General features: G+C 42.0%; 6 protein-coding genes, 2 long non-coding RNA genes and 1 pseudogene across 8 annotated transcripts; all 9 read right to left on the bottom strand.

Moving 5' to 3' along the window:
- Window positions 1–5906: 5906 nt before the first annotated feature.
- Window positions 5907–6830, bottom strand: LOC101167658 (olfactory receptor 6N2). Its single transcript, XM_011489199.1, has one exon. The coding sequence runs from the start codon at window positions 6828–6830 to the stop codon at window positions 5907–5909; it is 924 nt and encodes a 307-aa protein (XP_011487501.1).
- A 5271-nt stretch (window positions 6831–12101) lies between these two features.
- Window positions 12102–13119, bottom strand: LOC101167405 (olfactory receptor 6K3). The gene has a single exon (XM_004081405.2). The coding sequence runs from the start codon at window positions 13023–13025 to the stop codon at window positions 12102–12104; it is 924 nt and encodes a 307-aa protein (XP_004081453.1). The 5' UTR covers window positions 13026–13119.
- Window positions 13120–22373: 9254 nt separating this feature from the next.
- LOC111946768 (olfactory receptor 6N2-like) lies at window positions 22374–23300 on the bottom strand. The gene has a single exon (XM_023950999.1). The coding sequence runs from the start codon at window positions 23298–23300 to the stop codon at window positions 22374–22376; it is 927 nt and encodes a 308-aa protein (XP_023806767.1).
- Window positions 23301–32101: 8801 nt separating this feature from the next.
- LOC105357547 lies at window positions 32102–34414 on the bottom strand. Its single transcript, XR_002872540.1, has 5 exons — window positions 34390–34414; window positions 33110–33172; window positions 32952–33031; window positions 32530–32628; window positions 32102–32402 (listed from the first exon to the last, which is right to left on the bottom strand). It is a non-coding gene; the product is annotated as an uncharacterized LOC105357547 (long non-coding RNA).
- An 8405-nt stretch (window positions 34415–42819) lies between these two features.
- LOC105358779 lies at window positions 42820–43498 on the bottom strand. Its single transcript, XR_002872541.1, has 2 exons — window positions 42997–43498; window positions 42820–42875 (listed from the first exon to the last, which is right to left on the bottom strand). It is a non-coding gene; the product is annotated as an uncharacterized LOC105358779 (long non-coding RNA).
- A 4379-nt stretch (window positions 43499–47877) lies between these two features.
- LOC101167155 lies at window positions 47878–48804 on the bottom strand (annotated as a pseudogene).
- A 4683-nt stretch (window positions 48805–53487) lies between these two features.
- Window positions 53488–54432, bottom strand: LOC101166912 (olfactory receptor 52E4-like). The gene has a single exon (XM_020713177.1). The coding sequence runs from the start codon at window positions 54430–54432 to the stop codon at window positions 53488–53490; it is 945 nt and encodes a 314-aa protein (XP_020568836.1).
- Window positions 54433–55915: 1483 nt separating this feature from the next.
- On the bottom strand, window positions 55916–56869 carry LOC101166668 (olfactory receptor 2T1-like). Its single transcript, XM_004081403.1, has one exon. It carries the CDS (start codon window positions 56867–56869, stop codon window positions 55916–55918), a length of 954 nt encoding a protein of 317 aa, XP_004081451.1.
- Window positions 56870–63130: 6261 nt separating this feature from the next.
- LOC101166424 (olfactory receptor 4E1-like) lies at window positions 63131–64207 on the bottom strand. Its single transcript, XM_004081402.3, has one exon. The coding sequence runs from the start codon at window positions 64100–64102 to the stop codon at window positions 63131–63133; it is 972 nt and encodes a 323-aa protein (XP_004081450.2). The 5' UTR covers window positions 64103–64207.
- Between the last annotated feature and the right edge of the window lie 7451 nt (window positions 64208–71658).

Genomic DNA, 71658 nt, shown 5'->3' with positions numbered 1-71658 from the left:
AGCCATCCCGAGTAGATGCCTGAGCCATCGCAATGGATCTATTTGCCTGCAAGTAGATGCATCAGAATGGAATGGAATGGAACACAGTTTGTTGTCTGCCCATTGGATTTGTGACGCCCAAAAACAGAACTTTTTCAAATGGCTTTTATTTTTGTCTGCGTCTGATTCACCCTGATTTGTATAAAGAAATGCCCAGAAAGGCAGTTTTAATCTTAGTTGTCCATCATGAGAAAAATGCTACAAGAACATGTTAACACTACACCAAAAACCCAATTTTCATTGGAGTCAGTCTTCAAGATGAGAGACGTAAAACACTTAATAGGCTGAGTCTTGTTTTAAGACATAATAATAATTCTTTAAAAGTTGATTAGGAAAAGTAAAAAGCAGCACACGGTAAAAATAATTAAGTTAGATCCCAAGATTCCTTTTTTTAACACTGAAGAGAACAGTTGTGCTGGGAAGGAAAAAGTTTCAATGAAATATCTGACAAAGTCATCAGTGAATTTTCAACAGAAAACCTTAACGTAAACAGTCAGTAGATTGTGTGGGAAACCCCTTTTTTTGGTTTTGTATAGATTAAGTTTGTATTTTTCTCATGTCTCCTGTTCATAAACTTTGGCTAAAACAGCAACTTTTGACCAGTTAAAAAAGTCCCTCCACTTACCTTTTGTCCCCAATGATCTGAAAGGGACTTCAGCTCAATTAGGAACATTTTAAATCTCCATGCTGAATTTTCGTTTGCAATTATAAAAACCAGTAACAGCCTTCCGTTATCTACAATGACCTGTGTTCATTAGAAAAGTAGCGGTGAACATACATTTGATACATTTTGTTAAAATAGCAAACAGCTGCTTCAAAACCCTTTTCAAACCATCAGTGTTGAACTGTTTTGGGAGTTTTTTCACATTTATTTTCTGTGTTTAATTGGAGGAGTGAACAGCACTCCAGTCCAGGACCACAGTGGCATTATTGTTCGCAGAGAATAAAAAAACCAAAGGTCCTGTGTGGACCATAAACTCCAGAATAAACAGTTCTCTCTAAGCTGAGTATTGAATGTCTGTTTATGACTTGCAATATGAAGTGCAGAGTGTTAAAATCACTAATTGCATCAACTGTAAGGATTTGTAGGAACTCTTAAAAAGTTTGTTGACTGTGTGTTGTGTTTGTGTGTATTGTTGGTGCCTTGAATGTGCAATAATTGAGTGTTTTCTGTCCTTATGGCCTCCTCATGTCTCAGCCAAAACACACATTCATTTGCTCAGCAGTAACTCTGCATATGTGCACTCTTGGGGGATTATGTCTTTGCTGTGTATGTTGTGCATATATGCGTTAGGTGTGTGTGTGTGTGACTTTGCAGCTGCATGCAAAAGGGCCGACCTTGGAGGGGAACAAATGGTTTCCTCTTTACTGATCTTACCAGACGCTGGTTATTAAAACATGTTACTCTCTTCCGCTGAGATGGGTCAGGGTGAAGCAGCTCAACATGTGCTGGAAGAAACAAGTCCAGTTCTGACTTTATTAAAACTCCATCCTACATGTAAGGGAAACTTTGGACTAAAGGAAGTCGTTTCTTTTGTGCGTTCAATAAATACCAAAAAGCTTTCAGTAAGCTTGGCTGTTGCATCACAAACAAAAATAGGTCATCAAAATAAAGTTTACAGTCAACGGGAGCAAAGAAAACGAGAATATTTCTACCATCATGTGAGCAGCTCCTTTGCTGCACGCCCCATCACCTCATCACTCAGCGGCCTGCCTGTATGCGCAACCCCCCCCCCCCCCCCCACGCCGGCTGTGACCACCACCACAGCTGAGACAACCACATTACAACTGCGTCTCACCAGAGCGAGCCGCCACCTCGTATCTCAGCGCAGGTATGGGCTCATGCATGAGTGCTGGACACAGATTTAACACCAGGCCTGTCACTCAGATGAATAGTGGCCTGGCAGGCTGATGGATGGTCTGTCTGACAGCTGCTGCTGTTCTGCTGTCTGACGGACATCAAAACAGAGGGATGGAAAGAAAAATCATGGAAAATGTTACTGGAGAGTATCACATATTTAATTTGAAAAAAATTATGAAAGGTTTCTTTTTGACTGCAGATTTTGTGTTGAAAAAGCTACAGAAAAAATATTCACATAAGAAGTTTGCCAACAAATCTAAACATCCTGCAAAAGATGGTTTGGAGTGGAACACAAAAATGTTTTGAAGTCAAAGTTTCTTGGAGGCAGAAGTCAAAGGTAGCGTTGCGTTATCTTTACAATCTGTTATTAAGTTCTGTTATTAAATTTACCAAACTAGCATCACGCATGCTTGTTTCAAACGCACAATTTGCTATTTAAAATTGACAGTCTAACTAATAACTATTTTTAGCCCAATTATCAGTTAGGCCATTAGCTACCTTCACACCAAACGCAATTTGTATGTCAGGGGCGTCCAGATTTATTGTTAAATCAATGTACAGACATGATCCGAGGTTCTTTTGAGCCATTTGAGTGTCTGCGCATCCAGAATTTAAAAAATCTGAACTTTGTCGCTGATTGCCATCAACCAATCAGGGACTCAGTTTTGGGCACATGACGTGTTCAGTGACTCAATCAGCGACTGCAGTCCAAATCCAACTCTGAGGATTGATCCAATCATTCTCGTTCTGTTTCCTTTTGGGGCGACAGGGTTGCTGGACATAGAAATAGGCTTTTTTTCATAAATACTGGATGAGAAGCAGATGCCCAGGACACAGCTGCTCAGTTTTAGCACAAACTGTGAGACTATTTATGGTGTTGTTGTTTTTATTTTTTCTTAACCGTTTTTTCCCTTTCGGGGTCACAGGGCTGCTGGAGCCTATCCCGGCCACTTGTGGGCGAAGGCAGGGGACAACCTGGACTGGTCGCCAGTCTGTCGCAGGGCAGAATGTCCACAAACACACACCCATTCACTCTCACACTCACACCTATGGACAATCTAGAGTTGCCAATTAACCCATGAAGCATGTTTTTGGACAGTAGGAAGAAGCTGGAGACCCCGGAGAGAACCCACGCATACACAGGGAGAACATGCAAACTCCACACAGAAAGGTCCCCCATTGATGTATTTTTCAGGCCCCCCAGCTCGGACTTGAACCGGAGGCCTTCTTGCTGTGAGGCAAGAGCACTAACCACTGCGCCACCGTGCAGCCTGTTTTTTTTTTATGTATCAGTATTATTTTTCCTGACTTTCAGTCTTTGAAAATCACAGACAGAGTTATTTGGTCATTTTTTTATTTCATAAATAGTGTTATTTATTTTATTAAAAGGATCATGAATGAATGAATGAAACTTTATTCATATAGCACTGTACAACTCTCTAAAGGGCTTCACAATAAAAGAAAGACGAGAGAAGTTTTAAGTTTTACAGAAAAAGAGTTATATAGTGGCCCTCACAAGAAAACGTTTGGGGACCCGCTCTAGCATCCATGTGGTGTTGGAAGATTTGTTGTTTTTCATTCCTCCGATCATTCAAACACCACATGAACGCAGCATTTCTCCAAGTTTTAGAAGAGCGGTAGGTGCAATTGGCTCTAAAATGAGAACAAAAGTTTTAACCTAAAAACTCTAAAAATACTCTGATTTAAAATCTAATTTTCCATACAAATGTTTTCATCCAGATTCCATGTTATTTCCTTCTCACTCCATGCATCTCCTCCAATTTTTGAACCCTATGTGGCCCGCGAGTCAAAATATTTGCCCACCCCTGCCTTAGTCACAACTGCCCTTATGGGTGCATACGGGCTGTACAGTTTCCAAATCTGTGGAAAGGGAAACTTTACGCAATCTGCAGCAACAACGTTTTTTTGTAAATAAATTCATTCCTAAAGACAGATATATAGATTTCAGTTTAGTATTTTCCTATTGAATTCTATGTATTCATGATCCTTTTGAGTTCATGTTTCACTTTTTCAATTACCGATACGAAGCCCAGTGAGACGACTGTTGTTGTGAATTTGGGCTATACAAATAAAATTGAATTGAATTGAATTGAATTGAGGTATAGGATGCTCCACTTGTAAAATTTTGGCAAAAAAGCTAATAAACACACTCCATCTGAAAAGTACTTGTACCCTCTTTCTGAGTTTTTCTTCAACAAAACTTCAAACTTTTAGACTGTTAACATCTTCTGGGTTAGGGTCAGGTTGTTGTACCCATCAGTACAGACGCTGATTGTTTTAATTGCTATTTCTAACTCAAAAAATGTTCTCTGTTGTTTCGTAAAACACACACACACACAAACCCATTCTTGGTCATTTTTTAATTTCTCTATTTTCAAAAAAGCCTTGTGGCTGACTCAAAAGAACAAAGTATTCTCAATAAAAAAAAGGCACAACTATAACAAAAAGTAGTTGTAATCTTTAATAGCTGTAGGGTAAAACATACTACTTTAAAACATCTAACATTTTCTAATGAAATATCCCATTAGATATGTTCTTTCTTAGGCTTTCATACAATCTGTGAGTCTTATGTGTTGGGTAGTGTATTTACAGGCTGTTGGATTTGCTGTGGTTGGGATTTCCAGTGTTAATCCTGAGGAGAAAGCAGCGCTGCTGAAAGACGAGGCTCATTGCTGCTGGGAGCATTTTTAGCTCACGTCACCTCTGTTTTTTGATAGAGCCACCAGAGTAAGCCGGTGTGTTACTCATCATGATCCAAATGTGATGCACTCTCCCAAACCAACCAAGGGCTGCAGGGATTTTAATTGTAAGAAGAAAAAAAAAACTATCTCCTGCTTGTAATGTCTGAAAATGTAAAGGAGCATAGATTTTACATTCTGTTAAAAAATGGTTGATGGTGTAGAAGTTATCTGATTTAGCAGAACCACCAAGATCCCAGTGAATGCTTCTTTCACAGCCTCCAGGCAGCTGCTGTAAAGTGACCCGTGTCCTAAAGCCACTAAGCTTGAAGTGTTGATGTCAGCGCACAGACAAGTCCCGCACTGCTGACTCGTGGTCAGTAACCGAGCTCAGCCTGACTCTCCAGACTCTGAGGACAAAGAATTGTAGCAGGTGGCAGGAGAACTGACATGGGCTGATAGATACAGACAGAGCAAGACTGCCATCTAGTGGGACAACATGACTTTTCATTTTAGACTTTAATGTAATGCATAATCACCTTTACAGTGCTTTGAATCTTTTTTAATTCAGTTTCTAAAGAAGTATAAACAGATAGTTTGTTTAAGTATATGGCTCTTTGGAGGGAGCCTAATCTTTGGGATTTCTAAGAACGGTTCACAAGACTGGCTCATTTGGGTCAGTTTGATTTACTTTTAGGAAGCCAGCGTGGAGTTAATTCATGTCCTCCAAGAAATAGTTAGTACCAGGGAACAATGATAAACTCAGATCTGGAACAAATTTATTTCTAACCTAGATTTCCCACCAAATATTGAAATTGAATTTATCTAAAATATTATTAATAGCTTTATTTGACATGCATCAGCAAGATTTTACACTCTAATATGGAATTATTGTAAATATTCCACTGCCATATCCCTTTGAGTTGACACTGAAATCTCTTTTTACCTTTTGTATAGTGTGTATGCGTGTAAAACTACCCTGACCTCTGCTCTATATGCAACACCTAAACACTTAAGAACAACACAATGAAAACGAAAGCAGGTTACAATAAGGCAAAAGTTTTTGGTGAAACATTTTAGTAAAAGAACCCATACTCAGGTGAATCAAGCCTTCACAACTTCTGCGACATTTGCATACAAAAGAGGAAGAAGGAGCTTGTTTGAGCATCGGCATGAACCATAAGTGTGAATTCAGAAGACGGAGAAAAAAGAACTGGTCTTCAGCAAATGCAACTGTATTGCCTTCGTTCCACGTTGCAGAGCTGTTCAAAAAAAATGTGAACATTACAACATTACAACTCTACTTTTTACCTGCCCCAGATGAGCATTTTGACATGTTTGGATATTTCTTTCATTTTCAGTCCATATATGATTGGGTTGAATAAGGGCTGATATATTATAATCTGTAACATCACTGTTAAGTGCAAAGTTTTTGGATATCCAGAACCAAAAAAACCTATAATGACATCAAAAGAACTTAAACATGAGAAGTTTACCAAAACCAACAAATGAGGTAAACAGGTCTGTGCAGCTTTACTTCTAACTTCTTTAGAACTTCGATATGATATTTTTAGTATCCTTATGTATGTAAATAGTATGAAAAGTGAAGGCAAGACTACAACATTTACAAGTATCAGGGTGTCTAACACAGCAAGTTCTTCTAATTTTTTACATAGAAGCAGTTGAAGAGCACTGTCACAGAAAATTCCTTCCAGACTGAAGCTACAGGGCCTTTGATTAATGATAACCTTTCCTGAAATTGCCACTGTAAGTTGAAAAAGTGGCCAAAGCCAGGACAGTATCAACATAACAGTTACTCTTCTTTTGCTCATGAGAGATTGATATTGTAGAGGCTTACAGATAGACACATACCGGTCAAAGGACATGGCTGTCAACAGCAGAAATTCTGACGCACCCAAACAGTAATACACAACATATTGTAGGAGACATGCATAGTAAGTTATGATCTGCCTCTTCGATAAAATGTCAACCAGAAGCTTTGGGTAGACAGCAATGCTAAACATAACAGAGTTTGTTAGCAAAGCTGCAATAAAAATGTACATGGGCTCATGAAGGCTCTTCTGAACAACAATAATGAAAATAATAGTACAGTTACAGAAAAGTATTAGGATAAATACAGTAAACACAATCAGAAAATACAAACACCTGTATTTTTCTATTTCTATGAATCCATCTAGAGTTATTAGTGATACATTGAATTCAAGCTCCATCGGGCTCTTTCCAGGTTATGTAATAAAAACAAACCAGTTCTATACAATATGTAACAAAGAAAATATTGTTGTTTTTGCGACACCTCACCAATCTAGGACTGGACACAAGAAGAGGTCTTCTCTGTAATGCAGACTGAAGGGTTCGGGTTTATCTAGAACACATTTATCCTCTATGGAGCCCATTAGTGCTCTCGTCATCTCACTCAAGGAAACTTGCAAACAAATGAGACACACACGCACACTCATTAATTTTTCTTCCATTTGTCCCTTTCGGGGTCACGGGGCTGCCAGAACTTATCCCGGCCACTTATGGGCGACAGCAGGGGACACCCTGGACCCTCGTCACAGGATCACACATATCACACACCCATGCACTATCACACCTATGGACAATTTGGAGTGACCAATTAACCTATAGAGCATGTTTTTAGACGGTGGGAGGAAGCCGGAGATCCCGGAGAAAACCCACGCATGCACGGGGAGAACATGCAAACTCCACACAGAAATGTCCCCCATTGATGTTCTGTTTTCAGGTCCGCCAGCCGGGACCTGAACCAGGGGCCTTCTTGCTGTGAGGTAAGAGCGCTAACCACTGCGCCACTGTGCAGCCTAAAACAGTTTGTACAATTCTCCCGAGCTGCGTTATTGACTATATAAAGGTGTATATCTTATTACAATGCATGGAAGACACTGAAGATGTTTAGAGATTGGGTTTATTTTAAAAAGTTTTACAAAAGCATCGGTAATCACGTCTTCATGTCTAACCCTGCAAAAACAGCTTTCACCGCTAATTCCGTTTCTCTGTGACACAAATTAGTTTAAGAAGGGAATAATAAGAACAAGAATCAAGCTAGAAGAGGTTTTTACAATTGTCTTGATGAAAATAATTATGATATCATATCATAAGATTTAGGAAGCCTGAGCTGGCTGCCTTTCCATCCGGCAGCGGCGCTCTATATGCGGCCAGCCAGCCACCCCGATGCTGGCATAGCAGGCAAACAAGCGACTGCAGGATGGCGACCTGTGCAGACTGTATCTTTCACCCAGCAGTAGCGGCAACTCTGCAGCACCAGCAGATTACGAAAATTGATGCAAACTGGCAGAGTTGTTGGTCACATGACTCAAATAATAAAAAAAGTGTTTCCGTTGCAGTTTTGTGAAATATGCAATTTCGATATGCTTCAAAACACCACCTCCTCCAAGCACAATTCTTTTTTCTCGAAAAATGCGAGATTTTTTAGAAATCGATGTGTTTTCATGAGTTGAATTGACTATCACAAATCTAATTTTATAGTCAATGGAAACATAGAGAAGAAGAGGTAGAGGCGTGGAAAGAGGTGGGGACTCACAATAAGTTTACTCCTGTTTGGTGGCAGAAGTTGCCATAGATACAATAACTCAAAGTGACTCGGACCAATCGCTGTTGACTGGTTTTAACCCATGTCAGGAAGCGCTGGTGAGGGATTTGGCCTGATTTTGTGAAAGACTGAGGTAAGGCATTTTCTATGGGTGACACCACACCTCAATTCGTCCATTGTTATTATAGTCAATGAAACTCAACCACACTTGTTGCCTGATTTTGCAGGTCTTTCTTTCCCACTGCTGTCTGGCTCTAAAATAAAAATACAGTACAGACCAAAAGTTTGGACACACCTTCCCATTCATTTGAATGAGAAGGTGTGTCCAAACTTTTGGTCTGTACTGTATATGAGTGGACTTTGTCACCTAATAACCCACAGAATCTGTATTCTGATTGGGTTACTTTTACTCTCCTTTTCTTTTCCAGTTTTTTGAAACCTTACATTGGTTTCAAAATGTAAGGTCCACCCTTACATTGACGTGTTCTCCCTACCATGACAAAGGTGGATAAAGGTGGAAAGATTTCATGTAATCCATGGACACTATTGAGTGAGGTTCACAAATCATCGAAGAAAAAAGGTTCAGCGCACTGTCTAGTGGGTCTAGATGACCCAGCTCCCAATGGTAAAGTGCCTCGGATAGCACAAGGGATATACTTGTCATGCATTCTGGTTTAATTTCTCACGTCCAATGGCCCCATTAATTTTTAGTTAGAGAAATTTGTCATCATGTGAGTTCACCCATCAAATTCATATGTGCTCAGTGGATTAGGAGAAAGAATTAAAATCACGTTCTCTGGGAGCTTTGGGTCCAGGACCCTCTACTAATCAGAATCAGAAATACTTTATTGATCCCACACGTGGGAAATTTGTTTGTCACCATAGCAACTGACAACAGAGGGAAAAAAAGACTTAGAATTAAATAAAAAAAGCAAAAACAAAGAAAATGTAGCATAAATGCAAACATCAAGGTATTATAAATTAAAAAGCTATTTACTAAGGTCCATTTAGTCTCAGAAAAACCAAAGCAGTAGTGTGGCTAGCATTTCTGGGAGTAAGTCAAACATATTCCCTGTAGCACTGCCAACAGTGAACCAATGGTTAAATAAAGTGAGCCACCTAGTCCCCAAACAGGACTGAATTCCTGAGTTGATCATTTGTCTCTGCAGGCCTTGGATTTGCTGATTTGCTGACCAGCGGAGATCTGGTCTGATCGGGGGACCAACTTCAAAGGTGGAGAACGTGAACTCAAGGAGGTCTTCGCTAGCATGGAACCTGCTCTACGGCAACAGCTTGCTCAGCAGAGAATCAAGTGTCACTTCAACCCACCAGCAGCTCCGCACTTTGGTGGTGTGTGGGAGCGAGAAATTCGTTCTGTAAAGACGGCCCTATACACATCTGTTGGAGCACAACCAGTCTTTGAGGAAGTGCTTCTCACTGTACTCTTGGAGGTGGAGTCCATCCTTAACTCTAAATCTCTGGGCTACGTCTCTGCGGACGTGGCAGACATCGAACCTGTGACACCTAACAGTCTCCTGATGGGGGGGCCTGATGGATCGCTGCCTCACGTGGTCTATCCAGACACTGAGATCTTGAGTAGGAGACATTGGCGGCACTCACAGTGCTGACCACCTTTGGGCAAGATTCCTTCAGGAATACCTCCCCACCCTGCAGACCAGGCAGAAATGGCATTCAGCCACCCCAGAACTCTACGTGGGTGCAGTGATCATGTTAGTTGATCCTCAGTTGCCCCGAGCTTCCTGGCCCATAGGAAGAGCTGTCAAAATTCATCGGAGTGATGATGGACACAATGGGTCGGCTGACGTTGAGATAAATGGACATGTGTTTACCCGACCAGTAGCTCGTTTAGTTAAGTTACCTGCACTGCCATCTGGGGAAAATTAGTTTAATTGAAGCAAATGTGCCTTGCACATTTGGGGGCGGCTGTTGTGAAGGCTCAGCCCATTGTTGATGACATCACAGGAAATGATGTTGAGTTCCTTTTTTCTGTGGTTTTATGGGTTTGTTGAGCTAGTTCCTGTTTTGCATGTGCTCTGGGTCAGCAGCAGACAGAGACTTTGGTTGCCCAAGAACCCTGTCTTACATCTTCAGTTCATTCCAGTTGCTGTATTTTTCAATATTGAGTAACTGACCAAAACGTAAGCGTTTGAATCCTTTGTTTTACGTGCTTTACTCATTTGATTCATGCAGTTATTTTTTTCGGCCGCTAGGGGTCACTGTTGTCAGTGTTTCAATGAAGTTTAAAGCAGATTTAATTATATTTTGCCTAATATAAGGAGTTTATTGTCATAATGACATATTGAGTCAGTTTGCTTGTTTTATCTAATTTATTTTATTTACAGCCGGCCTATTTGTGTTATTTATGTAGTGATGAGAGGATTTTTGTTTGCACACTAACTTGAATCATTCAGCAATGGAATAAATTCAGAACATCTGACAAGTGGAGTCACATCTCCTTTTCCTCCTCCCTTATTCCTGACGGACACCCCATCTTGTTTACGGTTAAACTCCGAATCAGCAATGCAGTCCTCCATCCTCACAGTCCTCTCTAACAACCACAGTTACAGGGACACCAGTGACGTGCGGTGAGGTCAATGGCTGGTGAGGCACTGACGTCATCAGTCAGATTTACAAACATATGAACCATACTGAGTAACTTATTCACCATTTGATTGACAACAGTTAACGTGTTTTGTTTAAAATATCATTTCAACATGTTTTTTTTTCATATACAAACTGCAGCATAGAAAAAAGCACAAACGTTATTATCGTCTTACCTTTACTTGTAAATAAAATCCATACGCCGCTCCTTCTGAAGAAAATGTCTTGCCGCTTGCTATCACTTATTCTATTGTTTTTTAGCGTCATAATCTCAGGGCTCACCGGCGCCCCCTAACTTGAGGCACGGGAACTTCTGGCCTCACCCAGCGGCTGATTCGCTGGCGTTTAGCGCTCAGCACAAGAAACACGTCCCTCACATACAGTTATTTATAAAAACAAACACTGTACATCATATACATCTGCTAAATTATGTAAACTCAGCTCATATAGTACAAGTGATTGAACCGACACACAGAGACAGCAGTACCGTCTGACTGCATAGGTATTGCGCAATCCAAGGTGAGGCTCAGCGGGCTGGTGCCTCATCGCACGTCACTTAGTATCTGAACGGCAAATGCGGAAATTCAGCGATTTTGAAAAGAAAAAACACCCAAAAATGGCACATTTAAATGGAAAATGACTGCAAAGCACAAATTACTGATTAAATATAATAATTGAATTTATTTTTTCTCTTTTCTTCCCATAATGACAGGTGAGGGACAGCCTCACCTGCCTCTCCTGACTGCACGTCACTGAGGGACACGTTGGTTGCTTGAGATGCATTATGAGATATGTGTGATGTGTTTATTATTTTTAAAGTTTATGCTTTTTTTTAAATAACTATCATCATTTTTTGTTACTTTGTAAATGTTATCTTCTTGTCTCATAATGTTTTCCAGTCTCAACATTACAGTAAAAGGTCATTGTTAAAAATGTGCTTATCATCTCTAAAATCTTAGGGGAAGGGCAGCTAAAAATAATTAAAAATAATCTCAGTGGTTGGTGTCCTTTAATATCACATGTACTAAACATTCCCATTTAACCAAACTGTAGAGAGGGAAAATCTGGATTTACTAAAGTCATACCTAGTTAAATTATTCGCCTGATACAGAGTTTTTTCAATAAGCAGCAGACCAGAAACCATTCTACTCAGATCTATTTTCTTACAAAAAAATTCAAGTCTGATACAATACATTTTGAAAATAAAATGTATTAAAACAATTCAAACTAAAGTCTATAAAACTGATTCCCTGTTAAACCTCCAGTGTTTCTAATTGTCACTTGTGACTTTTCACCTGCCCCTGATGAGCATTTTGACATGTTTGGAAATTTCTTTCATTTTCAGTCCATATATGATTGGGTTGAATAAGGGCTGATATATTATAATCTGCAATATCACTGTTAAGTGCAAAGTTTTTGGATATTCAGACCAAAAAAAACCTATAATGATTTCAAAAGAACCCAGGCAAGAGAAGTTTACTAAAACTAACATATGAGGTAAACAGGTCTGTGCAGCTTTACTTCTAACTTCTTTAGAACTTCGATATGATATTTTTAGTATCCTTATGTATGTAAATAGTATGAAAAGTGAAGGCAAGACTGTAATATTAAAAAGTATAATCATGTCTAAAACAGCAAGTTCTTCTAATTTTATACATAGAAGTTTTTGAAGAGCACTGTCACAGAAAATTCCTTCCAGACTGAAGCTACAGGGCCTTTGATTAATGATAACCTTTCCTGAAATTGCCACTGTAAGTTGAAAAAGTGGCCAAAGCCAAGACAGCATCAACATAACAGTTACCCTTCTTTTGCTCATGAGAGATTGATATTGTAGAGGCTTACAGATAGACACATACCGGTCAAAGGACATGGCTGTCAACAGCAGAAATTCTGACGCCCCCAAAGAGTAATACACACCATGCTGAAAAAAACATGCATAATAAGTTATGATCTGCCTCTTCGATAAAATGTCAACCAGAAGCTTTGGGTAGACAGCCATGCTAAACATAACAGAGTTTGTTAGCAAAGCTGCAATAAAAATGTACATGGGCTCATGAAGGCTCTTCTGAACAACAATAATGAAAATAATAGTACAGTTACAGAGAAGTATTAGGATAAATACAGTAAACACAATCAAAAAGTACAAATACCTGTACTTTTCTATTTCTATGAATCCATCCAGAGTTATTAGTGATACATTGAATTCAAGCTCCATCAGGCTCTTTCCAGGTTATTTAATAAAAACAAACCAGTTCTATACAATATGTAACAAAGAAAATATTGTTGTTTTTGCGACACCTCACCAATCTAGGACTGGACACAAGAAGAGGTCTTCTCTGTAATGCAGAGTGAAGGGTTCGGGTTTATCTAGAACACATTTATCCTCTATGGAGCCCATTAGTGCTCTTGTGAATCCATGAGAATTAGGTGGTAAACACACAAACACACACAGAACACTGAACAAATCCAGTTGAACTCAATTTTATTTGGCAGACAAGAAAATTTAATTAAAAATAGTTCTTGGTGAAAATGTATAGGATCAATTAGTTTATCCCTACTTTTTTCCAAAAGATCATTTACTTAATGAAAATCTGGTTAATTTGAATAATAATTTTTAGATCATTAAAATGTGTCGATTCTGAGAGCTCAAGGTGTTACTTAGAATTCTCAAAGTAGGGCATTTATTATGCCTAGGCCTTATCAAATAATTAAAAGTGCTTTTCTAAATGTGTTGTTTTTTTAAAGTACCTGTTATTTGTTTACTTTTTGCTGTCTTTTCATGCAACCCCTGAGTCAGCTGGTTTGTAGTGATAGGCTGATTGAGCTTCATGAAGCACTGAAGCCTTTCATACAGTGGGTTCATTCCAGCGTGAAGTTTCTTGAAGCGTCATTTTCTCTTGTAGGACATTTGTTACATCCACAAACATACAGGTCTAGGGCTGGAGTGTACGTAACAGAAAACACACAACGTATGATTTTTAAGGGTTTTTATTGAAAGAGGAGGAGGGGAGGTAGGGACCAAGGTTGGGCCAACGGAATTAAATAAATTGAACAAAACCCAGCCTAGCTATCACAGGTATCAAAAAATATAAGAGGTGGCACCAACTAACTTACATAGTGTGCATAACAGAAAGCAAGATACATGAGGTATACTGGGTACCCTCTCTTACCTGTCCTGACATAAACCTGCATTGTGATCCAGAACGAGCTCCTATGCAGGCCTGGTGGCTGACTCTGGGGCCTGATTGCGCAGCTCGTCAGGTCTCCACCAGGTGTCTTCACTTAGCACATGGAGCACATGCAGAGGAAGGAAAAAAGAAAGATAATGGGAAAACCCCTGATCGTTAAAACATCTAATGGGTGCAAATACATCAGTTGGTATGATTAGAAGTGTTTGGCATTTTAGGAAAGCCTGTGAATAAAAATGTAAGTGAAACAAAGATGTACCCTAAACATGTTTATTGCAGTATACTCCAGTATACGTCTGTGTACATATTGGCACTCAAAATTAGTATTCAAACTGATCATTTAAAAAAAAGCACTTTATTAACAGTGAGGTGAGGGTGGTTGGGGTATGGGCAGTGATCAGCTTTACAACATTCAGATATGGCCAGTCATTATTGTTTCGGGGAAACATCATTGGTTTTTCTTTATAGACAATATTTTTTTGGAAACTAAATATTTTGCGTAAGGTCATGAAAAAAAAACATGTGCTTGTAACAATAGCAGCCAACTCTTTGACTAATGGCAACTTCTCCCAACTTTGGAGTACCTGTCTATAATGGCTAAGATAACAGTGTTGTTACCTTTAGAGTTAGGTAATCCAGTTGTTGGAGAACGGAGGTACTGTAGTCCTCGGATTGGGACTTCTGCGTCTGCAACAGGACACCAGTTAGAGAGCACAGGACAAGAGGAGTGGTCTTAACCAAGAAAGCAGTTGGTAATTCTAAGCCTCCACAGCTTATTGCCAATTTTCAAGTTTTTAGACTAATTCTGGCATGTTCATTATTCCATAAGAAGCTTGATATAGATGAGTCTAGTGCTTTGAACCACTTTAGCTGCAGTTGTGTGGGGATCATCAAGAAGAGATAATGAGGGATCATGCCTCTGTCCGCAAGTTGACCCAGCGGGTTAGATCGTCCTGTATGCTTTTCAGTAGTGGGGTGTGGTTTAGCTGCACCAGTTCTGATAATTTGAGGGATAAATAAATACCTAGATATATGATATTGCCTGATTTGACTGGTATCGAGAGTCTTTGCAGTTCATTACTGTTCAGTGATAATAAAATAGATTTATTCCAATTAATTGAGTAGTCAGATATGAAGAATGATTCATATATAATTGTTACTGTTTCACTTAAAGAATGTGAATTATTTAGAAAAGGTAATATGTCATTTGCATAGAAACTAATTTGGTGATGGCTGCTTATGGTTTAATTCGTTTAATGCTCTCATACTGTCTTATTGCTACAGCTAGGGGCTCAAAATATTTAGCGAAAAGAGAGGGGCAGAGTGGGCAACCCTGTCTGGTTCCTCTTCCAAGCTGTCGGAAGTCTGTTTGTAAGTTCTTTTTTTTTTTTTTTGTGTTGGACATATTTTACTTTTACAACAGGGGTTATGAATCTTCTGACAAACCAGAGGTATGTCTGAATAAACCCCTTTTGTAATTGAGGCAAGACTTTATTCATTTTAATTATTTTTGAAATTCTTTTGTCTTGGACCGGACGGAAAAGGAAAGAAGGGAAGAAGAGAGAGGGATGTTAGAAAGAGGGGGATACGAGGGTGATCATAGGAGGGGGGAGGGGGGTAAAGCCATGAAGCAGCATTGTTAGGTCAAACTTGAGGAAGCTGATGCTTCAAGTGATTTTATTTTAAAAGTAAATAAAAACACAAAAAGAAAAAAAGAAGAGAGAAAAAATCAAATAAAAATCTAAAGTAAAAATGCATTAAAGTACATTCTGTTAAATTTGAGAGAAAATTAATTTTAAGTAGTTAAAAAATTAAAGAGAGGAAAAGGAAAGTTTAAGTCTGTAGTGGGCGTGGCGTTAATTAAGGACCCAGCTGTGCGCACCGGAGCCGTTTTGGATGAAGTGCATGCGTAGTGCCAGATCAGGCAGGGCTCGAGAGCGATCAGAAAACTCGCGATCCATCCATCAAAAAACTAGTCCAAAAAAAAAACCCGGTTAAAGGCATCAAAACCACGGAGGCAGCCGGTAAGATTCGGTCGTAGTGCGTGACATAGTTGGTGTGATCCGCTGTGCGTTAAGCGCCGGCTGCGCGTTTCCTCGTCAGCTGCCACGTCATTAAATGTTTGTTTAGTCCATTGAATGTCATTTATACAAGCACTGTTATTTATGAAATGTATGTATTGCTGTATTTCAATGAATTCACGTAATGAAGTAATGAAGTTAACTTTTTAACAAATTACTTGTGCAAATTGAATTAATTATAGAGTCATGAATTTAACTGTTGATTCATGTTAAATATTTATTGTTGTATTTATTGTCGTAAATTGATAAAATATTATGTCTTGTTTAGGTTTTTCACCATACATTCATACACATACAACCAGTACCTCGCCATTACTGTTGAAACCTCTCAGGAAATTGAATAAAACAGAACAAAAGGAAAAGTGTGTCTGGATGGTGTGTGAAGTCCTGCACATAAAACTCTGTGGATGCTTTCCCCTTTCAAGTGGGGCATAATAACTTGACAAGCATAAAGTAACAATCTTCTGGATGTTTATCATTATGGTATGGTACAGATAGAATACAAATCTCAAAGGGGCGGGGCCTGTCCACATACACACTCAACTGTTATAAACACACCTGTTAGCTGCAAAAATGACCACATGTCAACATGTACACAATACAGATATTGTTCACACACTCATACTTATGCCTACTAGCCAACTAGTGCGAGATATTTTATTCATTCACGCAATTTGTTAATGCAAAGGTGAGCTAACACCTGTGCTCTGCTGAGTGTTTATGTTCTTCTAAAATTGATGATGGAATGTGGGAAGAAGGAGGGGGAGCAACCAGCCACCCCCACACCCAGACCCCCGCCGCAGCAGCCGCAGCAGCCGCAGCAGCCAGAAGCCCCCAACGCCACGCGGCAGCAGGCCGCATGGCCCCATCCCCGAGGCGCTGACGCCCCAGAGCCAGAAAGCCCCCCCCCCCGGAGCAAGCCCAGGCCCCCATCCCCAAGCGCCGGCCCTGGGAGAGCCCTGGTCAGGCCTCGACGGGACCGAGGCCGCCAACCGGCCGGGGCAACCGCCGATTGCCTCAGCGAAGACCCCGACCCGCCAAACCCTCAAGGTCCCGTACCGATAGTGGGACCCCCACAGGTCGGGGCCGACAATCCCCGCCCACACACCCCCAGCCCCAGCGGATGACACCCAGAGCGACCGGGGGCCCCAAGAGGGTTGCCCCGCCCCGTCCCAGAGCCAGGGAAGGGCTGATCCCAGCCCCAGGTGTAGACGGGCAGCCCGCCCAGTGCCGCTGGACCTCCCCTCTCAAGCAGGACCGCACGCCAACCCCCCCCAGCACAGGCAAAGAGACCACCCCCCCAAGCCAAGCAGAGCCACCACACACACCCCCACACCCGCGCCCAGAGGACCACGCAGCACCCCAGCCCGCCCCACCCAGGCACCGGACCCGGCCCCCACACGACCCACGGCAGAAAGGCAAGGAGCAGCGACGACCAGGCCCCCCGCCCCCTAAGTCATGGAGTTAGCTATGGGAGACCAGAGAGACTGAATTCTTTCAAAGTTGCTTGAACTTTGGGCTGACATTTTTTCCAAGCTGATATGATCAAGCAGCAGATTTCTGTGTTGACTTATATTTATATTTTTTTTTTTTTACAATTTATTAAAATAGTTTTTTTAGCAATGCAAAGAGTTATGAAAATGATAGATACTAATCCTCTTTCTATATCGATGGCACTCATGTAACCCAGCACACAAAGTGACGGTGAAGCCGTGATTGAAACTTTAAGCCAGACTGATAGATCGGCACATACCTGCCAGAGAGCCTGGACAGGCGTGCAGAACCATAGTGCATGCATGTAATTGTCGGGTAGATTACTGTCACAGTGCTGACAAATGTCTGAGTTACTGAGACCCATCTTGAACATCCTCTGTCCAGTGTAGTACATTCTGTGAATAGTTTTGAAATGTATTAGCTGCAGATTTGGACTTTTTGTCAGTTTAAAGGTGTTTAGACAAAGTTCTGACCAGAAGGTTTCATCTGTGTTGATGCTCAAATCTACGTCCCATTTTTGTTGTTGGAAGTGAAATATTATTATCTAAATTGCATAAGAGTTTGTATATTTTAGAGTGAATTTTATTCATTGAGAAATTAATCAGAGAGTTAACTACTTCTGTTAGCTTTAAATCGTTGTCTTTATATTTAAACTGTTTAGTAATAAGAGATTTAAGTTGCTGATATTCCAAGAAGTTATTTATTCCATGTTTGTCTTGTAGTTCCTGGGGAGTTATGAATCTTTTATCAATAATTAGGTGCTCTAGTAGTGTTACGCTCCCTTCTTGCCAAGATGGGAAGTGAATCATTTTTTTGTTTATAAGGATGTCTGGGTTGTTCCAGATGGGTGTCATTTTGCACGGTTGAAGTGGCGAGTTAGATATTTTTATAAAAATTCCGAACATGCTGTTAAAGTAGCGTTTATATTAGTACTTTGGAAACAGTCTTGTTTTTTAACTGTTTGGCTGATAAATGGTAGATCTGACAGGTTGATCTTTCCACATAACGCCTGTTCCAAGTCTAACCATGAGTTGGTTTCTGGATTATTTTTTAACCATTTTAAGATGTATTGTAATATGTTTGCCAGAAAATACTTGTGGAAGTTAGGTAATTCGAAGCCTCCACAGCTTTTTGCAGATTTTAAAGTTTTTAGATCAATTCTTGAAGGTTTATTGTTCTATAAAAAGCTTGATATGGATGAGTCTAATGTTTTGAACCATTTCAATGGCGGTTGTGTGGGAATCATTGAGAAGAGATAATTAACTTTGGGTAAGATTTTCATTTTAACTGTGGCTACTTTGCCCATAAGGGACAGAGGCAGGTTGGTCCAGCGGGTTAGATCGTCCTGTATGCTTTTCAGTAATGGGGTGTGGTTTAGCTGCACCAGTTCTGATAATTTGGAGGAAAAATAAATACCTAGATATATTATAGATATTGCCTGATTTGACTGGTATTGTGAGTCTTTGCTCCGCATTACTGTTCAGTGATAATGAAACAGATTTGTTCTAATTAATTGAGTAGTCTGATAGGCAGGAGAATTCATTAATAATTGTTACTGTTTCATTTACAGAACGTGAGTTATTTAAAAACAGTAATATTTCATCCGCATAGAGACTAATTTTATGATGGCTGTGTTTAGTCTTAATTCCTTTAATGCTCTCATTCTGTCTTATTGCTGCAGCTAGAGGCTCAATAAATATAGCAAAAAGAGAGAAAGAAAAAGAGTGGGCAACCCTGTCTGGTTCCTCTTCTGAGAAAAAAATCTGTTGGAAGTTTGTTTATTAGTTCTAACTGATGCATTGGGGTTGTGATATAATATTTTAATCCATTTGACGAATGATTCTCCATACCCAAACTTGTGGAGGGCAGCAATAAGGAACTCCCAATTTACTCTGTCAAAAGATTTTTCAGCATCCAGCGATAGTATGGTCATTTCCTGGTTTGTAATGGTGGCAAAGTCAATTATATTAACGAGTCTGCGGACATTGTCATCAGAATGTCTGCCTTTGATGAATCCCGTTTGATCGAGGTGAATTATGTAGGGGGGATTTTTTCTATTCTCTGTGCTAGTGCTTTGCAGATAATTTTTACATCTGCATTGATTACAGAAATGGGGCGATAGCTTGAAGGACTAGTGGGGTCTTTGTCTGGTTTAAGGAGGAGAATTATGTTTGCGGAGTTCATGTTAGGTGGCATTGATTTGTTTTCCTTGATAAATGTTACCATTGCAAAAAACGTTGGTGCCAGTTGTTCCCAGAATTCTTTATAAAACTCAGCAGGAAAGCCGTCAGGCCCTGGTGCTTTACCATTAGGCATAAGTAATAGAGCTTCATGAAGTTCAGACAATGAAAGCGGTAAGTCTAGGTTTGTCATCTGATCTTCACTTAATCTGGGGAGCTTTATTGTTAGGCATAAGTGAAGTTCAGACAACGAGAACGGTGAGTCTTGGTTTGTAATTCGATCCTCATTTAACCTGGGTAGGTTTACATGATCAAGAAATGACTTGATGCTTTGCTCTGATGGATTGATCTTTGATGTGTATACATTTTTTTTTTTAATCTTTAAACTCGTGATTAATTTTGACCGGTTCATGAGGATCCGGGATGGCACCGTGACGGGTCTGTGGACCGTAGCAGAGACCCACAGCTTGGCGGTGAGGTGTTTCTTAATCAGCGGAAAAAGGATCTTCCCTTGTAGCAGCATCCCCCCCGGAAACCGGTCTTTAACACTGAAGTGCGTTCCCTTCAGCTTCTACTAACCGGAGGTTAGTAGAAGCTGAAGTAACCGAGAGGTGCGTCGGCCGCGATCAACCACCATCAGCACCATCCCCGTGGCCCTGAAACGGCCCCCCAGCCTCAGTTTTCAAGAAATTAAAATAAAAGTGGACTTGTTTTAATTTATATTTACATGTTTTTATTTTTTAACTTTTCTATTTATTACTTCTACATTTTAGACTGTTCACAAGTGTCTTCTCACCCTTGGTTGGGGTGTTTTTTGTTGGGGCTCCCAGAGTTTTGGCCCTGCTTGTCCTCTGGCATGTCTTGTTCTGAGTCCTCCGAGCTGCCTGACCTCGTGTGCCCAAGTCGGGCCCAGTGGACCCAAGGGTTGGGGGACTGTGGGGTGGGAGAGGCTGGGGATGAGTTGTGCTCGTGTTGCTTGGATGCTGGCATCCCAGCCAACAGGAGGACAGGGCAGACGGCGCCAGCTGGGTTCTCTATACTTTAGCTTTTTATAATAATTTCTCTTTTATTTGTCTTTGTTTTCGTGTATTTTATTATGATGAGCTTATTTTATCATTTTATTGCATGTGTGGGGATTGGTGTTTTTGGGTTCTTGTTTTTTTTATGTACATCGCCTTGAGCTGTTCTTTTTACATGAAAGGTGCAATAGAAATAAACTTAAGTTGAATTTGAATTAGTGCTTTACTAAGTGTTGTTGCACTGTTGACTGGTGCATCCATTACATACCTCAAAAAAGCAATTTTATGTTTCAGCAGGAGATAGCAGCTGCAGTGTGGCCATGCTGTAAAGAGCTGTCCCACTGAGCATGACCACTGTCAAGACAGGTAATTCTGTAAAGAACTAAGTCAGATAGTTTTTGTAAAAAATATATGTTTAAACTTGTTTCATTAACATTTAGTGCAAATCACAAATAGCCATACCATGCAGGAGTTGTAAAATAAATACATACGTACATACGTGGAATTATTTGTTTCAGGTACTTGTACATACACACAGTAACAACAAAAATGTAGGAGCAGTTTAACATTTTGATTTTTCTCAATGTCACATTTTGTACCTTTAGTTTTGTCCATTTACATTCACAGGTAAATTCCCACCAAAAAACATTCTAAGGAAACTAAATATCTTTTTTTACCCAGAGACCACCTAATTAATTTAAAATGCACACAATGCCTTGAATCACATATAAATGGAAGAGCCGTCCCATTCCTAAGCTATGGATTTCAACATGATGTCAGTCCACCTTTTGCAGCTATTACAGCTTCAACTCTTCTGGCAAGGCTGTCCATGGGGTTGAGGAGTGTTTCAAGGAATTTTAGACCGTTCTTCCAAAAGGTCATTGGTGAGGTCACACACTGATGCTGGTGGAGAAGGCCTGGCTCTCAGTCTCTAATTCATCTCAAAGATGTTCTATGGGATTCACTTCAGGACTCAGTGCAGGCCAGTTCAGTTCATCACACTAGACTCTGTCCTCCTCGTCTTTGTGGACCTTGCTTTGGTCACTGGTGCACAGTCATGTTAGAAGAGTAACGGGCCGAATCTGAAGATCCCATGATGTTTGGAGCTGTGTGAAGAAAGTCAGCGATCTCTTTGCACTATTTGCTTCTGCATCCGCTGACCCCTCTCTGTCAGTTCACATGGTCTTCCACTTGTAGGCTGAATTACTGTTGTTCCCAAACGACTTATCAGCAAGTAGTAAGGTTAAAGTGAGATATCATGTCTGATAGCATCAGAATCCAGTAAGAGGCTTTCAATATTTTCCCTTTTGATCATTCCTCAAGTCAGTGCATATATTGGGTACAATGCCAACTTTACAAGAGAAGAAATTATGTGGGTCTTGTTCCATAAACAGAGAAAAAACAGTGCTAAATCCTTAAAGGTAAATTAGAATATAGAAACAGAAAATATAACACAACTCCATGTTTATAAAGCTGGTGCAAATAAAAAAAATAGTTATTACAAGTACAATGTGGAGCGGTTTCAGTCAGAAAAATAGGAAAAACCAGATAGGATATTTTGTCCCAGGATAACAATTGCACATTTTTGAAAGGTTTGTGATTTAAGTCACATTCTCACGATAGAAGAGCCTCTTCAAGTATTTCGAAATTTCTTTCATCTTTAATCCGTATATAATTGGATTTAAGAGGGGGTGGCATATAATAACCTGTAAGGTCAGAGTCAAACGCACAGAATTCGACAAATCAGCTTCCAGTTTGACTATAGTTACATCGTAAGTAAACATAAAAGTAAAATTCAGCAAAATTATCAGATGAGGCAAGCAGGTCTGTGCAACTTTTTTCCGGATCTTCCCACAACTTTTGTATGTTAAAATAAATATCCTGATGTATGTGAAGAGTATGAATAAAACTGGGATCACTGTGAGGTTTATTAAGGAGATCACGCCATACACAGACAGCGCTGCAGAACTCACACAGTGGAGTTTATAAATAGAGTTGTTGCAGAAGATTCCCTTTAAAACAAAGTTGCAGAGTTTTGTCTTTGAACCTAAAGCCACAGGTACTGCAATCTGACAGGCAGGTGCAAGCCAGGCAAAGCTCAAAAAAAGGGCCATTGTTTTTTTCCCCATGATTGCTGCATACTGCAGAGGTTTATTAATGGACACATACCTGTCATAAGCCATGGCTGTCAACAGCAGGAATTCAGATCCATTTAAAAAGTAATAAGAGAAACACTGAAGCAAACAGAATGAATAAGTGGTGATCTGTTCCTCTGATAAAAAGTCAACCAAAAGTTTTGGGTACAGACTTGTGCTGTAAAGAATGGAGTTTCCTAACAAAGCTGCTATAAATATGTACATAGGTTCATGTAAGTTTTTGTGAATCCAAATTAGGCAAATGATAGTTGAATTACTGCAGAGTATTAAAACATAAATAACCAGCAAGATAAAGAAATAAAGAAATCTGTATTTACGCAACTCAATGTGACCACCTAGGGTTATTAATGTTGCATTTTGCTCACTATCCATCGCTGGAACGCTGTAAAAAGAAACCAATCTAGCAAAGCACAGATTATGCAGCAGAGTTTGATTGGGTAACAAAAATATTCCCAGATAGACAAAGAGTGTGATCAAGTATTTCTTTACCGCAAGTATTCAGGTAAAACTTGAAGTGGACAGTTCAGTTCCCTCTGTTAAACTGGATCACTGACCCCCAACGTGACAGACAGACAGACCTGCTGAGCTGTGAACATTGTGACAAAGATAGCTTCAAATTATAAGCAAAAAGTCCTCTGGGGTTTGACATTTGCCATGGTAGCATCAATGTTTTCCATCAACAAACCTGCTGGCGCTGAGATACTCTGATCCATAATGAATTTTTCCTGCAACCAAGGCTCAAAGTTAAGTCAGTTTAGTTGTCTCTTTTTACGTTTACCTTTTTTTTAATTTTATGATTGTTAATCAGATAAAGTCAACAGCTTTGATGCCAGAGGGATTTATTTTTATTCAACAAGAACCAATGCCATGATAAAATATGAACAATTAGGAAAATATTATTTCACAGAAAAGAAAAAGTTTTTTTCAGGAAGAATAGTATTTACATTGGTAGAGACTAATTGGGATTCTTAAATAAAGGTACAAAAAGATAAATACATAATCAGTGTACAAGTCTGGCATAAGCCTGACACATTAGCACTTAACAATGTTTCTTTGTTTAAAATAAAATAAAATGTGAACAATAGGCTTTGCAAACATTTGGGCACCCCTGGCATTTTGTCACTTTGAATGCCTGTAATCATTTAACTGAGTAATTGGAACCCAAAATTGATTTAATCAGCTTATTAAGCCTTAACTTCAAAGCCAGGTGCATCCAATCATGACAAGAGGTATTTTAGTTGTTCTTCATTTTTTTAATTGTCCTCCAATGAGTGGCAACATGGGGACCTCAAAACAACTCTCAAATGACCTAAAAAAAAAGTTGTTCAGCACTAGGGTTCAGGGGAAAGATACAAAAACCTCAAAGATTTTAGTTGTCACTTTCCACAGAGAGGAAATTACAGAGCCCCCCTTGGTGCCAATGGTAAAAAAAAAAAAAATCTGACAATCCCTGCGCATGGATTACTAAACCTAATTTTCAAGAATTCTTGCCAGAGCAACAGAAGTTGGATGAGGCTCCTATTGCAAAACTGATCGTCAAGAAGGTATGACACCTTTATACAGTAAAATAGAAAGAACAGACAATCCAAAAAATATTTGTAGCCAGGTGGAGGAAAAACTTATGTACATAGTTATGCCACTAGAGTGCGCTCCCTGCGTTTTCAGTGACCAGTTTCATTAAAGAAATGGTGAACTCTGGGTAAGTGGGGAGAACGGTTGAGAAAATCATTTTTATTTGCCCCAAGGATACAAGACGGTTGGTGCCTGACAGAGACATTAACAGACGGTAAAAGGTAAAAAGTTCTGTTAAATGTAATTGTTGCACTAAATATAACATTCTGAGATGTAAAGTGACACTCGTGTAACCAACATGTTTAATTTGCACTGTCCATTTAAGCTGTTGTACACACGCAGGTTTTACTCTTACCTTACATGCCGACACTTTTATGTAAGTATGTATACGTGATCTTCAGGAATCCATGAAATAACTTGTGGGGTTCCCCAAGGGTCGATTTTAGGGCCAATACTTTTTAATTTATATAGTTTGCCTTTTGGGTGTCATGGTGCCTGCCAGTCTCCTCCCCCTTCCAGCCCTGCTCTGCTCCTGACTCCAGCTGTGACTAATCAACTCATCAACTCACCTGCTTCTTAAGGAGACCCAACTCCAAGAGTCTTCGCCAGTTCGTTAACCCTGATGGTTTTGTCATGCCACGATTGTCACCTGGAACCTACACCACCCAGACGCCGACGCTTTTCGGCCACAGCACGCACTGGTTCTGGCTTCACTGGTCCTCCAGCCTCGCCACTCACAAGAACTCCAGCAACACCCCTTCTCAAGACCTTCAGTCACACCACTCTCAAGATCTCCAGTAGCGCTGCAGCTGCACCTCTGTCAGCAAGAGCTACAGCTCGCTCAGGCTTCTCCACCACGCTCAAAGCCACGCCTTCTAGTCTCGACCTAGCCACGCTCCTCCAAGCCTTCGCCATATTCAGTGACATTAAATTACATTTATCCACTTACCTGTCTCCTCGTACTAGGTTCCAGCATCTGGGTCCGTCTCGTGTTCTGACCATGACAGAACGAACTGGCCATCATCCGGACCCAGCTGACCCGGAAGGACTCCGCCTGGCAGTCAAACAACAGGGCGTCATGTTGGGGCATCAAGCCAAAGCGCTTACACAGATGGCCTCCGCGCACCAAGACTTATTTTGCCGGCTGTGACACAAACCTTGCTAGAACTAACCGGGCAACAATCCGTCTCTGCTGTTCCAGCGTCACTTCCACCTTCCAGCGATCCGCCTGTCTCTAGTTCCGCCTCACTTCCGGAAAACTTCCGTCTCCAGCCAGAGCAGTTCCATGGCGACGTCGAAGCATGCGGGGGTTTCCTACTGCAGTGTCACCTCCTGTTTCTACAAGCGCCTCGTTTCTACCACTCGGATCACAGCAACTTTATTAGTCAACTCACTCAGAGGTAAAGCGCTACAGTGGGCCCAAGCTTTCCTCGCCGCCAATCCCGTCACTCATCTGTCCTTCGAAAGCTTCATTGGTGAGTTCCGACTCGTATTTGATCAGCCGAAAAAACAGGAAGAACCCACCAGACGATTACTGAGGCTCAACCAACGTAATCGATCTGTCAGCGATCACGTGATTGACTTTCGTATTCTAGCGGTAGAAGCAGGCTGGTCTGATCCGGCACTTCGTGGTATCTTCTATCAATCATTAAATGACGCCATCAAGGATCATTTATGCACTCAGCCCGAAGCTCAGTCTTTTGAAGATCTTGTGGCTGCTGCGCTACGCTCTGATACCCGCCTCAGAGAACGTCAACACGAACGTAACTCACAACCCCGCAAGCCGCCATTAGCTAAACCACATGCACCCCCGGGTGATCCAGTTGGTTTTTCCCCGGCCATGTCACGTAGCAGCTCCGAGGAACCCATGCAGATTGGGCACTCAAAACTGTCAGCTGAAGAACGTCAGAAGCGTAGAGACGAAGGTCTTTGTTTCTACTGCGGTGATCCGAATCATAAGGTTTCTCAATGCAGGCTCCGTTTAAACTCCAGGATCCCCCGCTAGACGACAGGCCGCGGGCGGGTCAGACTGCTTTTCCCACGTCCAAGAACTTTTTCTATGTTCCTGTCAAGCTATGTTTCAAGTCCGCTGTCACTGAAATCCATGCTTTAGTTGATTCTGGGGCCGAACAAAGTCTTATTGATTCTGATTTAGTGAAATCACTGTCGCTGCTCATGGAACCTTTAGAAAACCCAGTTAAAACCACAGGGTTGGGGGGTCAGCACCTCGCTGTTATCACTCACCGCACTAGACCTATTCAGCTCGTTTCCTCTGGCAATCACCACGAGTTTATACAATTCTATGTCACGCATGCTCCTCAAAACCCAGTGGTTTCAGGTTATTCTTGGCTTAAGCTGCACAACCCACGTTTGGACTGGGCCTCTCACCGAGTGGTTACCTGGAGTGCTTTTTGTCTAGCTAATTGCCTTCGTTCAGCTATGCCTACTGTACCTTCCGACGTCAACGTAACTACTGAACTTATTGATCTTTCGTCAGTACCCCCGTGCTATCATGAGTTTAAAACCGTTTTCAGCAAACTCAAGGCTAATTCTTTACCTCCGCACAGACCTTATGACTGTGCCATTGAACTCCTGCCTGGGGCTACTCTACCCAAAGGACATTTATTTAACCTGTCTGGTCCTGAAAAGGCAGCCATGGAGTCGTATATCCATGAAGCTCTATCCTCCGGTCACATTCGACCCTCCTCGTCCCCGGTGGGTGCTGGGTTCTTTTTCGTCTCTAAGAAGGACAAAACGCTACGACCCTGCATCGATACCGGGAACTTAATCAAATTACAGTTAAGGACAAATACTCTCTTCCACTTATCAGCTCCGTGTTCGATTCAGTGCAGGGGGCCCACATATTTACCAAACTCGACCTACGTAATGCCTATCATTTAGTCCGCATTAAAGAAGGCGACGAGTGGAAGACCGCATTCAATACGCCTCTGGGTCATTATGAATACCTCGTCATGCCTTTCGGTCTTACCAACGCCCCTGCAGTATTCCAGAGACTTGTTAATGATATCCTCCGGGACTTCATTAATCGTTTTGTTTTCGTCTATCTCGATGACATCTTGATATTCTCACCTGATCCTGTGCAGCATGAAAACCATGTCCGTTTCGTTCTCTCCAGACTGCTCGAGAACCAATTTTTTGTTAAAGCGGAGAAATGCCAGTTCCATGCTTCCTCTGTCTAGTTCCTCGGCTATATTCTTGAGGCTGGCAGCATCCGTCCTGATCCCGCTAAAATAGAAGCAGTCACTCAGTGGGAACCACCGGAGTCACGTAAAAAGCTGCAGCAGTTTCTGGGGTTCGCTAATTTTTATCGGCGGTTCATACGCAACTACAGCAGTATTGCTTCAACCCTCACTCAGTTAACTTCCATCTCCAAACCTTTTATTTGGAACCCAGAGGCACAGGCTGCTTTTGACAAACTCAAGTCATTGTTTATTTCGGCTCCTATTCTCATCCAACCTGACCCGAATAGACAGTTTGTGGTCGAGGTTGACGCCTCTGATACTGGGGTTGGCGCTGTTCTCTCCCAACGTGAAGCATCCTCTGGCAAACTCAAACCGTGTGCTTTCTTTCCTGCAGAGCGAAATTATGACGTGGGTAACCGAGAGTTGCTTGCCATCAAGTTGGCTTTGGAGGAGTGGCGGCACTGGCTGGAGGGGGCAAAACAACCATTCATAGTTTGGACTGACCATAAAAATCTGGAATATTTAAGATCCGCAAAAAGACTGAATTCTCGCCAAGCCAGGTGGTGTTTATTTTTTGATCGCTTCGACTTCACCATTACTTACAGGCCAGGCAGTAGAAATATCAAACCTGACGCCCTTTCCAGGAAATTCAGCACTGACGGACCAAATGATACTGCTTCCATCATCCCTGCCACTTGCATCGTGGGAAGTCTGACCTGGGATATTGAGAACCGGGTCATTAACGCCCAAGGTGAGGAACCCGACCATGATCCCTGTCCTAACGGCATCCTTTACGTTCCCACCTCTCTCAGGTCAGACGTGCTAGTTTGGGGCCACAATTCCCGTATAGCCTGTCATGGAGGCATCTACCGCACCCTTCATCAGGAAGAGGTTCTTCTGGCCGAATATGGAGAAGGATGTGCGTGAGTGTCAGGACCAGACAAATCTTCCAACTCTCCACCTTCAGGACTGTTGCGGCCCCTGCCTACGCCGCACAGACCATGGTCTCACATCGCCATTGATTTTGTTACGGGGTTACCCCCTTCCCAAGGTCATTCAGTTATACTCACTGTTGTTGACCGTTTCTCCAAGGCTGCTCAGTTCATTCCACTTCCCCAACTACCTACCGCCACCAGTACTGCTGATATCTTAGTCCAACATGTCTTTCGACTTCATGGGATCCCTAGCGATATCGTTTCCGACAGGGGTCCACAGTTTGTTTCCCAAGTTTGGAAGGCCTTCTGTTCCGCTCTGGGTGCCACCACCAGTCTATCCTCCGGGTACCATCCCCAAACCAACGGGCAAGCGGAACGGGCCAATCAGGAGCTGGAAGCATCCCTTCGCTGTCTGGCTGCCCAAAACCCAACTGATTGGGCGAAGTTTCTTGTATGGATTGAATACGCCCATAATTCCCATATCTCCTCTGCCACAGGGGTCTCACCGTTTGAAGCCTCGCTCGGATATTCTCCTCCATTGTTTCCTTCTCAGGAACTGGATCTGGCGGTTCCGTCTATCCAACACAATCTACAGCGTTGCCAGCGGGTGTGGAACCAGACCAGAGAAGCCCTGCTCCGAACCAATGAACGCAACTGCAGATCAGCCAATCGTCGCAGGGTGGTGGGACCCGCTTATCAGGTCGGTCAAAAGGTGTGGCTGTCTGCCAAGAACATCCCTTTGCAGTCCACTTCCAGGAAGTTGGCTCCCCGCTTTATTGGCCCCTACATTATTGACAAAATCATCAACCCTGCCTGCGTTCGCCTCAAGTTGCCGGCAGCCCTTAAGGTACACCCGTCATTCCACGTCTCACAAATTAAGCCCTTTGTTGATAGTCTCTTGTGCCCGCCTTCCGTCTCCCCTCCGTCTCCCCGTATCATTGACGGCGCTCCGGCTTTCACGGTCTCCAAGATTTTGGACGTTCGCCGCCGTGGCCGTAGCTTCCAGTATTTGGTGGACTGGGAAGGGTACGGGCCTGAGGAACACTCGTGGGTCTCCCGTTCTCTCATCCTCGACCCTTCCCTCATCACTGCCTTCTTCCGTGCCCACCCGGATCGGCGTCCGGGACCGCCTGGAGGCGGTCGTTGACGGGGGGGTACTGTCATGGTGCCTGCCAGTCTCCTCCCCCTTCCAGCCCTGCTCTGCTCCTGACTCCAGCTGTGACTAATCAACTCATCTGCTTCTTAAGGAGACCCAACTCCAAGAGTCTTCGCCAGTTCGTTAACCCTGATGGTTTTGTCATGCCACGATTGTCACCTGGAACCTACACCACCTTGAGCTGCAGCTACCTCCCAGACGCCGACGCTCTTCGGCCACAGCACGCACTGGTTCTGGCTTCACTGGTCCTCCAGCCTCGCCACTCACAAGAACTCCAGCAACACCCCTCTTCAAGACCTTCAGTCACACCACTCTCAAGATCTCCAGTAGCGCTGCAGCTGCACCTCTGTCAGCAAGAGCTACAGCTCGCTCAGGCTTCTCCACCACGCTCAAAGCCACGCCTTCTAGTCTCGACCTAGCCACGCTCCTCCAAGCCTTCGCCATATTCAGTGACATTAAATTACATTTATCCACTTACCTGTCTCCTCGTACTGGGTTCCAGCATCTGGGTCCGTCTCGTGTTCTGACCATGGCATTGGGGAAGTCATCAGGAGACATGGCATTGACTTTCACAGCTATGCTGATGATACACAGCTTTACAGCGATGTGTCTCCTGATGACCTTGAACCTGTTAACACTATTTGAAACTGTATTTTAGAGATAAAGTCATGGATGGCAGAAAACTTCTTACAGCTCAACCAGGACAAAACTGAAGTTCTAATCATCGGTTCCGAACACAAGAGAGAGATGATTTTACCACATCTTCATAATTTTAAACCTTCTCAATGTGTGAGAAACCTGGGCGTACTTTTTGACTCTGAGCTAAATTTTATCCCACACATTAAAAATGTTGTTAAGACAGGATTTTATCATCTTAAAAACATTGCCAGAGTCCGCCTGTTCCTCTCTCTTGCCAGCACGGAGGTGCTGATGCATGCTTTTATTTTCAGTCGTTTAGATTATTGTAATGCATTTCTCTCTGGTTTACCCAAAAAGTCTATTTCCAACCTACAGCTATTGCAGAAATCAGCGGCACGAGTTCTGACGAGGACCAGAGGGCGGGAAAAACATTACACCGGTTTTGAAATGGCTGCATTGGCTCCCTCTGCGTTTCAGGATTGATTTTAAAATTCTTTTAATGGTTTATAAATGTTTTTATTGTCTTGGGCCTTCTTATTTAAATGATATTATTTTAAAGTATGAGCACTCGCGGACCCTGACGTCCTCCGGTGCTGGCCTCTTAGTTGTTCCGAAGGGGAGGACCAAAACTTACGGTGAGGCTTCGTTTTGCCATTACGGTCCTCGCCTGTGGAACAGCCTGCCGGAGAACCTCAGGGCCGCAGAGACTGTAGATGTTTTTAAGATGAGGCTTAAGACCCACCTGTTTAATTTAGCTTTTAGTTGATTTTAACTGCTAATTTATTCTATTAGTTTTAGTATAGGCTATTTTATGTATTTAATTTCATTTTTTGCATCTTATTCTCAATTTTATGTTTTTATATACATCCTATGTCTTTAATTTTAGCATCTTCTCATGATTTTAGCCCCAGTGTTTCTTGTGGGGATCTTTTCCTCCAGGGCTTGCCGGCTTGGTTGCTGATTGTTGCTGCAGTTCTTGCCCTTGCTGGGGAAGCTGGGGTCTAACTTTGCAGCTTCACGGCTGTGAAGTGGACCCCAGTGTTGTCCCAGTCTGGGAGGGCGCTGTGGCGATGCTCCCATGGCCGGGCTGGCTCCTGGTATGAAAGGATTCCCAAATACTGTTTCCTCACAGCAGAGCCAAGCCATACTTGTTTGTTTGTTTACCTATTTATTTACACTGTGCAAAAAACCCCAGAATCAGGACATATATTTGTCTGGATATCCTCAGAAATACCCCATATCTGGTGATATCTACGGTGGATACTCTCCGGACATGACTGTCTCTAAGTTCATGTCCTGAGCATATCAACTCCGAGTATGGGACACTTTTATTCTGATAGAATCTGGAGATGAGATTCTCTCCAGATATGAGATGCGTCACTAGTGATATCCAAGGTCAGGATATTTCCAGATTCTATCCATGTCATATCTGTTGATATCTGATGTCCGTATACCAGTCATATCTGAAGTTAGGATTTGGAACATATGGCCAGCAGGCATATCTGAAGAACAAACTCTAGTGATGTAAGTCAGGATATTTCAAGATACCAGTCATCTCCAAAATATATAAGAAATAAAAGGTAACAGAAAACCGGTATTACTCAAAAATATTTTATTACAAAATAAATAAATAAGTCAAAAACCACAAACAAACATGCATCCTTTTTCTCTCTTCTGCCAGATAGCAGCTCTTGACTGGTGGTGGGTTTCCTTCAGTAAAGTCAGCTGAGTGTCTCGTGCGTAATTTTGGCTCAATTCCACTCCTCCAGTTTTCATCCCAGGCTTTATGGCATTTCAGCATCACCATGGTTAGCCTAGTGGAGCGCCACTTTGGCGAGGCTTGATAATAAGATGGTTTGTCCTCGTCACTTTCCTCGTCGCTGACATAGTTTGCATTGGCTCTTTTTATTTATGACAGATCCTCTTGATTGAGAATCTTCTCAGCAATTTTGACCCTCTTTTTGAAGAGCTGTGGACCAACAGGAAAGGAAAATATTATTTTAATTAGAGGAAACAACATACACACACATACACAGTTCAACTGGACCATGCACGACCTGAGTAAATGAAACAAGGTCACAAATAGGACAACTCACCTGATCATGCTGACTGGTCCTCCTTTTGACCTCCTCCTTGCTTCTATCTCCATTCTCTCTCTTTGCACTTGAGACTGTCAATAGCTCGATTGCAAGCTCCTAGTCGATGGAAATATGAAATGTACAGAAGATGAGGTCAACATATTGCAAACATGTTTCCAAAGTGGAATATTCAAAATGTGCCATGCAGACTGTCACAGTGGCTTATCTTAATTATCCATTGTCAATGCTATATCGTTATTGTAACTTAGTGTTTGGTCTTAAGACATGGAAACACTAAATGAGCTGTCTATCACACTAATACAATTGCAATCCTATTCAAAAAATCTCTGAAAAGAAAGTAACACTGATTATTGACATTGAGTCTCTCACATTATCTCTAACTTATGGCGAGTTGTGTAAATCCAACTTCATGTGCTTACTTCTAACTTGGTGGAAACTCCAATTTGGTTCCACATCTTTCACTGCTGCCGTCATCTCCTCATTGTGCGGTGTTCTGAAGCTAAAAAAAAGACAATATTTTATAACTGACTGGAGTTCTTGTCAAGTTTCCTAAAACGATAGTGAGAAGGAAACATACTTGTCATCTGCCCGGACCTTCCACTGGAGCTGCTCTCCGAGGTTCTTGTGTTTGTGATGGAATCTGAAAGAAAGAAGAAGTCTGTTAGGTTACAGTAACATTGTTGTTATGGCCAATGTTCTAGAATACAGGCACCTGCCCAACACAAAACCCCCCAGCGGCCGAGTGGCAAACTCGAGAACGCATGTAGCTTATAACCCCAAAGGAAGATCCGCCAACGTTTTCCGACCACGGTCAGAAAGAGAAAAGTCATCGCAGGAAAGGTTCAACATAGGCTAAACATGAACAACCTTTTTTAAAGTGCAAAAAAAAAAGTGAACACGTGTTTGTCTGTTTGGCTGCTTTAGTGAATCGTGCTGCTGCTGCTTTATTCGCCCGTCTTCATGTTACGTGACCGGAACACCAACATATTAACCGTGTCAGCTATCAGTGAGGATATTAACGGGGTGACGATGTTTCCTGCCGCGCTGAATTCACGCTCCCATGAGGAGCTCGTAGCGCATTTAGACGTATATTTTCCTGCCACTTTTGACAGAAGTGCAGAGACTTCGGGGCGCCTGCGCTCCACCCTCGCCCCGCAGGCTCCTCGCCTCTCCTTTCCCTCCTCCGGCGCCCTTAGCGAGAGGGGAGCCGACGTTCGGACCCTGTGCGGTTCGGGCGCAGCTGCCGGTGGACCCCCGTGTCTCCGTGCTGCCCGCGCCACACAGGCCCCACGGCGGTGGGGGGAGACGTCTGCCGCTCCAGCGGGGGAATCGGGAGGAGTGACGCCGCGGCCGCCCAACACGTAGAACCTAAAAGAAACCTAATTGACATAGTGCCCAGGGTGTCCAACATTTGTCCATAACTGCACGACAATACACAATAATTAGCAAAGATGAATATGTTTATAGTTCAAATCACACACCATATGCAGTCCTGTATCTTCAAATAAATAAATAAAGTGTGGGTCCGCGGTGATGACGTCCCGCGGGTGATGAGGTTTTACGGTCTGACACCGAATCCCAGGAGAAGCTACTAGGCTGCGCGGATGATCCATGATCCATACGGATCACAGGCCCCGGTTCTGCACAGACGTGTGCCGCGGATTCCACCCCCCAATCCCCCATCCCCTCCACGCGCTTCATTTAATCTGTTCGGTCACGTCCTCTGCTGTTTACCGCGTTAAAGTCGCTGCTCGACGTTTGTCCGTTAGGTGATGACATGTTTCTGGGTTACTTGAAGTTTTATACAAAAGCGAAGTTTTTCAGCACAAAATATTTTTACACACGGAAGATACATACGGAGACTTCGGGGGGGGGGTTCGTATCCGCTGTTCTTGTAGCTTCTTCTTGGTTTTTATGAGGTGCCGTGTAGGACATAATTCAGAATTAGCATTCACAAACACATATGAAATCTCTCACACACACTAGTGAAATGCTTGTATACATACAACTGAAAATGTATTCATTCACATACACATGTGAAATCTTTCACATACACATGTGAAATCTCTCACATACACATGTGAAATCTCTCACATACACATGTGAAAATGCTCTCACATACACATGTGAAAATGCTCTCACATACACATGTGAAAATGCTCTTACACACACTACTGAAAATGCTCTCACATACACATGTGAAAATCCTCTCACATACACTATCGAAAATGCTCTCACATACACATGTGAAAATGCTCTTACACACACTACTGAAAATGCTCTCACATACACATGTGAAAATGCTCTTACACACACTACTGAAAATGCTCTCACATACACATGTGAAAATGCTCTTACACACACTACTGAAAATGCTCTCACATACACATGTGAAAATGCTCTTACACACACTACTGAAAATGCTCTCACATACACTACTGAAAATGCTCTCACATACACATGTGAAAATCCTCTCACATACACATGTGAAAATCCTCTCACATACACATGTGAAAATCCTCTCACATACACATGTGAAAATGCTCTCACATACACTATCCAAAATGCTCTCACATACACTACTGAAATTTTCGACAGAAACGGAAGGCATTTCAGTAGAAACGGAAGTTGGCTGATTATCGCGAGATAATCATTCGTCTGAATCATTCGAAAATGGCAGCCGGTTGCGCAAGGAAAACCACCGAAACGTGTAAGTATATTAAAAAATATCCAGTATCTGTTGTAAAATATATTTGTAAATACTTAAGATGATGTGTTTAATATGTTATATTCCTCAATCAACAACCTAGATTGTTTTGAAGCTCATCAATTTCAGTAATGCTAAAGCTAACGCTAACGCGAATTAGCGCCGAAGGCTAAAAACAAACGCTAGATATTACATCAAAAAGCAGTGACTTCTAACCGTAGTCACAAGTTATTAACACATGTTTTAAATGTGTTCATATATGTAGGGACAGACGAGGATGAGGAAAATCCGATCCATTTGCGGATGGAGAAAGATAGCCTGTTTGTTTTCAAGCTAGCTCGTGCCAGATGGGTAGAGACATGATCAGATTTGACTTCATTTTAATAAACGGTTAATCGTTGTCGTACTGGGTTAAAGGTTTATGTTAAAGACCCAGAAGAGAGAGGAGGAAAGGGCTAGAAGGGAGGAACAGCGACAGGAGAGTCTGTTAAGTTAACTTGAGTTGAAATTATTGTTCTAAAATGTAATGCAGCCATTGTTTTTCCAATTTGTTTAATAAATGTATGAACAAAAATGAATAATTTACATGTATTATTTAAATCTGAGCTATTTTTAACAATCTTAAAAGGATTTTCATATAAATATCAGATGTACATATTTAGAATTTCGTTTTATATGTTAATATTTATTTTTATACATGTTAACAATAATCCTGGTCTTCTAGAGTCATGTGTGTCACAGTTGGAGCTGAAAGGAAAGCAAAGATTTGTCCTTGCAGACAGACGTGACTCTGCTCGTCCTGCATGTTCCTGGTGTTGTCCTGCTGTGGCTCAACATCTGTGGCTAAGCAGTCGCCTTTGCTGATGCACAGAATGTGCAGAATTGAACTGCAGGCAATGATTTTCATTGCAAAGGTTGGTTTTACTTCCAGTGCCACCAGAAATATTGCTCTCCTCCTCATCTTTATCATGCCAAATGCTCTCTTCACAACAGAGCGTGTTCTGGAGTGGTTCTGGTTGTAACTGCCTCAATGGCATTCCTCATGGGTTCCCTGTAGGGTGTCAGCAGCATGATGGGATGTGCAATGCAGGGATACCCACCATCACCCAAAAGGATCCTTCAGGTGGGTTTGTTTGATTTACATAAATTGGGCTTTTACGTAGAACCTGTGAATCATGGATTGATCCTGGATTCCCAACAAAAATATCTATAAATTTGGCATTAGAGTCACATACAGCATGCATTTTAATGGAATAAAAAAGCTTCCTGTTAAAATAACAAGCTGCATTTTCTTTTAGGGCCTTTATTCTTATGTGGCAGCCATCAATGCTCCTTGTGACCCTTTGGAAGGAGAAAGACCAAGCGAGCTGCTAAAATCCAGAGGCGACTTATGGTAGTTCATTCCCACTGGGAAGCTGGGTGACCCTGCTCATCAGCTGGAGGATGCGGTCTGCCTACCTGTGGACAACATCGCTCACGGTGGACCGTGTCATGTCAAAGACTCTGGCTACCACACTGTAAGATGTGCCACACGCCAGCCAGAAAAGAAACACCAGGACGTCAGTCTCCTGTGACCCCCCAGAGTGTGAGGAACCCGAAGCTGATGCTTCAGGACCATCGACCCAGATGCTCGATGGTCCTGCGGGTCAACCGAAAATCCAGTCTTGTGTCGGACTGACCGTCAGCGTAAAGGGCCAGGACAGACACCTTTGTGTTGGTAAAGCAGTAGAGACGTGGAAGACCCTGGAAAATGCAACATTAATTATTTCATTGAGGAAATTAAATCACATTTTGGTAACGCTTTCTTTTACAGTAAAGTACTTACAGTGTACTTAAGTGGTATTTACATGGTACTTATAGTGTAACTACTGGGTACTTTCAGGGTACTTACATGGTACTTTTTTATGGAATTTACTGGGTACTTACAGTGTGTTTACATGGTACTTTCTATGGGACTTTACTGGGTACTTACATGGTACTTTTTGTGTCTACTCTGTACTTACATGGTACTTACTGTGTATTTATATGGTACTATTTGGTTCATACCTATGTGGTACATACTGGGTATTTATAATATTCTTACTGGGTATTTACATGTTGTGCAAAGGTGTCTTTTATGGTACTTACCACATGTAAGAACAAGGTAAGTACAAATAAAGTACCTTGACCTTTAGGTCTGCACTCGCTGCACGTTTCATGGTATTTACCATGAATTTACCACAGAAACTACCCCTTAAGTACAGTGAAACTGTAACTGTAAAAGAAAGTCAGCCCTATTTCCACTCAACTACATGGTACTTTCATTACTAAATACTGGGTATGTTCACTTGAATAGTACTTGGTACTTACCCCTTAAGTACACTGAAACTGTAACTGTAAAAGAAAGTCAGACCTATTTCCACTCTATTACATGGTACTTTCAGTAGTAAATGCTGGGTATGTACACGTATTACCATCCCGCACAGTGTACATACACACTTGGTCTTCTGTCCTCACCAAATGAAACAATGCTAACCTGTTGGTAAGGGTAAAGTAACTACATTGTAAAAACATATTCTGGCCTGATTACTTCTTGTAACATGAGGCAAGTTTAAAGAGAAACAAGACAGCAGTGAAAACAACAATCTTTAATATGATACGTGTCTGCAGCATAGAAAGTCTCATCACAATGAAATAGGTTTTAAGTACAAAACAGTACAAAGGAGCATTTCAAAAAACACATTATTGGCCTGAGGGTCGTGCTTTTTGTACAGTTTGGTAACGGTGCAGGACTTCTTCAGGGTTTGTAACTGCAAGAAAATTCACAATATGAGCTCAAGTGAACATAAAAAGCATAACGACTTTGATGAAAAAAAAAAAAAATTGTACTTATTTAATCATTTCTGTAATGAGTTTGATAAATTTCTGTGAATTCTTTATAGCTTTGACTGTAATGCTTGAAATTAATCAATTATCCTCATTTATGAACATGACAATAAATTATTCACAACTTTATATTTTAGTTACATAAACAAGAACAACAAAAAAGAAATCAAAGAAAAAAAATCAAAATTGCCATAAAAAAATCTAATTTGTTTAGACAAAGAATAACAAAAGCAATGTTTTAATTGGCAATTGCTGTGTGTATTTATTCTTTATAAATATTATTCGCACCTACAATTTGCATTAGCATGAAAAACATTGCAGTGTAAAAGAAAAGAAAAAAATAAATAAATAGGCAATTTCAAATTCAACACAGTTATTCACAAAAATATGTTTTAATTTTCAAACATTTACATTCACTGTTGGGTGGTATTGTTGTCTCTATCATATTTGAAAATAAATAAATAAATAAAAATAAAATAAAAACGGCGAAAGAAAAGAAAATGGGGAAACGGCATTTAAACTCTTCATTAATGTAGATAATATGTCCACTTGGTGGATTTAGCTTACTTTAGCTTACTCTCCTGTGGCTTCACGGATTCGTCTGGAATGTCTTCTTCACCATAGCTGATGTAAAGCGGTAAAAAGACGGAAGTACGTCATCATTATTTTAAATAAACGCCTTTCTTTGATTTTCCCAGAAAGACGTGCGCTCAGTCAAACGAGCACAGGACAACAGACGTTATCATTTAGGCTACGTGCTTGTTTTACAGGTGCCTCTCTCCTGGTAAGTAACAAAAATGTTTGTAGATTTTCATTACAAACTTTGAAAATGTATACACAAAATAACTGAAATTATTGCAGTAAGGTAGACAGGCTCTTACGTCACGTTTCAAACACAGAGATAGTGGCTTGAAATCACAAGGTTAGCTTCTTTATAAAGTTTGATCAGTTTAAATATTTACATGTAATTTATCCAATATTTAAAAAAAAAACAAAACACTGGCTTACCTGCCAGATGAAGAGAAATTCAAACTGTTGCGCGCGCCTCGAGGCTCTCCGGATTAATCTGCACGTTCACTTTGGGGGTAGTTGTGCTGCATTCAAGTGCGCTGGGAATTTGCAACTTTACTTCCCCTGCCATACTTAACAAAAACACACACTCGGGGTGTTTTTAGTATTAAAACTAATTATTTAGCCTTGTTGTTTTACATATTTTCCTGACATTATATAATATATATTTAAAAAAGTTCATTTTTAGAACAATATTTAAAAAAAGTTAAGTTTTGAATAATTTATTATCATGTTTTTAAATGAGGATAGTACTTGATTAATTTCAAGCATTACAGTCAAAGCGATAAAAAAATTCATAGAGATTTATCAAACTCATTACAGAAATGATTAAATAAGTAACATTTATTTTGTATTGCATCAAAGTCGTTATGCTTTTTATGTTCACTTGAGCTCATATTGTGAATTTTCTTGCAGTTACAAACCCTGAAGAAGTCCTGCACCTTTACCAAACTGTACAAAAAGCACGACCCTCAGGCCAATAATGTGTTTTTTAGAATTCTCCTTTGTACTGTTTTGTACTTAAAACCTATTTCATTGTGATGACACTTTGTATGCTGCAGACATGTATCATATTAAAGATTGTTGTTTTCACAGCTGTCTTGTTTCTCTTTAAACTTGCCTCATGTTACAAGAAGTAATCAGGCCAGTATATTTTTTTTACAATGTAGTTACTTTACCCTTACCAACAGGTTAGCATTGTCTCATGTGGTGAGGTCAGAAGACCAAGTGTGTTCATGTACACTGTACGGGAAGGTAATAAGTGGCATTTACTACTGAAAGTACCATGTAATAGAGTGGAAATAGGTCTGACTTTCTTTTACAGTACAGTTTCATTGTACTTAAGGGGTAAGTAACAAGTACTATTCAAGTGAACATACCCGGTATTTAGTAATGAAAGTACCATGTAATAGAGTGGAAATAGGTCTGACTTTCTTTTACAGTACAGCTTCATTGTACTTAAGGGGTAAGTAACAAGTACTATTCAAGTGAACATACCCGGTATTTAGTAATGAAAGTACCATGTAATAGAGTGGAAATAGGTCTGACTTTCTTTTACAGTACAGTTTCATTGTACTTAAGGGGTAAGTAACAAGTACTATTCAAGTGAACATACCCGGTATTTAGTAATGAAAGTACCATGTAATAGAGTGGAAATAGGTCTGACTTTCTTTTACAGTACAGCTTCATTGTACTTAAGGGGTAAGTAACAAGTACTATTCAAGTGAACATACCCGGTATTTAGTAATGAAAGTACCATGTAATAGAGTGGAAATAGGTCTGACTTTCTTTTACAGTACAGTTTCATTGTACTTAAGGGGTAAGTAACAAGTACTATTCAAGTGAACATACCCGGTATTTAGTAATGAAAGTACCATGTAATAGAGTGGAAATAGGTCTGACTTTCTTTTACAGTACAGTTTCATTGTACTTAAGGGGTAAGTAACAAGTACTATTCAAGTGAACATACCCGGTATTTAGTAATGAAAGTACCATGTAATAGAGTGGAAATAGGTCTGACTTTCTTTTACAGTACAGCTTCATTGTACTTAAGGGGTAAGTACCAAGTACTATTCAAGTGAACATACCCGGTATTTAGTAATGAAAGTACCATGTAGTTGAGTGGAAATAGGGCTGACTTTCTTTTACAGTTACAGTTTCACTGTACTTAAGGGGTAAGTACCAAGTACTATTCAAGTGAACATACCCAGTATTTAGTAATGAAAGTACCATGTAGTTGAGTGGAAATAGGGCTGACTTTCTTTTATAGTTACAGTTTCACTGTACTTAAGGGGTAGTTTCTGTGGTAAATTCATGGTAAATACCATGAAACGTGCAGCGAGTGCAGACCTAAAGGTCAAGGTACTTTATTTGTACTTACCTTGTTCTTACATGTGGTAAGTACCATAAAAGACACCTTTGCACAACATGTAAATACCCAGTAAGAATATTATAAATACTCAGTATGTACCACATAGGTATGAACCAAATAGTACCATATAAATACACAGTAAGTACAATGTAAGTACAGAGTAAACACAAAAAGTACCATGTAAATACCCAGTAAAGTACCATAGAAAGTACCATGTAAACACACTGTAAGTACCCAGTAAATTCCATAAAAAGTACCATGTAAGTACCCTGAAAGTACCCAGTGGTTACACTATAAGTACCATGTAAATACCACTTAAGTACACTGTAAGTACTGTACTGTAAAAGAAAGCGTTACCCACATTTTTTTAATGTTTCTATTTATTTTGATGTCTTACATTTTAGATTATGAAGTATTTATTAATTCTGGAAAATTTCGTGGTTTTTATTTGGCTGGGTTTTTGGATTTTCATTTAAACTTTTAAAAATGAAAGTTTTTGTTTTGTTTTTGTTTAAAACAAGTGATATGGTTTGACTCTGAATAAAAAATTCTAAACTTTGAACTCACAAGTGTTTCATGTAATTGGACTACACAACTCACTTGAAAAAGAATGTTAAACTCTTACCCAGGAGACTGTGTAACCTTGAGCATGATTAGTAACAAAGTTTAAGTTAAAGTTTAAGTTTAACTAAAAAAAAAGCTTTAAGTTTAACTTACAAGTTATTCTGTCTGGTCAGGGCATCCAGAGGAAATCTTCTGAGATGTCTGCTTGTCCTTGCCATCCTGTGATGCTGCATATCTGCTCGTTTTCAGTTTGATCTCACGAAAAACGGTTGAATTATTGCCAGGAACACGGACAGATTCATTTTCAAAGCCATTTTCAGTAAGGTGTAAGAAAACTACAGAAAAAAATGCCTCCTTGCAAGAGCCCGTTAATCGTTCAGCGGCACAAAAACAAAATAAATATTGGCATGAAAAAATAACTTGGGGGTTTATTTATGAACAAATACATTAAATCAACACCAACGTGTTTGTAATTTAATTATTTATAAATCAGTCACGTTTTCCATGATCAGAACACAGCAGATTCATAAATAGTCTTTGTAAAATGTTCATATTTATTATGTTTTTACTCTGACAAATAAGTGTCATTCTCCGCGTTAAATAGGAGTAGTTCGCCTCCAGACCAGGTGGTGGCGGTAATGCGCCACTTTGTTTCCGTGTCAAGCGCGTTATGAACAACACCCAAAAGAAAAAAGTACTGAGCACGGGTGTCTGAATTGCTTTTAAATTCAGAGAACTACATATAGTTCTGCACTATATAGGGTTTTAGTAGTTAGGGATCAGGGCAGGAATTCGGACACAGGTTCATTTCCACTGAAATGCCTTCAGTCGACCAACTTCGTTTCTAACAATAAAGTAAAAAAAAAAACGTTGTTTCTACTGAAATGCCTTCCGTTTCTATTGAAATTTTCACATGTGTATGTGAGAGCATTTTCACATGTGTGTGTGAGAGCATTTTCAGTAGTGTGTGTGAGAGCATTTTCAGTAGTGTGTGTGAGAGCATTTTCAGTAGTGTGTGTGAGAGCATTTTCAGTAGTGTGTGTGAGAGCATTTCACATGTGTATGTGAGAGATTTCACATGTGTATGTGAATGAATACATTTTCAGTTGTATGTATACAAGCATTTCACTAGTGTGTGTGAGAGATTTTATATGTGTTTATGAATGCTAATTCTGAATAATGTCCTACACGGCACCTCATAGGTTTTTTCCACGTCGTCCAGCCTCTGTGATTATGTTTCAATCGCTTCAGATGAAGACTCTTTTCCTGAAAAAAGGGAAGGATGTGGGTTTTTTTGCTATTTAAAATAGCCCCGGAATTGGTTAAATATAACCCCGTAGCCTCCAAGCCCAGAATATAACATGCCCATTTAGATCAAAAGTTTTACCTGAACTTATCGGCTCGGCCGGGTCACTGCCGCCAACTCCCGGATCCTCTGAGGTCTTTTCGCTGTGAGGACGCGGTCGGCCTCGCTTACTAGAGGGTGTCCATGTCTCCTACGGTCAACTTTTATTCTTTTTTTCCGTCTTCATCTTCGGACCTAACGCTCCGTGCCGCCATTGTTTTCAAACAGACTGCGTCATGGCGGCGCGGAGCGCTGTAACTTGACAACTGATTGGTCGCGTTGCAGAACGTGACCAATCAAATTTCACTTTACTGGAGCTCGGGTAAGACGTCACGGCCGTTCGTTCTCCTCGTGTTATTTTGCGGCTTCGAAACTACTGAAGACGTTTTGTTCCCGGCAGCATTTGGAGAAAGGGCTGGAGTGTGACCCAAAAATCTATGATAAATAAAATAAAAAATGAAAGAAGTTTCTTTTAAAATCATTCACAAAATTTACCCCACTAATCAATTCATGCTAAGATACATTAAAAAATTGATTTGTGCCTTTTGCAAAGAACATCCAAAAGCAATTAATCTTCTTTTTTGGAATTGTACTGAAATTAGAATTTTTTTGGAAGAAGTGTTTACAATTTATCAGTAATCATATTCACCCCAACTTCACTCTGAAATTCGAATATACAATTTTTGGGTTTTATAATAAAAACTTGGACTCAAATAAAAACTAATAATTAATTTTATCATTATATTTGGCAAATTGTATATTCATAAATGCTAATTCTATTCATCTTCTATCCCCCCCCCCCCCCCCCCCCCCGTGTAAATCAAACAAATTGAAATGTATCTCAGTTAAATCTCTGAAAGCCTTAAGAAAGCTGTATGTTTGTATGAAAGTTGTGGAAACCTGAATGTTTTTGTGTAAAATGCATGTAATATGTTTGCTCTCTTGGCTGTACTTACATTTTGAACAATAAAGTTAAAAAAAATAAACTTTCTTCACCCACTCCCTGAAAACACTAAACAGAGCAGCAGTTATCATTGATTTCTTACCAAAAACGATCCTAAAGTTTTTTAAAAGGTTTCTTATGGTTTTTTTTTGGTATAATATGAGATACTGTTTTACAAAACATCACAAAAGACTTTCCTGCCACTTGATACATGCTCAGGAAGAAATTGGCTGTTGAAAATGACAAAATTTGTTGTATGCCCGAAGTGCCATTGTATTTATTACCTTTGATGAAGCAATGAGGATATTACTGTATATCTTAATCAAACTTGGGTTGACTTGTCAATACTTTTCACACCTGTTTTTAAAAATTTGTGGGAAAATATAAGTGCAGAGCAAACTCTCAAATATATGTGCTTTTGAAGTATCTTGTACACATAAATTGTTAGGCAAGGCACTTATCAAACAAGTGATACATATAATATCCAGAGACAATACATGTCCTAATGCAGTATCGCCTTTGCACAAATCACAAAATACGGTGTAGGTACCATAACCTTTCGGCCTGGAACTTCCGTTCGGGGTCCTTTCGACTGAGTATGACGTCACACTACGGTAACCCCACTTGGACAAACTACGTAGCGTTGACATCTGCTTGGGCTCTACGTATTTTCATTTCACGTTCCCTTTTGTAACCTAAAGGAGTTTTCCCCCATAAATTGTGTCTGACAATATTCTTTGTCATTTTTATAAAGACATGTTGTCACAATCCGCTCGTTACTCCAGTTTAAGTTCAGCCGTGGCTGAAATTTTTGTCAGCACGCCTAAATGTTGCCCTTCCGGGTCCGTTCTGTCAATAATAAAGCAATGGGTGCACAGATTAAAAGAACTATAAGAGAACATGAATTCAATAATAATCATAACAATAATAAAGGCACCTTTCGAATACTATCTCGCAGCTTGTTGCTTGGTAGGAGTTATTGTTGGAGTGTTAGTGTGGATTTGTTGTCCTACTGCGTCAGTAGGGACTGTTGGGCATTTGGTCCAGATGGACTCAGCTGGCTCCCATCAGCAGAAGGAAGGAGGATTTTCCTGGGTGGAAAAACCTGGCCAGTTAAAGCATGAGAAAAGCGTGAGAACAATTCAAAGGATCAATGGTGCAGGGCGTTGTACAGCAAGGATTTCGCCGTTAACTCCCGAACGTATGTCGTCTGATAAATATCCCCGCCACTAATTTATAATGAAACATACACGGAAGTTGTCTCTGTCACATCCCGTTCTGAAATTACGTTCTGAAATCTTGCGATACTTCCTGAAAGCGTGTGTACGACAGCGTAAAAGGACAGTGCAAATTAAACATGTGGGTTACACTCGTATTTTGATTGTAACTGCGCCTGTAACTGCACACCCCCTATCGTGTCTGTTAAAAGGAAACTGGGTCGATCCATTGTTTACCTTGACAGTGTATGTTTTTTTTCCATTGCCTCATCCACTGCCCCCAAATGTACTATATCTATAATTTTTATTTTACAGATTGTCTGCCATGCTGTCAATCAAATGACAGATGAGCAATTAATGATATTCGTGCCCAAAGTTGGTGATCGAATAGCAATACGACAATACTGTAGAAGAGAAGTGGCTGTTCTGGAGGGGACCTCATCTGTTTCAAAGGCAACAACCAGTCTAATGTCAAAGCCCAACCAAAAGTCAAATGCAAACTGAAGTCACAGAAAACAGCGTCAAGAAAAACTGTCTGGTAACTCAATTGCTAACTCCGCCAGTGGGTTTCTTTGGAATCTCTTGCTGGTCCCAAGCCCGGGTATAGGAGGAGGGTTGGGCGAAGGGTCAGAGACCCCTCCCCGTAAAAACCTTCACTGCCACTGAAACACAAAAAGGAATGACCTAAATGCATTGAAAAACAAGCGCTCTTTTCCAATGGGGCTTTTTGAAGATGTGGAGGGCCATCTTGTTGAGGTTTGAGAGACAAGAGGAGGGGGTAACACACATTCGAAAGCATTAAAGACAGCCACAATGGCACAACTATTAGAAACTGGCAAATAACTTTTTTTCTCAATTGGAAAAAGCAGGCTTGAAGATGTGGATGTTTTTATTTGAGTATTTGGGATTTCACAGAGGAAGAGCTTGATCCAATAATGACCATTTTGGGTCAGCAATATGAGAAGTGAAAAGCTAGAAGCTACGATTGTATTTTTCATCCAAAAAGAAGGAAACAGTGTTAAATGACAAAGAGATTGCTTGTGCCTACAATATTGGATAAGAAAATGTGTGGGCCTTTGAACATGAGGCTGAACATGCATCTGAACAAACTGCTCATACAGAAACAACTGTACAAGGAACTCCTTTGATGCAAGAAACATTACAACACACTGATAACAATATAAATATTATATACTGTATATAGATATACCAATATAGATACCAATATAGAAAACCTTGCAATTGTTTTTTGCTTATCAGCAGAGCATGACATGGATAAAAAAGAGGATGTAATTTTTGCAGCGCAGGCATCAGTCTCATAAGACGAAGAGGTAGTGGTTGGACGTGCTTTCCTTTCAGATGACTTTTATGACCTTGATGACACTCCAACAATGGACCCGGTTCAGGTGGAAAGTTCAGTAGCAGTTCAGGAACCTTGCCAACCACCAAAAACCACTAGGCTTAGGCTTCAAAAGGGAAATGTTTTCCAAGAACTAAATGCTGCCTTCAGTAATGGACTTGTCTCTGTTAATAAGTGGTCCTGGAGATTGAGATGGTCTAGCCCAATGGTGCTACTGAAAAGGTGAAGACATTGCTGGAGTTCTGCTCGATGCACTTAGTGAGTACTGGGAAACCTTTGTCATGAAGTGCACCTCTGGAAACATGATTAAAATACCGGTAACAAGAAGGATATTTGGGAAAAACATAGCCAAAGTCATGGTCCTTGGCTACAACAACTTAACAAAGTACTTTCCAATTGCTCTACCCAAGCAGTTTCTTTCAAACTGTTTGGGAATCAAATTCACGGAAGATGAGCTGCTCTCTGCATTTTTGGAAACAGTTCCCTCAGAGGAAAAAGAAGTTGCTGAGCCGGCTATTTAGCAGTTCTTGAGTGTAATGTTCCTTATGGATGTAAACAACTTCTGCACCCCTTCATTGAATAACCTCAGTTAAGCTATATTTTGTCTGGGATGAGGGGGCTGATAAAGCGTTTACTTAGTCGATGTATCGTATATCTACCTCATGAACTAGGAGGTTATGGTCCTGCGGATCGCCAGTAGGTTCTACATTCTGAACAGGGAGCTTATCACCCAGACTGTAGCAGGTACAGACCAGCTTTGTTGAGTATCTATGTCGCACACTAAGAGCTGGACTTCGGGGTTTATGTTATGGTTTACCCTCTATCATGTGTTTAATGGCAACAAAAAACCTGCAAAGCCTTTTCACACAGATAAACTAACACAGAACGTTCTTCGTTTTATTCTAGACACAGCTAACACAGGTTCCCAGGAGAATGCTGGAGAGAATTCAAAAGATAATCACCTTCTCCCAAGGGTGTCACCTCCACCTCCCTGTGAAACAGATTTGGACACAGACACTTCTGCGAACATGATTAAATGACCTATATACTGTATGTCTAGGTGATACATAAAAAAGCAAATATGAGATAACTTATATACATTATTCCAGCATCAACCACTGCACAGACACTGTTACTGTGGACAAGTGCATCCGAGTGAATCCAAACCAAAAACCCTGGATGACCAGAGAGGTCCAGCGACTGTTGCGGGAGAGTAACACAGCCTTCAGGTCCGATGACAGGAACCTATACTGCTCTGCCAGAGCCAACCGGAAGAGAGGCATCCGACAGGCCAAAATGGACTACAAACAGATGATAGAGGACAACCTCAGCACAAACAATTCCAATGTCAGGGGAGAAAAAAAGAAAATAAAATTAAATAAAAACCTTCATCATAAAATAACCTAACTTTGGTTTTTCCTAGTGAACCACATTTTGACATATTTATTTATGGCATTTATTTTCAGGCCATAAATAAATGGATTAAAAAGCGGATGGCATGTTATTATTTGTATTGTCATTATAAAATTTAATGTATTTGGTAAATCAGATGCCACTCTAACCACAACACCATGGTAAACAATAAGTAGAGAAAAGTTAAATAAAACCAGCAAATGAGGCAAACATGTTTGTGCAGCTTTTTTCCTGACTTTTCCACAACTCTTGCAAGAAACTATTAGTATCTTTGTATAGGAAAAAAGTACAAAAATCAGTGGACAGATCCCAATATTTGTTATAGTCATTATACCATAAATAGAAATAATCTTTGGAAAGGCGCAGTACAAAGCAGTGAAGCCGTTATTGCAAAAAACGGCTTTCACTGTTAATCGGCAGAGTTTTAAGTTCACATTTACTGCAGTCTGTACTGCAAAATGACAGGCAGGCACAAGCCAAGCTAAAACCAGTAAAGTTCTTACAGTTGCTTGCCTCATGATAGTTGGATAACGTAGGGGCTTACATATAGCCACATACCTGTCAAAAGCCATAATCGCCAGCAGTAAGAGCTCTGAAAAACTTAAAGACTAAAACATATACAACTGCATAAGACAAAATGGATAAGATGTGACCTGTTTTTCAGACAAGAAGTCAATCAAAAGCTTTGGGTAGATATTAGTGCTGAAAAAAACAGAGTTCACTAACAAAGCTGCAATTATAATATACATGGGTTTGTTGAGTTCTTTATACAAAACAATAATGCACACAATGGAAAAATTGCTGCAAATAATCAACACATACGCTGTCAACAGAACTATGAAGTAAAGCCACTTATATCGTCGTATTTCCACATAACCATCAAGAGTTATATAGGTTGTATTTATAACCCTATTCATAATAAAGTAAAGAAAAAAGATCTTAAGCTTGAAAAAAAAATGTTCCCATTCCTTATGTCTTGCTGACAGTAGCTTTCTCAAATCTCTTAAAGCTGTTGCTCAAAGCAGTTCAAAAGATCTACAGGTTCTCTTATCTCCCACTTGGATTTTTATCTGTATCTGCTTTGCACGTCAGCAGTTATTCTGCCCAATCCTGGTGCTCCAAGACACGGATGTCAGAAGGAGAGAGACTTAGGCTAAAATAGAACAAGAACTGGTGGCTATTGTTTGGGATCCAGGGATATCACAGAGGATAGGGTCTATTTAAAAATGAACTTATTCATTTGGCTCTTCAGAACTCAGAAATCCAGAACCAGGCTTGTTTTATGAGGCCTTCAACCTGCAGGAGTTAACTTAAACAATAAAAAAAGGGAAAGCCTATACTCTGTAAAGAGTCCTGTGCTAGTCCTGATTGTAACACTCTGTTACTGAACGGATTGATTTCAAAAAGAAGACTCAGACATATACATTTGTTTATTCATTATTCCATTTTTGGTGAAAAATTTGAAATTAATGTGAAATTCATAAAATGTACAAGAATTAAAATGAGGACTGGCATCCCTTTGGAGAAATTACAAGGAGCAGGGGGTCTGCATGTAAATGCAAACTAAGATTTGATGCCAAATTAGGAAGGACATCTAAACACTTTCATAAGGTATTTAATACAGTAGTTTGATTGATTTTAATGTATTGTTTTATTTTGAGCATTGATTGTAGACAATAGAAAAAAAAATCACACAGATGTATCAAACTCAATACAGATAAGGGAATGCATTGATTTAAAACAGAGACAAATTAACGTGAATGTAAGTGAGTGTAATTACTTAGAGTCATAAATATTTTTTTTTACAATAATGCAAACATTAGGTCCCATTACAATAATTAAATTTAGAGATTATTAACTAAGGTCAAGTAGAGTAAAATTTATTGCTTAAAAAGAAGTGGAAAGTGGCAAACTTGTACAATCACACCCCCAATGAGGTATTTGCCTTTTTGCATAGTTGCATATTATCAAGCAAAGAAAAAAAAGAATATTGGATAAAGAGAAAACGTGAAATAGATGGGGATGATGGTGGCATGACCAATGGTACCTGTTTTCTGAAGGGAGCAATTTCTTATTCACTCCCATTTATAGGGCCAACTGCTTGGAGCAGAGCATGTCTGGCAACGATGGTGTTCCCCGAAGTGGACCCCATTTCCTTTCTTTGTGTTCATGTCACTGAGTGGGGCGTTTTGTTTTAATGTAGCCTTTTTTTCCCCCTACACTTGTGACCGCTAAGCGCTGTGTTGGTACGCCTCGGCCCTAGCGGGCCTCTTCCTCAATTTTCCCTTCTCTGTCTGTTTTTTTATTCTACTTTTTAATATGAAATTCAAAAAAGTATATAACTGGAACCATGTCTCGGCCTACATTGTAGTATCTCCATGACCCAGTCAAAAAGACTGCCTCTGCGTTCCCTGGTTCTCTTTTCCAAGGTGGCTTTGTTTCCACACCACTCTTTCTTGCCACTTATGGTTTAAGGGAGGAGTAAAGGAAGTTGATTTTGTCTAAAGAAACCCTCACTACAAACGAATGGTGGCATTAGATATAACCTTCCATCAATCTACAACAGTCTCCTAAAACCAAAACAGAACAAGCCACTTTTACTCAGTTTATTAACACCTAAGAGCTAATCAGGGAGTGGGGAGTGATGACGGTCTCACCTCCAACCGAGGACAACGGTCTCCTAAAGATTCACAACTATCAATCAGCATGGCTTTCAAAGAACTTGTTTTTGTCACATTATCTTAATAATTATGAAGTCTTTATATAAATATAATAAATTGTGTTCTTACAAGTGAGCCTCGTACAATGGAGGGGCGACAGTGGCTCAGGTGGTTGAGCGGGTCGTCTAATGATCGAAGGGTTGGCGGTTCGATCCCCGCTCCCACCAGCCAAAATGTTGTTGTGTCCTTGGGCAAGACACTTCACCCTCCTTGCCTCCAGTGTGGCTCCACTGGTGTGTGAATGCGCATGTATGATCCCGGTGATGGTCAGAGGGGCCGTAGGCGTGAAATGGCAGCCACGCCTCTGTCAGTCTGCCCCAGGGCAGCTGTGGCTACAACCAGCGTAGCCATCACCAAGTATGAATGAGGAGTGAATGAATAATGGACACAATGTAAGCACTTTGGGTGTCTTGAAAAGCGCAGACAAATCCAATCCATTATTATAAGTGTTTTCAAAAAAAATGTGCTATCTTGTGGGGTCCAGATGACCCCACCCTGACATTGACGTGTCATCCCTACCATGACAATGGTGGACAGAATTTTGTCATTGTGTCATTTTATGTTGAAATAAAAATAAGAGTACCGGCTTGTGGGTTCCAGATGACCTCTATACGTTAGCATGCCTAGGAAAGGCGTGTTTTTCTACTCTGAAAAAGTGGAAAAATAACACCTTTGGAAATTAAAGTTTAGGACACTTAATTCGATTTGTTTTGAATAGAACTGAAATAAAGACGTTTTATTTTTTGGTGACATCCTCAACAGTTGAGATTCATGACTCAACCCAGGCATTTCAAATTTTAGATTAGACAACATTTACTGCGCTGTGCGGTGGTGTAATGGTCAGCACTTTCTCGTTACACTCTCTCGGCGCGCTGGTTCAAATCCCAGCTGGAACCTGTTGCAGAGAGCAAGGTGGGTGGATCAAATTAGCAGACAGCAGGTGTTGAGGTAGCCCTCCACTGGCCTAATCGGGTTGGTTGATAAAAAAGTGAGTAACAAAAACTTGGTTTGTAAAATAATCAATCAGTTGTGTGGAGCTCTGGGTGTCAAGCGGCATGCATTGCTGACCGATCAGTGAGCAGTAAAATTAGGCAGATTACATTGCAGCAGGGGTGTTCCCTGTCTACATACACAGAGATAGTAAAAAGAGTAAACGACTGATTCCACGCTCAGCCCCGTATCGGGGGGGGGGGGGGGTGCTTTGTGTGAATGCAGACAGGCTAACCTAACAATACACTGCAGCAAAAGCGGGTTAAGCCCAAAGACTCTACACTCACAGAAAAACAGAAGCAAAGTATTTCATGGAGTCCTGTGCAAGAATGCTCAGAGCTGTACATTGGAGAAACAAAATAGCCAAGAGGATGTATCAGCGCAGAAGAAACGACCCCCAGGGCGAGTTTCTGTATTTATTCCCAATAAAAGGCAGAGGCGCAGATAACAGAGTGCACATTCTTGACAGATAAGACATTTGGTTTAAAAGAGAAGCAATACATGTACAACTGAATAACCCTTCCCTCAGCAGAGGGGGAGGCCTCAGATCATAGACTGCCCCCCCCCCGCGGCATTCCTAACAGGAAGTTGGCTCCAAGAAGCCCAAATCCTATCGATTTATATTGAAAACTAAAGAGCCAAAACTCAGTCATTCTATTTGTCAGATTAAACATTAAACAACATTTCTTTCATGATATTTTTTCTTTATCACAATTTGTTTAAGTTATAAACTGACCAATCAGATGTCTCAGTACAAACATGTGGTGCCTGCTGGCCCCGAACACGCTCACTCCTGATTGGCAACCGTAGTTGCCATAGAAACTTCAACTCAGACCAACTCGGACCAATCACTGTCGTCTGGCTCCAAATGGCGGCGCCGGTAATGTGGAAAAACGGCGACTGAATTGGCTTCACTTTGCTGGACTTTTTTTTTTTTACTGTATTTATCCCATGAAGGGAAATTTGCGCTCCGCATTTGACCCATCCTCTGGGGGAGTGGTGAGCTGCAGCCGGACTGCACTCGGGAGGCAGTAGCATTAAGGGTCTTGCTTAAGGGCCCTCACTGAGTGATGTTAATTACTCGGCATTGATATGGTGATTGCCCACAGGACCATTGTTCATCCCCCTCCAGGAATGGAACCCTAGTTTTCTACCTTACCAACCGAGCTACCCAGCCAGTCATCTTTATCTACAGTCAAGACCTCAAACACAGTTGTCTCCTTTTTATCATGCTGCACATTCATTAGTCCCAAAAAAAGACCAAAACTCCAGCCGGACCACACCCAATGCCCTATGAGGGGGATAGGGGGGGGATTACGAGATGCAAGGGGTTTCCGTCTGCTTTGTTTCTCTTTAACGGGTCATCCATTGGCAGGAATGTAAGTGTCCCACCCAGAGGATGTAAATGTGGCCTGAAGCCACCTCCACTCAGACTGATGAAGCTTCTTGGATGAAAGGTTCAAGGCAAAAGATTTAAAATCCAGTTGCTATGATTCAACTGCAAGACAGATATCATGTTGATAAAAATGTGAAGTGGTCATTTTTAGGACTCTCACATTACATTTACCATTTTATGTCAATTTTACAGCACCATAAAAAAATAATCAGTAAATAATGTTCTTTTAGTTGTTTGCCTATTAAAACATGAGAGGCAGAGCACAGAAGTTATTAACGTCATTCAAACTGTTAGTAATGACACATTGAAACACATAAACATCAATTGTTAAACATGTACAAAAAAAGGCTAAGTACTAATGCTGATATATAACTAGAATTATTAAATACTCTTCATTAAGTAAACAATAGTGATATAAATTAAAGTCTAAATTTATTTACAATTTTCAGATGTTTCAGAAAAAGTTTCCATAAAGAAGAAATTAAGTTGAGTATCTATCCAACGTTTGTTTTGTAACATATCCTGATGTAAATGAAAAGTCTCTTCAGGAGTTCTGAGATCTTTTTCACCTTGACACCATAAATAATGGGATTAAAGAGCGGATGGTACAGCACCACTTGTAAAGTCATGATAAAACGTGCAGTTTTGTGCAAATCTATCTGCAGTCGAGCGATAACAATGTCATAAGAACACAGACAGGAGAAACTGATCAGGACCAGCAGGTGAGGCGAGCACGTCTGCGCAGCTTTTCTCCTGACGTTCACGCTGCTGCGATAGGACACTAAAAGGATTTTTGAGTAGGTAAACAATATAAAAATCATGGGAACAAAAATGGTCGTAACGATAATAAGGACACCATAAACAACATAAGTTGTTTCTGAGTTCATGCAGTATAGTTTAGAAATTCCATTATTGCAAAAAATTCCTTTCAAAGAAAAGTGACAAATTCTTAAGTTGCTTATCAAGAAAAGTGATGGAACGAGCTGACCTGCAGGCAAGAGCCAAGCTAAAACCAGCAGAACACAGACTGTGGATTTCTTCATAATGCTTGCATATTGCAGAGGCTTACATATTGACACATACCTGTCATAAGCCATTGCAGATAACAAAAAGAACTCTGCGCCACACAGGGTGTAATAAATAAAGCTCTGCAGGTGACATAAAGAAAGAGAAATGATCTGTTGGTCAGATAAAAAGTCAATCAGAAGTTTGGGGTAAATATTTGTACTGAAAAGAAGAGAATTTAGCAACAGAGCAGCAATGAAAATGTACATGGGCTCATGGAGGCTTTTGTGAATGCAAACAAGACAGAATATGGTCAAATTACCAAAAATGATTGAAACATATACAATAAACATGATGATAAAATACAGTGATCTGTAACTCTGCAATTCCACATGCCCTGCAAAAGTTATATATGTTACGTTTAAGTCATCCATCAAAAAAATGCAATGATTCTCACGCTCACAACAAAAGACTTTGGGTTTCTTCACCTCAAAGTGGAGAGTCTCTATAGCTGTATCAGTTTTATGTGACCCTTTTTTTCTCCATGGATCTCATTAACTTGTTGACAAAAATGACAACAGACCAATTATGTCCTGGAGACTTTGAATCTCTGATGTTATGTTGATGTTTTACATCTGCAAAAAGTTAAGTGAATCATTTTACTTTATTTACCCCCCAATCATAAAAAAGAAGAACACAGTAGAAGAAAAAAAATCTATAAACAGCTGTATTTTATTCATGATTTTTATATGAAGAGACATAAAAAGTGCAAAACAACATTTTGCCGAGTCTATTCAAAAGAAATCCTCAGGTTTAAATAGTTTTAGGCAAAGCCACGGGATAAAACCCGAGTTCATTTAGGGACAGGAAGCTATTTTGACTTGACAGACATCAAGCCCCGAATACGGCCTGCAAGCTAATGATGACGTCACACTATTTGATTGGCTGTACGTTGGTCCGATGACATGTAAGATAGTGATTGATCTGGATACATAGAAAAAGAAAATGGAGTCCCGTTGTGAACAAGGCTCCGACATAGAACGAGATGATCTTCAAAATGGGCTTTTATTATTGTTTTGATTATTATTAAGTACTGGCTTGCTTTTAGTTTTTTAAATCCATGCAGCCAGTGCTTTTTCTTAGCCGAACTGACCCGAAAGAAAGGTTAGGATTAGGTTAATAGGTGCTAACAACATTTAGCCGTGCATGAACTTAAACTTGAACAACACCAGCCTTTATTTTGACTGGACCCGACTGGTAACACAAATTTACATGATTGTCTTTTGTCTGGAGATACAAATCTCACGGGAGACACGGTTCTTCTGAGTCCGGCAGGCCGCTCACGCAGAGCAGGCAGACAGACGGCGGTACGAAGCCTCCTCCATTGCACACACTGTAACAAAGCACCCCCCCTGCCTGCAAACACGAAGCTACGAGTCCAGCTGCTCTGCTCAGACATGCAATGTGCACGCACGCACGATTGCGCAACAGTACAAGCACAACTGATCAATCCGTGCGCATAGCCTAGCAATCCGTGCACATCATTTTTTTTTAAATATTTTCCTTTTAACCACTGGCACCTGGAGGGCTACATAGATTTCACTGCTTCAAAGAATTTATTTACCAGGTAATAGCCAACCAATAATGTACCCATATAAGAGTCAACATTCAAAGAAAAATAACAATACATTTTTGAAAAATCCTAATTATTACATTACACTTTACAAAAAATGCAAACATGACACAAAGTTGAAAAAGTAACGACAGATTATAGCTTTTCTCAAAGGTAAATTAATGTCCAACTTAATGTCCAACAAAACTGGGATTGTCTGGAAACGAGCCACAGTTAATTCTGAAATTAACTGAAAACCTGTATTAGATTGTAAATTCTCATTTAAAAATCAAACTGCACAACTGCTACCAAACGTTTATTTTAAAGCACATATTGATGTTGCCTTGCAAAAAAAGTCTCTTCAGGAGTTCTGAGATCTTTTTCACCTTGACACCATAAATAATGGGATTAAAGAGCGGATGGTACAGCACCACTTGTAAAGTCATGATAAAACGTGCAGTTTTGTGCAAATCTATCTGCAGTCGAGCGATCACAATGTCATAAGAACACAGACAGGAGAAACTGATCAGGACCAGCAGGTGAGGCGAGCACGTCTGCGCAGCTTTTCTCCTGACGTTCATGCTGCTGCGATAGGACACTAAAAGGATTTTTGAGTAGGTAAACAATATAAAAATCAAAGGTAAAAATACGCTATTAAGAATCAAAAACACTCCATAAATAACATATGCTGAAGATGAACCCGTGCAGTACAGTTTGGAGATAACATTATTACAGAAAATCCCATTTAAATTAAAATTACAGACCTTCATGCTACTAGTCAATAAAAGTGATGGAACGAGCTGACCTGCAGGCAAGAGCCAAGCTAAAACCAGCAGAACACAGACTGTGGATTTCTTCATAATGCTTGCATATCGGAGAGGCTTACATATTGACACATATCTGTCATAAGCCATTGCAGATAACAAAAAGAACTCTGCGCCACAAAGGGTGTAATAAATAAAGCCCTGCAGGTGACATAAAGAAAGAGAAATGATCTGTTGGTCAGATAAAAAGTCAATCAGAAGTTTGGGATAAATATTTGTGCTGAAAAGAAGAGAATTCAGCAACAGAGCAGCAATGAAAATGTACATGGGCTCATGGAGGCTTTTGTGAATGCAAACGAGACAGAATATGGTCAAATTACCAAAAATGATTGAAACATATACAATAAACATGATGATAAAATACAGTAATCTGTAACTCTGTAAATCCACATAACCAGTAAAAGTGATAAATGTAACATTAAAGTTATCCATCATTTGATTCTTTCTTGCGCTCACAACAAGGACTTTGGGTTTCCTCACCTCAAAGTGGAGAGTTCCAGCAGCTGAATGGGTTTTATCTGACTTTTTTTTCTCCATGGATCTCATTAGCTTGTTGACAAAAACATACCAACAGTTAATTAGGAGAGCTGAGATTTGTCAGTTTACTTTGTCTATCCACCCTTTCTAAACTTTTTAGTTTAAAAAGTCTGTAGTTTCGCTGACAAAGACATAATTGTTAAAGCCAAGTAAGGATTTTATAATTGTTTAAAGCTCAACAAACTTAGAAAAGCAGAATAACACTAGAGACCTGATGCACATGACTTTTTTCAACTTTTCTAGTTAAAATTGTTGAACTTCCATATGTACCAAGTGGGGCTGTGGATCATTAATGATACCACTCAGTGCAAAAATCAACATCAATGACTTACAGATCAAAACGTGATTTTTACTATTTAATACATTGTGGGTGAATATTTGCCTTATGATTGTCTTTTTACTGGGTATGTGAAAATTCACATACTGTGTATTTAATCACCATCATTTAATCCTTGTGCTGTCCTATGGGGTCAGGATAACCATTGACGTGTTCTCCCTACCATGACAAAGGTGGATAAAGGTGGAGAGGATTTCATGTAATCCATGGACACCAGTGAAGATCACAAATCATTGACGAAAAAAGGTTCAGAGCACTGTCTAGTGGGTCTAGATGACCCAACTCCCAATGTTAAAGTGCCTAGGATAGCACAAGGGATATTATACAATTATTTGGGACAGGAGAGCAGAATCGACAAATCATTTCACATAAAAAAAAGTTTTAAAAGAAAGAAGTGTTATTTAATTCTTTAGACATAGTAACATACAATTTGTTTCTGTCAAGTTCCAATTTAAATAGTAAAAAGCAATGTCTGTTGCTTTGCTTAATTTAACAACAAATCCTAAAATCATAATGGTATAATGATATATTTAGACACACCATCCATTCATCCAGTTTAGTCTGTTTAATTAGTTCAGTTTAGAATTTTCCTCTTGAATTCTTTGTAGTTATGATCCTTAAGATATTATGTTTACTTTACCGGTATGAAGCCCATTAAGACAACTGTTGTGATTTTGGGATGTATATATAATATTGTATTGAATGCATCCACCCATCTTCTTCCACTCATCTGGGAACGGTTTGTGGGGGCCGCAGTCTAGGTAAAGTTGCCCAAACTGCCCTCTCCCTGGCCACTTCCTCCAGCTTTTCTGGGGGGACTCCAAGGCGTTCCAAGGGCAGCCGAGAGACTTGGTTTCTCCAGCGTGTCCTGGGTCTTCCCCGGGGCCTCTGCCCAGTGGGACATCCCCGGAACATCTCCCCAGGGAGGCATCGAGGAGGCATCCGAACTAAATGCCCAAGCCACCTCAACTGGTTCTGGTTTTTAAGCCCCTTTTTTAGCTGGATTCTCTAATGAACTGCTTGATGCGGATAAAACAATGGCTCTGTAAAAACTCTTTGCAGCTAAACTCAGAGAAAACAGAAACACTAGTTATTGCCCCTGATGATGCTATCAATGCCAGGGATTAAGCAGCATTTGGGTTCTCTTGGCCAGGCTGTCAAACCCAGCCTTAGAAACATGGGTGTCATTTTTGACAAAGATACACAGACCAAAAATATAAACGCAACACTTTTGTTATTGCTCCCATTTTTTATGGTATGAACTCAAAGATGTGAAACATTTTCCACATACACAAAATAACCAGTTCTCTGAAATATTGTTTACAAATCTGTCTAAATCTGTGATAGTCAGCACTTCTCCTTTGCCAAGACAATCCATCCCACCTCGCAGGTGTGCCATATCAAGATGCTGATTAGACAGCATGATTATTGCACAGGTGTGCCTTAGACTGGCCTCTGAAATCTTCAGTTTTGTTTTATTGAGGGGTCAGGGGCCTCAGACAACCAGTCAGTATCTGGTGTGACCACCATTTGCCTCATGAAGTGCGACACATCTCCTTCGCAAAGAGTTGATCAGGTTGTCTATTGTGGCCTGTGGAATGTTGGTCCACTCTTCTTCAATGGCTGTGCGAAGTTGCTGGATATTGGAAGGAACTGGAACACGCTGTCGTAAACGCCGATCCAGAGCATCCCAAACATGCTCAATGGGGGACATGTCCGGTGAGTATGCTGGCCATGCAAGAACTGGGATGTTTTCAGCTTCCAAGAATTGTGTACAGATCCTTGCAACGTGGGGCCAACAACATCACCTCATGTTGCAGCATGATGATGCACGACTTAAGAGTTTAATGTTTGAATGCCTTTAATCTGTTTGAATGCCTTTAATATGACTAAAAGTCCCAATCTGCAACTTATTCAGTACAAGATTCTCCACAGAATTCACTACACCAGACAGAGGTTATTTAAAATGGGTCTCAATCAGTCTGCTGTATGCACACAGTGCACAGGTAACAACATAGACGACTATTTGCATGCCCTATGGCGGTGACAATTTCTCACCGCGGACCGGTACAACGCAAGACACGTTTACCGCGGACCGTGGGGGGTGGGGTGTTGAGGTGCAACGCAAGGCACGTTTACCGCGGACCGGTGTGTGTGTGTGTGTGTGGGGGGGGGGGGGGGGGCACGTTTACCGTGGACTGGGGGTGGTATTTTCTCTTTAGTAATAATAATGATAATGAACGTAAATCCACTGTGTAGTCATGTGCCACTTTATTAGCGGTGTCCTCGTAATGTCACACCAACAACAGAACATCACATGAGGATGAGCCACATCGTTTCTACCCCAACCAAATGCGACACACTCTGGATGCTATGGTAATGTTTAAACATCCCTTCAAAATAAGTTTGTTTGGTGTCGCGACTTTGACGTGCGTTAAGTGTGATGGATGTAACAGAGATAACCCGGTCACTTTTCAAAATAAAACGTTTTTTCGAAAAAAAAAAACAATAAAATGGAAATTATTTTTTCTTTCTGTGCGTCCCGGTGCCAAAATTTCCCGGTAACGGTAACGGCCCGGTGGTTGGGGAACACTGCCCTATGGTTATGTCCACCTGTCCAATCATTCTGGCACAAGGTCTGTGAGGACTCATCAATATGGTTTAATCATAAGATTTCTGCATGCCCCAAATTCTGCTTACTAGGTGACCTGAATAACATCAATATAGAATCTAACAAGGCTTATATGGTTCTCACCGCTGTATGTATCGCAAAGAAAACTATCCTCCTAAACTGGAAATCTAAAAATAATCTTAGCATCAACCACCACAGAAACCTCATGTCAGAGCATATTAGTTTAGAGATAATGTCCTCCACAAAAAACCTGTCGGCTTCGGACTCTGGCTCCAGCTGATTAGTCACATCACCTAGTAGGAATGGGATGGTGAAGGTTTGAGCGGGGTCCTGGCTGGTTGGGTGGGCCGGGGTGGGTTTGGGTTGGTGGGCTCTGCCGGGCCTGCCCTTCTCGAGCTCGGAGCTCGGGGCTCTGGTTGCTCGGGGGGTGGGGGGTTGGGGGCGCGCACTCTGCCGGCAAATTGGCAGGGGTTCCTGGGCTGGTGCCCTCTGGGCGCAGGGTAGGCGGTGCGGCTGACCGGGAACGGCGGCCGGGTGCCGTGCTGGGTGGCTGGTCACCGTGGCGGGGGCTGGGGTGGGGGGGCTTGGGGTTCTGGGGCCTGGGGTCGTCTGCCCGCGGCCGGTGTTTCGCCCGTGGCCAGTAGTTGGCGCATGGCCTGGCCTCCCAGGGGTCGACGTTGCATTCACAGCAGGGGTTTATTTTAATATTATTATTTTATTATATATATATATATATATATATATATATATATATATATATAAATATATATATATATATATTTTTTTTTTTATTTATTTATCTATTTATTATTGTTATTATGTATTTTTTTTTTTTTTTGTAGGGGGGGCCTGGGGGGGGCGGTGTGCTAGTCCTTAGGGAGGTCAGGGCATGAATGGTGGGGCTGGACCCCCTGCCCCTCCGTTTAAGCACCGGGTCCCTTCCTTGCTGGCTGTCTCTCGGGCGCTACGAGGCTATGGCCTCCATCTGCGGCTGGCTTGCCGCCTCCTGACTGCCTGGCCGCCCTGGGAGGGGGGGCGCCTACCGCGGCCGGCTGGGGGGCCGGTCCCTCAGGGGAGCCTTCTTCTTCGAGTTGTGCCCATCCGCCTGCTTCTCCCCGCTCTCACCCAAACAAATGTTGCACACAGGCACATAGGGCTCCGGGAACTGGATGGGTGGGTTATGCTGGCGGGGCTTACTGGGGGTGTCTCTCTCTGGGGTCGCGTCGGCGCCCGCCCTCCATCCCGCTTTTGCTTGCATATTAGACACCCTGATTCATCTAGGGCCTTGTGGGGAGTGTCTGGTGGAGGGGGGCACGGTGAAACATCCGTGCTCATCTTTCACTATTCCCCCCCACAATTTTCGGGGAGGGGCGGCCGGTCTTTACCCGCCTGGTCCTCTCAGGGTGGCCGGGCTTGTGGGTGTCCGGTCGGCTGCGATAATGGTCGGGTATGCGGCGCTGGGGGTCAGTCGGCCGGAGGGGGTTACTGCGTTGCGGCGGGGGGTAACCAGAAGATTGTGAGTATGTGTGCGAGAGTGCATGGGTGAGACGGACCTTGGGGCTGGCTCGCTGGGATCCTCTGGGGCTTTCTCTCCCCATCACAGATGGGGGAGGGCATTGAGGGGGTTTGGGAGGGGGGCTTAGATAATATAACGGGGGAGGAGGGTTGTAGTGTGTAGGGTTATGGGGGGTGGCTGTGGGTGCGCGGCGATCTCTGGGTTGCTCAGGTCGGGTGCCGGGGCTGGCTCGCGGAGACGGGGCGCCGGTTGGGTGGTGGGCGGCTCATGGGTTCTCGGGGCCCTGGCTTCGTCCTTGGCCCTTGTCTCGGTGTCCGGCGCCCTGTGGCCCCCATGGCTGCCGCCTGGTACGGCTAAGCGCTCGTTTCCTGTGGCCTTGGGGCCGGACGCCTGGTTCACTTATGCCTTTGGGCGTCAGGGGGCCCCTGTAGGGGGGCCTTCTCTGCGCCTGGCTGGGTGGGTGGGCGATCCCCTCCTCCCCCCCTCCCGGGCTGCCTGGGGCCGGGGGGGCTCCTGGCCTGGGGGTCTCTCCTCCCCTCTCCTGGTCTGGCTGGGTGGGTGGGATCTGGTTCACCTTATGAACACACGGTTCACCTCGGCAGCATGCATGTATCTCCACCCCCACGTGCACGTGCACACTGCCACACTGCTCCCTGTCTGCTTCATTCCTCCTCCTAACCCACAGTGTATTGATGGACGGATATTTTCCGCTCATCTTCGTGTCAGATTTTCACCTCTGATGTAATATTTGTCTTTCCAGCAGATCTGGTATAATTGTTACAGCTTAAAATAATAACTTATTCAAATCAGTACTTGTATCCCCCACTTTCTCACCTTTTTTCTTTTTACTCTCTTCCCCCCCCCCCCCACACACACACACATTCTTCCCCTCTCCCTCCCCACACACACTAAATGTAACAAATAAATAAAAAAATAATACAACAAAAAGGGCTTTAAACAAATCTACACCCTGGTTTCTCGAAGCTATATAACCTCTTTTTGTGAAAGTAAAACCTGTCCAACACAAAAGGCCTTCAGCTCTAATCTGTTTGCTCAGCTGTTGGACAGAACAAAATTAAAAAAGAAAAGAAAGAAAGGGAAAAAAAAGTGTTTAGGTTTTTATCTAAGCTGAAACAATTTAGAGCAGGTTTGCTTTTTGAGATCTGGTCTATCTTCAAATTACACTCATCTGTAAAAACACCACAGCAGCAATTGTGCTCTTTTACTGTCTGTTGAGTTGATTATCTGAAAGAAGGAGAAAGAATAGTTTTTCAGCATGCGGTCCCACACAGCATTCAGTTTTCCTTAACCCACTTAAATGTTTGACCAGTGAGGATTCATGAGGCCAGAGGTTCTTCCTCTTTAAATGACAACTACTGGTCATTTTATGGTCTCCAAGAATAACCTTAGAGTTGGCATGATATTTTGTTACAAACTAGAAATGTCAATAAACTATGTAAACAAGGACCCAGACGTTCAATCCCCAAAAGTTAGGAACCATGTGATTTCATTATTGAACCTTCTTGATACCATTTCCAATATTTTATTGTCTTCTTTCACAAAACACGAAGTGAATCAAACACAAAGGAAATTAAACCCAAACAGCACAAAACCTGCTGATCACATTTAGAATAAATGCTTTAACAGATGCATCCATTTCATTCTCAATGCATATTAGACATTTTCTGTGCGTTTGGCTCGACACAGAATCTTTTTTAAATATTTAGATATTTCTTTCATTTTTAACCCATATATAAAAGGATTAAATAAAGGATGATAAAGTATCATCTGCAATGTCATAGTAAAACGTAAAGTTTCTGGAATATCTGAATCCACTCGAGCTATAATGACATCGTAGAAAACCAAGCAGGAGAAACTGAATAAAACCAGCAGGTGAGGGAAACAGGTCTCAGCAGCTTTTCTCCTGAACTCTTTACAACTTTGATAGGAAATTATAAATATCTTTGTATATGTAAAAACTGTGAAAAGCATAGGAAGAATCGAAAGATCTACTAAAGCTACTACACCAAATATAGTCAAAAACTTTGATCTCAAACAATGAAGTTTATACATTGTGTTGTTACAGAATATTCCATTTAGATCAAATTTGCAGATTTTTGCCTTAGAACTGAGGATTGTTAAAACTGAAATGTGAAGGGGAGGTATAAGGCATGCAAAAATAAGCAGAACAATAATGTTTTTTTTCTTCATGATGGCTGCATATCTCAGAGGTTTACATATAGACACATATCTGTCATAGGCCATGGCTGCAAGCAGTAAAAACTCTGAACCAGATCCACAGTAAAACATGAAAAACTGAAAGAGGCAGGCAGAATAGGAAATGATTTGCTCTTCAGACAGGAAGTCTATCAAAAGTTTTGGATAAACAGTGGTGCTGAAAACACAGCAGTTCAGTAACAGTGCTGCAATAAAGGTGTACATGGGCTTATGGAGGTCTTTGTGAACACAGATCAGGTATACAATTGTAAAATTACTACACAAGATCAAAGAATAAACCACAAACATTATGCAAAAGAAAAAGTGTCTGAATTTGTTGAGTTCTACATATCCGGCCACTCTAATGTGGGTGAGGTTATGCTCGTAATCCATAACAACGAATCTAAAGGCTGAGAGATTGATCCGCATTCACCCCCAATACCAGCCTGTCCTGATAGAAGCACAGAGTTGAACAGATTATAAATCACATCTTCAATCTTAGTTTGTGAAAAGTTGCTTTTATTTGGACTCCTCCCTCTCGTAAGGCTTCATCTCTGGAGGGCTGCTTCTGTTTTTGCAGAGTTCCGCATTACGCAACATTCTCCACCCAAGAGATTTTTAAAAAAAATAAAAATTATAAATCCTTCTAAATGTTTTCAACAATGAAAACAAAATAATACAATTTCTTTGTATTAACTGAAAAGTTAATCTAATTTTGGGGAAGCTTTTGTTTACAGATAGTCTTGCTGCACGAGTGATATTTCTAAAAGTACATTGTTCAACAGATCTTTTAAATGAATAACCCGATAACATTCACTAATTTTCAATTTAAGTTGATGGTTTTCAGTGTCTGTGTATTTCTTTATAAGAATGTGAGTGTATTGCCTTTTTATTAAATCTTTACTACATTCTTGAGTTTCCTCCTTGATTGTATGGTAATAGTTAAGCTTTCTGGCCATCATTTTATGTGGTGAAGACACCTGACAAATAAACAAGAGTGTTACGGGAACACTCAGTTTTTAGGCACCGGTGAAATATTATAAATTTGCACTGGATGTTACCCTTCTAGAGAAAGAAGGAAGCCAAACAGGTACACTGACTGTGCCATGACTAAAACTTTGTTTATTGCTACAAAATCACAAGCAACATACCGTCTTCATTTAGAGAAGCTGTAAGCTCTGATAGATCTAGTGCAGGGGTCGGCAACCTTTTTTACCCAAAGAGCCATTTGGGACCGCCCCTAATGAAAAGAAAGCACCCGGAGCCACAACCTGTTTTGACATCAATATATATATTATGCATGTATATATTATTCAACTGTGCTCATTACGTCGATCGCGATCGACCGGTCAATCTTCAATGACATGAGTGTAGATTGCGGGCCAGAAAAGATTTTAAATAAAAAAGGACTTCTTTAAAATCCACCAGCCAATCAAAATCATCACTGAGAAGTACGGGACTTGATTGACATGTAGATTGGCCAATCGGACATCGTCTGAAGCATACGTCGCTGCAAATGCACATTATGTTCTTTAAAGGATGATACCGTAGCCGCGTGTGGGAGGAGCTACTAGTTCTGGTCTGATCGCTGCATGGAGCGATGTGTTTGTCAATGCATGGTAGACACTGAGAATGTGGAGAGATCAGGATTATTATTTTGAAGAGTTCTACTTGGTAATCATGTTTCCATGTTTGGGTTTATAAAATCATCCCAGAGAAAGTCTCTGCTTCAACTCCCGCAGGGAAAGCTGTGTCTCAATCTGACGCCCGTGTTTCCATCTCTCTGACAGAGTTTGAAGCCAAAACCCCTCCTCCGCCTCTTTACCTGCTTTTCCTCTCTACCTGTTCACACCCTCTGCAGCTGAGATTTGTTTCCCCCGCACTCCTCTGTGTATTGTACACAGAGAGCGCAAAATACGGTCATAGCAGGATGACACGATAGTCGGGGGGCTCCAGCGCCGCACAAGGATGAAAGAGCTGAACGCAGGTTATAGCGGGGATAGAGCGGGTTAAGCAAATGAATGGAAGAAGGCAGCACGCTGAAGAAATATTCAATATTGTACACATTTTATTATTAGTCTGAACTTTCTTTTATTTAGAAAAATCTTTTATTTTGCTAAATCAGTCCAGTACGGAAAAATACATCAACAAAAGTTGTGTTGGGCGGTTTTTGGCTGGGTCTGGCGGTTTTCAGATGACTTTTGGGCTAGAAAACTGTGACTCTATCTGGCAACACTGGCGCAAACGCTCTGTCATCAGCGAGTTGCTCTCTGCCCCGCAGCACCTCAAGTTCCCGGCAGAAGATCGGAGTGTTTATTGAAGCCGCCCCGCGTGCCTCTCCCTGCTATCAGCTTTGCAGTTCTCGCCCGATAAATACAAGCTCATTACGAAGCTGTTTTTTTACGTGGCATGCTTCGTGCGGAGCCAGCAGCGCCTTTGAAATGGCATGAAAAATGAACAAACTAAAATAAAATTTAATTATTATAAAATACTCATTATTTTCCAAAGTCACAGGGAGCCACAACAGAAGGATGAAAGAGCCACATGTGGCTCCGGAGCCATGGGTTGCCGACCCCTGATCTAGTGAATGGATCAAAGCAATAAATGAGGAAATGGCTTCACCAAAGGAAAATCAGACATTCAGTTTAGTGCAGTTGCCTGAAGGCAGAAGCATAGAGGGCGGCCGATGGGTGTATGCCATCAAAAGCAACATTGATGGAACAGAGAAATACAAGGCCCGATGCGTTGCAAAAGGATATAACCAGAAGAGGAGACGCTGAGCCCAAGCCGCCTGCCATAGACGCTGGGCCATTTGCTGGCCAGACCCGCCTCACCGGACGCGCTTCGCCAGACTCATTTGCCCGTTCCAGGACCCCCTCCTCCTTTCTTTGCTTTTGTGTTTGAGGTCACTTCTTGTATTATTTATTTATTTATTTTTCACTTGTCCTGTCCAACAGCTGGGCAGACAGATGAGAGCTGAGGGCCTCTTGTGTTTGACATATTTTCCTTTTACCGCAGGGGTTATGAATCTTCTGAAAAACCAGAGGTATGTCTGAATAAACCCCTTTTGGAATCAAGGCCAAACTTTATTCATTTTAATCATATTTGAAAATCTTTTCTGTTGGACTGGACAGAAAAGGAGAGGAGGGAAGAAGAGAGAGGGATGTTGGGGGGGGGGGGGGGGGGTAGGAGGGTGATTTTAGAGGGGGGGAAGGGGTAAAACCAAGAAGCAGCGTAAAGCAACAAGTTGCTGGATGTTTATCATTACGGTCAGGTTAAGATGTAATATAAATCTAGAAGGGGCGGGGCCTGTCCACACACACACTCAAATGTTATAAACATACCTGTTGGCTCAAAAATGTCCACATGTACACAATACAAATAATGTTCACACATGCATACTTATGCCTTAAGACTGTCATGGTGCCTCTGGCAGTCTACCTTCCCCCTCCCCCTCTCTCCTCATAGTCAAAGTGGATGCTTCCGACTCAGGTGTTGGGGCAGTCCTTTCCCAACGAGAGAGCACATCGGGCAAATTAAAGCCCTGCGCATTTTCCCCCCCCAAACTTTTATCCGCTGAACAAAATTATGATGTGGGCCATCGAGAGTTGTTGGCCATTAAACTCGCCTTGGAGGAGTGCCGCCACTGGCTTTAGGGTGCGAAACAACCTTTCATTGTGTGGACGGACCATAAGAACTTGGCATACCTCCGTACCGCAAAGAGACTTAACTCTCTCCAAGCCCGTTGGTGCCTCTTTTTTGACCAGTTTTCTTTCACCATAACCTACAGGCCAGGCAGCAGAAACATCAAGCCAGACGCCCCCTCTCGCATATTCAGTACAAGTGACAATCCTGAGTATACCCCTATTACTCCTCCAACCTGCCTCATAGGTAACCTCACCTGGGACATAGAGACCTGAGTTCTTCAGGCTCAAAATGAAGAGCCTATTCATCCTCCCACTCCAGCCTACACCTTGTTTGTCTTGTCATCGCTTCGTCCTGACGTCCTAGCCCGGGGACATACTTCCCGCATATCCTGCCATAGTGGGGTTCAAAGAACCCTCAACCTCCTCAAGCGCAGATTTTTCTGGCCAAGCGTGGAATGGGATGTCTCCATTTGAGGCCTCCCTCGGGTACTCACCACCTCTGTTTCCATCCCAGGAACTCGATTAGGCAGTGCCCTCGGTCCAGCACCATCTCCACCGTGTCCAACGCATCTGGCACCACACCAGGGGAGCTCTCCTGCGCACCAGGGAGAGCAACTGCCGAATCGCCAATCGTCGCAGCCTGGTCAGCGGGTTTGGCTCTCATCATGGAACATCCCCATCCAGGCTACTTCACAAAAGCTGGCTCCTGGCTACATCAGACCCTACACCATAGAACTGATTATAAATCCCATGTGTGTCCGTCAGCGGCTCCCGGCAGCCCTGAAGGTACATCCCTCCTTCCACATTTCACAAATCAAGCCTTTTGAGGAGAGCCCCTGTGCCCGCCATCCGCTTCCCCGACACCCGCCCGTATAACCACGGCTCTCCTGCGTTTATGGTCAGTCGAGTGTTCGATGTTCGGCGCTGGGGCCGTGGATTTCAGTTCTTGGTGGACTGGGAGAGTAACAGTCCAGAGGAATGCTCATGGATCTCCCATTCCCTGATTCTGGACGTTCCCTCATCGAGGACTTCTATCGGGCTCACCCGGATCACCGCCCTGGACTGCCTGGAGGCGGTCGTGGGGGGGGGGGTACTGTCATGTTACCTCTGGCAGTCTACCTTCCCCCTCCCCTCTCTCCTCTGCTCTGCTGATTGGAACCAGCTGTCAATACCCACCTCATCACCTCCCTGCCTTTGGTAGGAGATCCAACCCCATCATTCATCACCAGTTCGTTAATCACGACGGTGCTTAAGTCTGGCCTCCTAGTTAAGCTATGTTTCATAGTTTTGAGTTGTACTTACCACGCTTTGTCGCTCGCTCCCAGGTTCAACTCAGCCAGTATCCCTGGTTCAACCTCGCCAAGAGGTTGAACCAGGTTGAACGACGTCATCGGCAACCTCCAACATCTACGCCGACGGCAAACTACTTGAAGCTACAAATCATTACTACTAACTTTCCATTATACCACACTTGGAAAAAAAATAAATCTGTTCCAAGACTTCCTGATTTGAGTGTATTTCCGGGTCTCAGCAGCTGGGTCTGCAACGTCATTCTCGCCATGACACAGACCAACTAGTGTGAAATATTTCATTCAATCATACTAACTATTACTGCAAAGGTGAACTAACACCTGAGCCCAGGTGAGTGTTTATGTTCTTCTAAAGTGGATGGTCTAATGTAAAAAGAAGGAGGGAGAGCGTCCATCCATCCCCACACCAAGACCCTCGCCGCAGCAGCTGCGGCAGGCAGAACCCCCCAACGCCACATGGCAGCAGGTAGTGAAACAACCGCCCCCCGGGAGATCACAACCGCCAGCCAGGCCAGCAGGACTGCCACAGAGGCCCTCAGAGAGCAGGGAGGCATGGGGGGACAGAGAGTGCAGCTCCAGCACAACCAGGAGAGCAGCCCCCCACCGCGCCGGGAGAGCCCAACGCAGGGCCCCACCCCAGAAGAGTGCCCACAGCCCCAGACAAGCACCTCACCACCACCCAGGAGTTCTGTACATCCCCCGCCCCAACCCCAGGTACGAAAAGTTCCTGTTTTATATTTTGATTTTAACTTTGGTCCCCATCTTTCCTGATTGTGTTAACCTGTGTCTTGTTTGTCTGTGTGTATTTACCGTATTTTCACGCCTATAAGGCGCACTTAAAAGTCATAAATTTTCTTCCGCCAGCAGGGGGCGCCCTATGAGCTGGTGCGCCTAATGTGCAGTTGTGGGTTGTAGAAGAAGATGGAGTGAGGAAGGGAGAGGGACGTAAAGGCCAAGTGGAACCTAACTGCAGTGCAACGATCTACATTTTAAAGCCTACTAAGCTCCTACCTCATAATCCTCAACCATTTCATTACAGGAGGAGTAAGCAGAAAGCAGCTGGCCCACTGCTTTAAGCTGCTGTTTTCGCTACGCATAGGAGGAGAAATGCAGAGAGAGACTCAGACTGGCCGCAAGTCTGTGTGAGTGTCTGTGTGCGTGTGGGAGCAGAAAGGACCCGTGATAGCACGTGTGTGTAAGTCTGTGTGTGTGCTGAAAGCAGCAGGTTTTCTAGCACACAGAAAGGAAGAAAGGAGACGTGATGGCACGCGCTGCGTGCGAACCTCTGTGTCTGTGCTGTGTGTCTTTAGCGCAGCTGGTGTAGGATAAAGGCCCGTACACACCGGGACGAATTTCGCGCGCGATTTTCACCGACGTTTAACGCCTCGTGACTAAACAAAGGGCACCAATGTGAGTGTGCACACCGACGCATAAAAACGCCACGCGTCAAAGCGTAAAAAAAAAAACGCCTCGGGTTCGTTTTTTTTTTTTTTTTTTTTTTTTTACCTTGTCCTGTCCAACAGCTGGGCAAACAGATGAGAGCTGAGGGCCTCTTGTGTTGGACATATTTTACTTTAACAAGAGGGGTTATTAATCTTCAGACAAACCAAAGGTATGTCTGAATAAACCCCTTTTGTAATTGAGGCCAAACTTTATTAATTTCAAACATGTTTGAAGATCTTTGGTGTTGGACCGGACGGAAAAGGAAAGAGGGGAAGAAGAGAGAGGGACGTTAGAAAGAGGGGGGGAAGGAGGGTGATAGTAGGAGGGGAAGGGGGATAAGACCATGAAGCAGCATAGAGCAACAAGTTTACTGGTTGTTAATCACCATGGTAAGGCTCAAATGCAGTACAAAAAGGGCGGAGCCTGTCCACACACACACCCAAGTGTCAAACACACCTGCTAGTTGCAAAAATGTCCATCTGTCGACATGTACACAAAACAGATAGTGCTCACACGCATACTTATGCCTTAAAACCAACTAGTGTGAAACATTTCAGTCATTCAGTCACGCAAACCGCCAGTGCAAAGGTGAGCCAACACCCGTGCTCAGGTGAGTGCTCATGTTCTTCTAATATGGATGGTGGAATGTGTAAAGAAGGAAGGAGAGCGCCCAGCCATCCCCACCCCAAGACCCCCACCGCAGCAGCAGCGGCAGCCGGAATCCCCCCCACGTCACACGGAAACCGGCAGGGAACAACCGCCGCCCGGGCGACCAAGCCCGCCACCCAGGCCAGGGCCAGCAGGACCGCCGCAAGGCCCCCCAGAGCCAGAGAGCAGGGAGGCACAGAGGGAAAGAGAGGGCCGCCCCAGCCCAACCAGGAGAACAGCCCCCCCGCCGCGCCGGGAGAGCCCAACGCAGGGCCCCACCGGAGAGGGACGCCCACAGCCCCAGATGAGCACCCCACCACCACCCAGGAGTTCCGGGCATCCCCCCGCCCCAACCCCAGGTACGAGCCAGGACCCCCCAAGGGAGACCCGCCCCGCACTCCAGGCAGCCATCCGCCCGGCCCACGGTTGGTCCAGGGAGGAGCAAGGCAGGGGCCCGCCGCCCCCGCCCAGGAGGGGGGAACCCCGGGGAAAAAAGAGGGCCCACAAGGGGTGTTGTAAATATGGCCCGACCAGGCTCGGCCACAGTTGGAAGTTAGGCGGGGCCCAGCGCTCAGGAGCAAGGACCAGAACCCACCCCCCAGGGACACCAACACCCCCGGCTCAGATGTAATGTGAACCCCCCCACCGCGCGGAGAGTGCACCGCCGGGCCCAGGAAGCCGGCACCCCGGGGACACGGCCGCCGCTGCAAAGGGGCCCGTACCCCCCACCAGGGAAGAGGCAGGGGACAGATGGTCCTAGGTCCCACCTTCCTTGCAAAATGTGTGTGCGTATATGTGTGTTTAAGAGGGTGTGTGTGTGCATGTGTGTGTGTTTATGTTGGGATGTATATATTGAGGGGGGAGGGGTGTGTGTACTAAGGGGGGTGCAGTTAAAATTGGCGGGTAGGGCACTAAGGGGACATCTCCTGATTACTCA

The sequence above is a fragment of the Oryzias latipes genome, chromosome 21 (assembly GCF_002234675.1).
Source record: "Oryzias latipes chromosome 21, ASM223467v1".
In the NCBI taxonomy this organism is placed as follows: Eukaryota; Metazoa; Chordata; class Actinopteri; order Beloniformes; family Adrianichthyidae; genus Oryzias; species Oryzias latipes.
This window is presented reverse-complemented; position numbering and strand designations above follow the sequence as displayed.

What these genes read in the sequence shown, in the direction of transcription:
- LOC101167405 (XM_004081405.2), bottom strand. Translation starts at nt 13,025, where the DNA reads ATGGAGCTTGAATTCAATGTATCACTAATAACTCTGGATGGATTCATA.
- LOC101166668 (XM_004081403.1), bottom strand. Translation starts at nt 56,869, where the DNA reads ATGATGGATAACTTTAATGTTACATTTATCACTTTTACTGGTTATGTG.
- LOC101167658 (XM_011489199.1), bottom strand. Translation starts at nt 6,830, where the DNA reads ATGGAGCTTGAATTCAATGTATCACTAATAACTCTAGATGGATTCATA.
- LOC101166912 (XM_020713177.1), bottom strand. Translation starts at nt 54,432, where the DNA reads ATGGATGACTTAAACGTAACATATATAACTTTTGCAGGGCATGTGGAA.
- LOC111946768 (XM_023950999.1), bottom strand. Translation starts at nt 23,300, where the DNA reads ATGGATAGTGAGCAAAATGCAACATTAATAACCCTAGGTGGTCACATT.
- LOC101166424 (XM_004081402.3), bottom strand. Translation starts at nt 64,102, where the DNA reads ATGCGGATCAATCTCTCAGCCTTTAGATTCGTTGTTATGGATTACGAG.